The sequence below is a fragment of the Emydura macquarii genome, unplaced genomic scaffold (assembly GCF_026122565.2).
Source record: "Emydura macquarii macquarii isolate MOO-44397 ecotype Brisbane River unplaced genomic scaffold, CSIRO-AGI_Emac_v2 contig_2452, whole genome shotgun sequence".
Taxonomy (NCBI): domain Eukaryota; kingdom Metazoa; phylum Chordata; order Testudines; family Chelidae; genus Emydura; species Emydura macquarii.
This window is the reverse complement of record NW_027132589.1, coordinates 1,765,448-1,827,590: the sequence shown is the minus strand read 5'-3', so window position 1 is coordinate 1,827,590 and position 62,143 is coordinate 1,765,448. Positions and strand designations below refer to the sequence as shown.

Genomic DNA, 62,143 nt, shown 5'->3' with positions numbered 1-62,143 from the left:
CATACATACAATCTCATGAGCCATGAAAAATGTTTTCCTCATGATAATGGGGGTTGTAGCCTGGGCTGGGCCTCTAGGCCCCAGTAAAGTGTACCCTTCCCCTCCCCCCCATGTGGGGGCCCTTATCCTGCTATTCTGGCCAGCAAGTGCACCCCTAAGCCTGTTCGCTATAAAATTAAAGGTCAGAATTTTGCTCTCCTCAGTTACATGGGTATATGACTAAGAGCAACTCAGTTGATTTTAATGGCATTGCTCTATATTTACACCAGCATAAAAGAGAGCAAAATTTGGCCTGACGGCCTTGAATTAATAAAAATGTGCCTGAATTCTGCTTGGTAGAAACCAACATTATAATAAACAATGCATATCGCTCATATTCAAAGTGCTGTGTCTTCTGCACTACATTAGTAACATAGCATGGACTCGAGAGTTATCCAGCAGGAATCCCAGATTTTGATAGGACTGCCCTGGATCCAGCTTGATCCCTTTTACTGACCACTCCCCCAGTCCAGTCACTACCAAACCCCTTGTTGTTTATTAATTTGGTTTTAAACTCAATTTATTTCCTGCAAAACTTTTTGAGGTCATAGAATCAGCAGTTTTCAGTGGAAAACTGTTCCATTGGAAACTTTTTGATTTCTCTTATCTTCCTCCTTATCGACCCTGCAAAATTAGACATGAAGCCCTTCAACTGGAAGCCAGCCCAACTCTTCTCAGTTCCTGGCAGATAAAGGAAGGATGAGGTTGCCTTCTGCTTGTAGTGGAGTGTAAACACAGCAGTCCATTGTATTTATAGAGGGTGATGTGACGAGATGCCTGCCCCTCACTGCCAAGAAAGGGTTAAGAGAGCCCTTGGAAAGGCAGCAAATAGAAAGGAGCTGCCTGGCAGCCAGTCAGGGCCCAGGAAGCCAGTATAATAAAGAGTGACAGAGCAGACCAAGGATAGTGCCTCCCAGGAGCTTGAAGGGGAAAGACTAGCAGCACCCTGGACAGAGCAGTGGCCAGCTGCTGGGACTCAGCAGAGCCAAAGACCCCAAAGCAAGGGTGGAGACGGTACTGGGGCTGCGGGAAAGCAGCCCAGGGAAAGCTATGGAGGAGTTGGGGGGGAGACAGTGAAAGGCTTCTGCACCTAGGGTCCCTGAGGCGGGACCCGGAGTGGTGGGCGGGCCTGGGTCCCTCCCCAAACACCTGATTGCTGTAGCAGTGGTGGTAGGATTGCAGTGACCACCATGGGAAGGGGCCTAGAATGGATGGCAAAATCCCCCTGAAGGGGGGGGAGCACAGACTGACTTGAGCAGAGACAGGCATGAGACACCGCAGAAAGAGGCGTCTGCCCACCTGAGGGCTGATTCCCCAGATAATAAGCAGGAGATGCCAAAGCAGGGAGTCACGCTGGACTACAGTGAGATCAGAAGATAACAGGCAGTGATTACTTATGTATTTTTCTTTTAAGGGTGTCCAACTCAGTTAAAGCAGATGACTTGATTTTAAAAAAAACCAAAAACCTAGTTTCATGCTGATTTTTACCCAGGCAATTACCTCAAAGACAGCAATAAAAAAAAAAAAAGGATTTTGTGGTTATATGCTATGCTAAAATAATCCCACTTCTTTATACCCCGTTAGTCTTTTATTCAATATGATCACATCACTATAAATTGTTCTTGAAAATCGGGGGTATAGTGGATCACAAACTGATGTAATGCTGCTGCAAAAAAGGTAAAGGTCATTTGGGGGTGTATTAACAAGAGTATTGTATGTAAGATATGAGAGAGAATTGTTCCTTCTACTCAATGCTGGAGAGGCCCCTGCAGTGCTGTGTCCAGTTCCGGATGCCACACTTTAAGAAAGGTGTACAAATTGGAGAATCCAGAGGAGAGCAACTAAAATGATCAGAGGTTTACAAAACATGACTTGTGATGAAAGGTTGAGTATTGGGTTTGTTTACTCTAGAGAAGGCAGTTTTGTCCCCCCTCTATCTTCAAATACGTAAAAGTTGTTATAAAGAAGACAGTAATTAATTGTTCTCTGTGTCCACTGAGGGGGTAGGGCTATGTTCAGACTGACGGCGGCAAAATCGCCAACGCCAGATCGATCTTTCTTTATCAATTGAGCAGTTAGTGAGACCTGCTCAATCGATCAGGAAGTTGACTGAGTAAGTCCACCCCCTCAAGTAGCGTATCGCTGAGTCGATGGGAACATTGTTCCCGTCGGCTCAGCGCAGTGAGAACAGCGCGCAGAAAGGAAGCAAAGCAGTTGACGTCAGTTACGCAAACTACTTTGCGTAGTTTGTGTAACTCCCGTCGACTGCCGCCGAATCGCGCGGTAAGTGTGAACCAGCCCTAGGACAAGAAGTAATTGGCTTAATTAGCTGCAAGGGAGATTCAGGTTAGCTACTAGGAAAAACTGTCTAACTAGAAGGAAGTTAAGCACTGGACCAGGTTATTTAAGGAGATGGTGGAATCCTTTCCAGTGAAGGATTTTAAGAATTGGTTAGACAAACACCAGTCAGGGATGGTGTTGGTATAATTAATTAATTAATAATTAATCCTGCCTTAGCCTCAGGATGACCTCTTGAGGTCCCTTCCAGCCCTATATTTCTATGATTTAATTGGTGTTTAAAGGTTAGAAAACAATGCATATATCAAAAACTATGAATCAGATCCTCCGTAGGTGTAAATCAGCATATACTCCATTGACTTTAATGAAGCTCTGTTGATTTATATCTGCTGAGGAACTGGCTACATGTGTGCAATATATAGCTTATTATGCAACAACAAAATAGTTAAGAAAATAAGTACTAAGGATAACCTGGTAGATACAGAAGAGATACAGGCCTGGAGACAATCTCAGGATAGCCATTTCCTAGGTGTCGGGGGTGGGGCTGGGAGAGAGGACAAAGACCAGGTACATCATAAAAGTAAGATGTTTAAGATCATATATGGAGTGGATTTCCCTCCACTGTCAATGAAAGTTATTTTCTCTTGGAACATTCCACTGTCCTAAGGTAGACTCCCATACTAAGTTTATCTGTTTCATTATAAAAGGCTGCCCATTTGCTGTAAAATGCTAATAAATGATGCACAGTTAGCCTGAAGTAGACATCATAGAGTGATCATTAAACCGAAGAAGAAATAGAAAAGTTAAATAGATTAATACTCTGTAATCCCAATGTAAAAATATTGACTATTATTATTGTCTAATACAATACCTAACTATTAGGCAGTGCTTTTCATCAGTAGACCTCAAAGCGCTTTCCAAAGGGGGAATGTATCATTATTCCCATTTTACAGATGAGAAACTGCAGCACAGGAAGGTGAAGTGACTTGCCCAAGGTCACCCAGTAGGCCAGTAGCAGAAGCAGGAATAGAACCCACATTTCCTTATTCCTAATCTAGTGCTTTCTCCAGTAGGCCTTGAAGTTTTCCTAGACTTCTAAATACTGCAGTGGAAGGGTATCATTCATTCAATCTATAACATCCTCCAAAGAAGCAATTTCTCTCATGCATAAAAACTATTTCTGTATAATTGGTGGTAAAGGATTCTCCCATCATTGGAACAGAATGTGCTTGGCTTTAGCTGTGAGGCATTAGCAATTATCTTTGAGAACTCATGGAGGATGGGAGAGAGATCTAAGGACTGGAAAAAGGTAAATATAGTACCTATCTATAAAAAAGGGAATAGGGACAACCCAAGGAATTAGACCAGTCATCTTAACTTTGGTACCCAGCAAGGTAATGGAGCAAATCATCAATTTGTAAGTAACTAGAAGACAAAGTGATAACTAACAGTCAACCTGGACTTATCAAGAACACATCATGTCAAACTAGCCTAATATCTTTCTCTGACATAGTAACAAGCCTTTGTGGATTGAGGGGAAGCAGTAGATATAATATATCTCAACTTTAGTAAGGCTTTCAATACTTCTCTCACATAACCTTCTCAAACAAACTAGGGAAATATAGACTAGATGAACCCACTATAAGGTGGGTGCACAACTGATTGGAAAACTGTACTCAGAGTGTAGTTATCAATGGTTCACAATCAAGCTGGAAGGGCATATTGATTGGGGTCCCACAGATAGCTGTCCTGGCTCCTGTTCTATTCAGTATCTTTATAAATGATTTGGATAATAGCATAGAGAATACTTATAAAATTTGCAGATGATGCCAAACTGGTAGGGATTGCAAGAGTTTTGGAGGACAGGATTAGACTTCAAAATGATCTTGACAAACTGAAGAAATGGGCTGAAATAAATAGGATGAAATTCAGTAAGGACAAATGCAAAGTACTAGATATAAGAAGGAATAACCAATTGCACAAATACAAAATAGGAAATGACTGCCTATGAAGGAGTGTTGCAGAAAAGGAGCTGGGGGTATAGTGGATCACAAACTAAATATTTGTCAACAATGTAATACTGGGGTGTGTGGGTGGGTAGGGTTAAAAAAACAAACAAACCCATCATTCTTGGATGTATTAGCAGGAGTGTTGTAAGTAAGACACAAGAAGTAATTCTTCCTCTCTACTCAGCACGATAAGACTTTAGCTGGAGTACTGTGTCCTGTTCTGGGCACCACACTTTAGGAAAAATGTGGACAAATAGGAGAAATCCCAGAGGAGAACATGTCAACAAAAATGATTAAAGGTCTCAAAAACATGACCTATGAGGAAGGATTGAAAAAATTGGGTTTGTTTCTTCTAGAGAAGAGAAGATTGAGGAGGGACATAACAATGTTCAAGTACGTAAAAGATTGTCATAAAAAGGAGGGTGATAAATTGTTTTCCTTATCCATTGAGGACAGGATAAGAAGCATTGGGCTTAAATTACAGCCAAGGAGATTTAGGGTAGACATTAGGAATAACTTTCTAACTGTAAGAGTAGTTAAGGAATGGAACAAATTACCTAGGGAGGTTGTGGAATCTCCATCATTGGAGGTTTTTAAGAACCAGTTAGACCAGTGGTTCTTAACCTTTCCAAACTACTGTACCCCTGAAGCCTGAGTCCCACCCCCACGGGGCTCAGGCATGTAACTTAGTTTCATGGCGCCTCTGTGGCTCCAGGCAATTGCCTTTCTTGCCACCCCCAATACCAGCTCTGCACTTGCAACCCCTCTAAAACCCCAGGTTAAGAAACACTGAGTTAGACAAACATGTCACAAGGATGGTTTAGAATAAAACTTAGTCCTGCCCCAATGAAGGGGACTGGATTAGATGACCTATTGAGGTCCCTTGCAGACCTACATTTCTATGATTCCATATTATGCTCCTGGGGGAATTCTGCACCAAAACTTTAAAAATTCTGCATACAATATTTTAAAATTCTGCATATTTTATTTGTCAAAATAATACAATATAATCACACTGGTTTCAATTATTTTGGTAATTTATTTCAAAATACCTGTCAGCAAGTATGTCTTTAATGATACAGACAACAAAAAAGATTCAGGGAATATCTTTTGACGAATAGATTCTTTATTAGGCATATTAATACAGAACTTGATTCATCTTTCTTGACAGTTATCTTCTGTTTCAGAGAAATTAAATATTTTAACTTAAACAAAGTCATTATATAAAAGTATTGTAACAACCTGGCCTAAGAGGGCACTGGCATCCTTGAAGACTGTTTTGTCTGTTATGTCTTGTCCTAGTTCAAGCTGTGTATTGTACGGTGTTTTGGATCACACCACTGTAGTGTGGTGGTGGTGTTGGTGAGTTAGCAGTGGTTTAGTTGTTAGCATGAGGAAGGAAGACCCAAGGTAGAGTGTATGTGTCAGAGTGAGTGTGTGTGCGGGGTGTATGTTTGTGCGGGTTAGGTCATGTACATGCCAACAGCCCTTCATCTCTGGAGGTGGTATGCATGGCCCTGTGCCAGGTGAGGGTGGGAGTACTGGGGGAGATGCAGTGATAGGTAGGATTGGAGGGGTGGGTTCAGGCTGGCAGGGAATATATAAGATTTTTATGTTGAGTCTCACTGCTCACACAGCAAGAGTGCTCATATGTGCAAAGATGTTACACGTGTATGTAACTAATATATTTGAAACATGCAAAACCAGAAACAGGAAGCATTTGGGTGGAAATCACACATTTTGTGTGAAAAAATAAAATTCTGTGGGGAACACTAATTCCCTGCAAATTCTGCATTGCATAGGGGTGGAAACTTCCAGGAGGAATAATAATAATATAATAATAATAATTATATAATATAATTATATAAATAATAAATATAATAAAAATAATTATATAAATAATAATATAATTATAAGATGATAATAATATTATTACCTTTAGTTAATTTCTTTTGAGCATACATTTCACAAAAATACTGTAATCAAATACATATTGGGGAGCATTGCCAATGAACTATTAAAGACTGCTCCTATTCTCCATTGGCTGAGTAACTGTTTGGTATTATATAGGCACAAGGGTGAGGAGGAATGAAGCACTAGCTACTATGCACTGACCAATGTATGCTCTCCTCCTTCAACAGAACTGCAGTTGACAGAAAATGATGTAAGGAATGACACCCTAGGGCATTTACACAGCTGTGGCCTTGTCATGACTATATTAAAGCAGTGATTCTCAAACTTTCCAAACAACTGTGCCAGTTTATCAAACTCTAAGGGCTTAATTCTGTTACTACTGAAGTCAATAGGACTTTTGGCTTTGACTTCAATGGGAGCAGGATCAAACTCTGAGACCTTGGCTATACCAGCCATTGCCTCTATTTAATTATCATCTCCCATTTAATTGTGCATGTATTAAACAATGAGGGAGCTTGAGAGATGTGGGTTTGGAACAGCTAAAGCTCTAGTGTGGGGTAGGGCACATGTATTTAATGGGAGCTAGATAGTACATGTGCCCTAGGACCCAGCACAAAGGCCCACCACTGCTACAAGCCTGTGTGAAGAAGTACTTAAGTCAAAGTACAAAAATTAGAATCTGCCCAGTTGCAGGATGGGGTCTAAGATAGGGAATGGAACCCTAGAAAACCAGTTAAAGTAGCCTACCAGTACTGGTACACATTCCAAAGGCTGCCCTTTCCTTAAATCTGTACAATAGGAAATTCATGGGTTATGATCTTGGGAGGCAAGAGACTGAGGCCTGGTTTACCCTACCAAGTTAGGTCAACCTAACAGCATTGGTCAGGGCTGTGAACAATTTCACAGCTTGTGCGAGACAGGCCTTGTCTACACTTAAAAAATAAGTTGACCCTGCTGGGTCCTGTCCGCCCTGCCCTCCTTGGGTCGGTGGGGTGCGTCCTCACCAGGAGCACATCCACTGACTTAAGGGGCAGGGTGGGGAGCTGAGAACCACATCTCTCAGCTCCTGAACTCCCTGTGGGCGGCCCCCCGCTCCTCCATCCCAGCGGGGAGCAAGGGGAAGCTGGCAGGGACTTCTCCCCTCCCCTTTCCCTGCCAGGTGCCCGGGGAATTACATGGCTGCGTAACTGACAAGGCTGCTAGTTCCAGCAGGGAGCAGGCGGAGAAGCACCTGGAATTTTTGCCCCAGCTCCCAGCTGAGAGCAGAGAACAGCAGCCTGGGTAAGCTTGGGCTTTCTTGTCAATGTCAATGCTCCAGCTGACTGGTAAAATTAACAAGAATGACAGCCCCACTGCCACTGTAAGGGGATGCAGTGTTTAGTTGATACTGTGTTGCCCTAACTAAGCCACCCCTCTAGTGAAGCTGGCTTTAGTTTGTTGAAAAAACAGGGCAGTTTTCATAGAATCATAGAATTGAAAGGGACCTCAGGAGGTCATCTAGTCCAACCCCCTGCTCAGAGCAGGACTAACTCAGTTAAATAATCCCAGAGAGGGTTTTGTCAAGCCGCAGCTTAAAAACCTCTAAAGATGGAGATTCCACCACCTCCCTACGTAACCCATTCCAGTGCTTCACCACACTCCTAGTGAAAAACTTTTTCCTAATGTCCAACCTAGACCTCCCCGCCTGCAACTTGAGACCGTTGCTCCTTGTTCTGTCGTCTGCTACCACTGAGAACAGCCTAGCCCCATCCTCCCTGGAACCCCCTTTCAGGTAGTTAAAGGCTGCTATCAAATCCCTCCTCACTCTTCTCTTCTGCAGGCTAAACAAGCCTAGTTCCCTCAGCCGCTCCTCATACGTCTTGTGCTCCAGCTCCCTAATCATTTTTGTTGCCCTCTGCTGGACTCTCTCCAACTTCTCCACATCCTTTTTGTAGTGGGGGGCCCAAAACTGGACACAATACTCCAAATGCAGCCTCACCAATGCTGAATAGAGGGGAATAATCACTTCCCGCATCCTGCTGGCAATGGCCCTCCTAATGCAGCCCAATATGTTATTAGCCTTCTTGACAACCAGGGCACACTGCTGGCTCATATCCAGCTTTTTATCCACTGTAACCCCCAGGTCCTTTTCTGCAGTTTTGTCAGTGAGGTGTTGATTGCAGTGTGTACACCACCTCTGTTTTTTTACCAAAGCTGACTTTGGTCAACAAAACTCTCTAGTGTAGACCAGGCCTTAGTTAAGCAGCCCTAAGCTTCTGTCAACCTAGTTACCACCTCTGGGAGCTCAACAAAAGAACCTCTTCTGTCACTGTACTGTCTACACTGCAGCCCTACAACTGGCATAGCTGCAGCATTTCTAGTGTAGACGTACCCTGACCTATAAGGTCCTCACTTTGTGTCAAAACAGGGTTGTGTAGCAACGCAATGCTGGACATTTCAGAAGCTGTCAACGTCTCACAAACTGGGAATGCAAGTGACTCTTGGAAAGCCGGGATGAGGGTTATAGAGACCCTAGTCATTGGAAATCATTGTGGAGATCTGCATAGAGCTCAGTCATCAGCAGTTTCCTGGTAAAAGGCCCCAAATAGAAGCTTTTTTTTTTGGGTCTTTCTTTTTTAAACCAGCCCTGATTTGCATAAAGGGCAAGAAATAGGTTTGATTATTTATATGTAGCACCTTGTTGTGTTATTCTGGCCCCGGCTGCTGAGAAACCAAACAAGTTCCTTCATCCCACACACCCGCAGCAGCAGCAGCAGCAGCAGCCGGCCGCTGCTTACTCACCCTTCCAGGAATGACAGTGGTCAGGACTCACTCTAGCAGCCTGCCTGTCTGTCTGTCTGTCTGTCTCCCTCCCCCCGTGTGTGTGTGCGTGCGTGCGCGCGCGCGCGCTACAGGCGGAGGAGGGCTGGGTCGCTGCTTGGCACGGCGGGACTTGTAGTTTTCTCAGGCGGCTGCCCGGGGTGGGACCCAGCGGGAGCGGAACTACAAGCCCCAGGGGCAGCCTGCGGGTGTCGGGGAGAAGCTAGTTCGAGGCTTCGGTCTAATCGAATCACACGTGGGGGCGGGCGGCGGCAGCAGCAGCAGCAGCGTGACTCGCCCAGCAGCGAACACACACACACACACACACACACACACTCATAGGCGGGTGGTGGTGGTTGGTTGATTCCTGGCAATGCAGCCAGCTGTTCTCTCTCCCGTGCAGTGAGTTCCAGGGGCAGCCGAGCGGAAAACCTCCTCTGATCACAAGGCGTCCAGCAGAAAACCCTAGCCAGGCTGGGGGCAGAGATGAGCATACGCCCTCCAAATCATAATTGCCAGTAACCCCCGCCCCCCACACACATTCCCACAGGGGCATGGGCGAACACTCTCCCATGGAGTATTGACCTGCAGCGTGCATCCAACTTAGCCTGCAGCCCAAGAGTTCTCCCGTGCGTGGGGCTAAAGTTCAGTCCGCTTAGAGACATGGGGAATGGGATGAACAAGGTAATGCAGCTTATGTTGTTTTTCTGTGTGTGCATGTGCGCCGCGGGGAGGGTTGTGCAAGGCTCCTGATGATCAAAGATCTGCTGTATAGATCAGTTCATCGCCGCCCCATAGTGTGCCCCCTCTCCCCTTTGTTTTGTAGTAAGCATCCTTATGAGATGTCAGGAGCCGTTGCTACGGGAGTTTCTGGACACCTGATGTCAAAGGAGGTTTTCTGCTAAGCTTTAATTTTGGCATTTTGGGAAGGGAAGGAGATGATAGCTGAAATCCACCCCCCCCCCGGGCGCATTTCCTGGTTAGCAATCTGCAAGAGCTGCCATGCATGCAGAATGATTTGGTTTCAGCTGGTCCTAAGTAGGTCTTCCTTGTCCTGTAAAATACATTTGCTGTAGACTAGTTTAGCAAAGTGGGAGAGCTAGACAATCCCGGCCCCTTCACGAGCCTTTTATAAGTGTGTTGCTCACATGATTAGTAATCAGGGCGTATATGTATCATTTTCTGTTGTCGTTTCCTTTCTCTTGTTGTATTTGTGTTTCTCGGTTTTGCACGAGAAGACGGAAATGTTTCAGTCAGCCGGAGTCCTTGCAGCTACCTATATGTTCAAGGAGCATTTCTAGGCATCCCCTTTAAAACCATCTATTGTGCAAGGGACGTAGGGAGATCCAGGTGCCAGACCTGTTGGCTGCGTGCGTATCTGGTGAAGCTGTTGGAGGAAAATAAATGGCGTTGGTTATGTTTTTGCAATCTCCTAGGCTTTAACAGTTCTACGGTTACCTTACTTCTTCTCCTCCCTTCTCCTCTACACAATGAATCCGTCTCAGGACATGTTGTTATAGCCACGTGCCTTGAAGAAGCCAAGTCAAAAACGCTTTATCTTATTTATTATGGTTCTTGGCTCTTCTGTTTTGTTTGTTTGTTTTTCTTAAGTGGATTTTTGGGTGTGTCCTATAAGAAATGTTTGAATTTCTATAACTCTGGATTTTCCTGTCTGATGCCTTTCAGTACAGAGGAATCTGGATGTCTTTCTTTTCTCTTCCAGCAACAGCTCTTTTGTGTTCAGACAGTTGTTTAATGCAAATTAATTAGATTTTGAAACTAAAGTATGTAGGCTGACTGTTGACTGATTACTATAAGGGAGATAGTTTAACACACTCCAGTGTTTCTTTCACCTCTCACTACTGGGGGTTGTCAAGAATCCCACTTTTTTATGTATCTCCTCTGTCTAGCATTCAAGGGCCATATGATTTAGTAGGTTGAACATGAGGCTGGGAGCCAGGATTTACTGACTCTGACACTGACTTGCTGTGAGGCCTTGGGCAAATCACTATGGGCCCGATCCTGTGCCTATTGAAATTAATGGATGTGGGATCAGCTCTTTAACCCCTCCAAATTCATTTTCCCCTCTGCCAAATGGGAATAGTAATAGTAATACGCACCTGCCTTATCTGTGACTTTGGGGAGTGTAGTCGATTGAAAATCAATTATGGATCTCCCTCTGCTGTATTTGGGATATTCAGGACATAACCTTGTAATTACTTTGTTTTCACAGACAGTAAGCACTTTCTGAAATGCAGGCTCTTTTAAGGTATCTCAAATTGGGTACCCAAACATTGAGGTGCCCAAAATGCCAGGTCATTTTTGAAGATTTTGGATGCAGGTTTTATTCTTAGCATCATTAGAATGTGGCATCAGGCATATCTCCTTTTCTGTCCATCTTGTGAGCCAGCAGTAACACCGGGATTAAGAGAAGCTTGGAATCGTCAAAGCTGATTGTTGGATGCACGTGGCCCCCCTGAGTCATCACAGCCTATCAATACCAGTGACATTAGTTAGTAATTTGAGTGCTTCTTGCAATGCAGCCATATATGATGGAGATCGCAGAGGGACATGACTTGAGCAGCTCATCAGAGGGTTTATTTCAATTAGGCAAATCTCTTTGTACTGAAGCCAAGAGAAGATTAGTTGTTGCCTCTAATGGTTCAGGAACAGAAAAGCTCCAGAGACTGCTACAGCTGCCCTTGGTTCTTGAGCCCTTGTCACTGTTGTTTGTCCTGGTCATGAATGCAGTGGCAGTGCCTCTTCCTGTGTTTTTTTGTTTCATTAGAAAAGTGGTATACATGTATTTCATAGTAGTAAGTAACCTGATTTTTATATGGGTTTTGGTGCTTATGGAAAGGCTTGCAGAAAACTGGGGTACTTTTTGTCCATTACACCTTTTGCTGTCCATCTTAACAAAAATAGCTGTGTTCCTTCTCAAGCCCAACCAATCATTCTCCTGATTCTTCCAAATTAAATGGAAAACATATATGTTCATAATATTATTCCCATGCAACACAAGTAAGGGAAAATGGGTAGCAGGCCTTCTGACTGCAAATTCACCACTTAACTGCAATTAATTTTCAGTGCCTTAACCATCTCTCTTGCTCTCTCTTTAACCTCTTCAATTCAGGACTAAAATCCTGCAGATCATTTTTCTTCACTTAGCCCATCTTCTATCACAGTAATTTCTAGAGATCTTTCCTAGTCCAGTCAGAAATGATTCCAGTGACGGGTTTTCCACCACTTCCATTGGAAGGCTATTCTGCAGCCTACTGATCTGATTGCTAGAGAGTTTATTTTCTTGATAGTCTACATTTTCGTTTTCTTAATCTAACTCATCATGCTTGGTCTCTGACCTTGATTTTAGTTTAAGGTTCATGTTGACTTCTGTGTTTCAAAATCATGCGCGACCTTAGAAACCTCCTCCTCTTCATTCTGCAGTTTGGCAAATGAGATAGATGGGAGATGATGCTCAAACTGATAGATCCCCTCCTAGATTTATTTGTCTGTGAGCAAGGCATTCTTAATAAAGAGCTTTCCACTGGGATTCACTCCCTTCTTGGTCCCATACAGTTAATTGCTTTTCAGGGTATCATCTTTTTATTCACTCAGGCTTTCTTGAAGGAATGGCGTAGGTCTCCGTATTTCATGGGGAAGGCTTCTTTTAATGGCATTGTTAAAATGGCAACTGGGATTTATTAGGATAGGTGTGTTTAATTGTTATAATTCATGCACTTCGTGATCTTGTAATAAGTGTCCTATATAAATTGAATAGATAAGTAGTATTCAATGAAGGGGATAACTCATTAAGACATTTAAATTGATCTAGATAGTTACAGCTGATGTAAATAGTTCTATATGGAAATCAACAGACCTATGTCAATTTACATCAAGTGAGGAACTGGCCCATTGACCTATGGACTCTACTGTGAGGCTTAGTGAAATAGGCTGATCCCCTTGTTCTTGCCCTGCATCACATTTTCTTCTCATCATCTCTGCACAGACTCCTTAAACTGCAGTCAATTTCCACCACTTGCTAATAAATATTAGTCAAAACAGCTTTATGTAGTAAATTATGTTAATGAAGTCTGAGAATGTGTGTCTATTTAGAAAATAATGGGGCTTTCAGACATCCACTTAAAAGATTGATGTATCTGAAGAATTGGTAATAAGTGTTAGTAGCTCTCTTAGAAGGGGCTCTGCTGTCACAATATTTATTCTTTAGACTTTCCCATTAATGCAAATAAGAACTGATGACTGACTTAGATGTCCTTGGTGATCGGTTGCAAAGTAGAGATCTTGTCTATAGTCATATTTACTCAATAAAATTTGCTTAATATTGTGTTTCAGCTCATATGAAGAGCTCTTGTTTTATTCACCAAGCAGTAGTTGAAAAGTTCATGATATAGCCATCCTTCCCCCCCTCCTTTACATTCCCCCTCTTCTCTCATGCATAAACCCCCATCCATTACTCTTCATTTGGTTCTAATCTTCCCTTCTCCGTCGTCTGAAATTGCACTTGCTGAAGTTAGCATGAGTTGACACAACTGAAAGTTCTCAACCATAGCATAGCGCTGAAACATTCTTACGCACTAGAAGAGTCACTTTTTTCCGAGTAGCTTTCCCCCTTGGTAAGGTTTCTTTCCTCTAGAATGACTCCTTGGGCAGCATGGTAGCAGCTTCTTCATTGCAAGTCACTCTAATTTCCTTTATTGATTTCATAATGCACAAAAACACACTTCTGGATTTTCCCACCTTCACTGAGGACATCATATTTAAAGAGCATCTTCCTTTTTATCCCACTTCCAGTCTGTCCCGCTACCTGCTCTTGACATTTTCTCTTTATGGTTTCTAACCTTAGTGGTAATGACTAAAATTTAAGCGCTAATCCTTTTTTGGGAATATACACTTGATATATCAATGCTGCAGTACAGTCTAAAATACTGTAGCATGCCATAGTGTTACTGTGATATTTGAGTTCACTGTTGCAGACACGGAATGCTGTGTTTTGTATTTGTAAATCTAAGGACATCTAAGATCGGACTGAGGTAGTTGGCTGGATTGGGTTGTTTGATTTTGTGCCATTCTGGTCTATTTGGGAGCATATTTATGCCAGCAGTTCCTGGCCCTTCATTCATGCCAGAGGTGCAATACTCCTGGGAGAAGCTGCTAATTTGCTTCTGTCCCTCCTCACACCCAAACAGAGGCAATGGCTCAGATCTGTTTAACTGGGAGAGACTCAAGGTGAATCAGAGACAGTTTTTAAAAAAACAAACAAACAAAAAAAGATGCTGTTGTATCATGAAGTTTTCAATCTGGTTGAGAGAGAGGATGAAAAGTTTCAGGGATGTGTCCCTCAGTGATCATGTTAAGGCAATCAGATTACATGCACTTTTGAAGTAATGGCTCTCTAGATGGGGAAATCTCCCCTTCCTCCATTGTAAAGGATTTTAATTAGTAAAACTCAAAAGGGGGATGAGTCATGAGAATGCATTAGCTGTGTTAAACTTGCAGGTCTTTGTCAAATACGGTCCGCTTTGGTTCATGTGAGTTTTGCAGCTCTTGACTTTCGCTTTAAGTTTCACATTCCTTCAGATCCCTCAATGGCAAAAGCAAAAATAAAAACGAAATCAAGGAGTGGTGTTCAGCTCTGTACATAGGTCAGGGAATTGCAAGGGTTTTCTGGGCCCAGGTGAAAGGGCCTTCTAGTCATGTTAACAGGATTGAACCCTAGGGTTAGATATGATGTTACGTGACATGGAGAGGGAATGTCAGTTAAAGATGTGGCGAAGGGAGGGTCAGGCAAAGCTTCTGTTTTCTGATCTACTTGACAATGGAATAGTAAGTATTAAAGATTGTTTGTTTTAGCTTATGAGACCAGCATGCTAAAGCACATTGGAAACTAGTTTACAGTCTCTTCTGTTGGGCTGCCACACTCAGTGTCCCAAAATCATGTCACTCTTCAACAAGATGGTGGTTGTGAAGAAAGGGCTCAAATGTCAATCCCTGGTGAAAGTGCTTCATACCTTTTAGAACTTCCAGATGGCTGGGCTGAGCTAAATGGGTGGAGTTTTTCCTTTAAATAGCATTGCTAAAGAGATTGTTGATGCTGTTGTGATGACATCTGGGCATTGCTAAGGCATTAGGAAGTAGGTGCTGACATGTCACTGATGATGGTATGCTTTGCATGCAGTTTAAGGAAAATGGATCATATATTTTAGCTACTTTGTTTTTAGCTTATTCAGAGGAATTAGATGTTGGTCATAGATGTCCAGGTGTCTGCCATGTAGTGGGAGAGAACAAAGGTTTTACTTTTGAGTTTTGTGGCCTGTACATTTTTTTTTTTAAATATATGCTCTCTTGTGTTTTGGCTTCAATTCAGAAGAGTTTATGAAAGGGTGGGAAGGGTAACATCACACTGTTAACCACATGTATCAGACTGCACAGAGCTGGTCCTGAAGCTGATCTTGAAACTCACATTACTTTCTTTAACTTGGAACTGAGAACAGCAAGAGCTTATGGGAGTGCTACTGATGAGCACATAGTTCCTGGTGGGGGGGGGGGAGAAAGGGGAATGGAAGTGCAACTAAGTGACTTTCATCAATTCTCACTCTGTTAATAAGTGCTGTTTGCAGTGATTTCTTATATTTAAAAGAGACAGCGTTCTGACTTACCTTCCTCTGCTTCAAGCACAAATCTGTTGGATTTTTTTTTCCAGTCCCTTCTCTGATTGAACTTGGTGACCTTGGGCAAGTCACTTAATCCTTTTTGTGTTTGTTTTCTAATTGATTCAATTAAGATAATGCTTCTATTACAACACGGTTTTACAAGGTCTATTTTTGAGGTCCTTGGGTAGAAGATGCTGTATAAAAGTCAAGTATTATCATCAACCACTAGTTATGTTGGAAACATTTTCGAGTGCACCATGTCTGAAGCATTGTAGAATGGGAAGGTTGCAAGGAGAAATATATTATGCTGCCAGCACCTTTAGACTCCATTAGACAATAGTCTGCAACAGAAATATGTTCCGTCCTGTATGCAAATCAAACATTGTTGAACTGTGTTACCACAAGACCTCTATATTTGATACTATATTTCTTTCTCACAGATTCTGCCTGGCTTGTTCCTTGGCAACTTTAAAGGTAAGATTTATGGTTACAATTTAGGATTACTTAAAAGTCTGAAAAAAGTGTTGGGTCATAGGCCCTACAGTATCTGCTAAAATCTGTGCAAGTTCTTTATCCCCATTTTGTTTAATTTCTGAATCTAGCTGCGAGCACTAAAAACAGAACCTGTTTTCTCTGACACTTGTACACTATACTGCACAACTGGTTAAACATGTACACACTCTCCTGGGAGCATGCTTCACCTAGAATTCCAAAACGTTAGCCTCAGTGGTAAATTGGTTCTGCACTTCAACGAAACTGGCCTGTGAGTCATGCCATTTTTTGCAAGCCATCCTCATAATGAATGGTTTAAAGAGGCCTTCATTTCATTGCTTTCATTGTTGTGGTTATTTATGAGAACTGTCCAGGAGCCCTATTATCAATGCTTGTGAAACTGACAAACATAGAATTTGATGTCTGAGTAGTAGTTTGCATTGTCCATGTTGTAGACTCAGACCTGTTCTTCCTCTCCCTCTGTTTTTTTTTTCATTTGATTTTTAATCTTGTACTTTTAAAGCCCTATTTTTAAGAAAGCTAAAGCTGAGATTTTCAAAAATAGGAACCTTTTAACTCCATATACAGGCACCAAAATAAATGTTCTGTTTTGAAAAGTACTGGGCACTCAGCAGCTCCCATTGATTTTAATTACTTACTGTTAACTATTTGGGACAGGGACCATCTGTTCATTACATGTGTGTACAGCGCCTAGCACAGAGGGGCCATGATCCCAGATTGAGGCCTCGAGGTGCTATTGCAATACCACCAATAAATAACTGGCAACATCTACCTAAAGGTAGGCTTAGTTGCGAGCCGCAGGCATGTTGCTAATTGGGAATCTCGCATCCCTCCATATGTCTGGTCTGCTCACATGACTGGACAAGGTCTGTTCCTTTTTAACTCATTTAGGTGGCACTGCACCACCATTCCCCCTTCCTCCCCACCACCGCCACTCCCCTCTTGTGAAGTATCTGGTAGCATGAACCTGGAACAGGATGCTGGCACTGGTTGCCTTGTCTATATCTGATCCTGCCATCCCTTGTTGCTGGGGGGGGGAGGAGATTGCAGGGTCCACTTTAGCATCCTGATTGTTGTTTTGCTTCCCTTTCTGTGTGGAGCATCTTTGGAATGAGCCCAGAGGTTCAGGAGGAGTCTGAGAGGCACTCCCATACAAGGTGGAAAACACAAGCATGGCGCTGGGGTGGAGGGAAGTTGGTGGTCTCAGCTGTGTGGGTGATGGAGAGAAGAGAAAGGAGACGAGTGCAGACAATGACAAGTTGGTGACAGGAGATGAGGAAACAAAGAGGATACAGAAATCAGAAGGTGTAGCAGGGAGAGAAAATTCAGAGGCAGTCCATCTTTTGAGTTGAGGCAGTGCCTCCTGCTTGTGACAGAGCTAATCATGGCCACGCTGCTTGATGAGACGAAGTGGGAGAGGACTGGAGAAGGATGGATGGTATCTCTCATCTGTATCAGAAGCCTTTCAGATTGCTTCAGTTTTTCAAAATGCAGCGTGTGGGGGAGGGGCCCCGGAGCTGCCCCAGCGCACAGAATGTGACTCTGTGAAACTGGCTGTATTGTCAGCCGGCAATGGTGGCAAAACTTTTGATAGTACTCCCCAGAGAGTGAAACTCAGACCCAGCATCTGTTTCTCAGTGTGGTACTGTTTTCACCCACTGAGTGAGTGAGGCCAGGCAAGATGAAGGGGAGTTGGCCAAGTTGCAGAGTGAGTCAGCCCCTCAGCCCAGATTAGATCCTAGAACCCTTCTGGCTTGTCTTGCTGTAACCATTCAGCTACGTGCATTGCAAATGGTCTAAAAATGGTATGTCAAATAACTTTTTAGCATGATTAAAAAAAAAGGGGTGTTAATGAAGGTGGGATGAGTGTATAGTACTGGGATCCAGTTAAAAATAAATGAAGCTGAAGTGCCTCAGCTACTTCATATCTGAGAGAGACGGAGGGGCTGGTGTCAATATGAATGTCTGTGCTGCAGAGATTGTTGCTGTTTTTGTTTGTTAATAAAAATAAAGGTGTTGGGTTGGTTTTTTTTTGTTTTTTGTTTTTTTTTTTTTGTGAGCAAAGACCATTTAGTATTTAATCAATACTCTCCACCATTGTGAGATCATGTCAGTAGGTAATTGATCTCTAAGTTAGTTACATCTTTGGAGCGGAAGAGAGACAGGTGCTGTTGGAGCACTTTATTAATTAAAGACCAGGTGGGGAAGTAATGTCTTTTATTGGACCAACTTCTGTTAGTGAAAGAGACAAGCTTTCAAGCCACACAGAGCTCTTCTTTGCCAGACCTAAAGAAGAGCTCTATGTAAGATCAAAAGCTTGTCTCTTTCACTAACAGAAGTTGGTCCAATAAAAAATATTACCTCATCTACTTTGTCTCTAATGTCCCGGGGCCACAACTACAACACCACTTTAATTGAATTAATAATCTTTGGATTTCTAAAAATTTTTTGTAACTGCCTAATAATCCTAAAAGCAACAGTGAGTTATTGCTAACATTATAAAGCAATACCGTGCTGTAGAAACAAGGCAAATATAAGCTTGCCATAGTAAACATTCCTAGAGGAATTTGATCACTGAGTTCTTTTGTAAGTGTTCTGATTTACGTCACATGCACTGTATGAAAGACAGCACAAGATTTTTGAAAAGTGAGTAGTGATTTGGGTGCTGGACTTGAGACCCCATATTCAGAGAGTTGGTGCTCAATGCTTTCTGACAATCACACCCCTTTATGGTGTCTCAAACTGGGCATCCAAAATTACTATGGAAATCTTTAACTTTATGCCCAGAAAACTTGGGTTTAGCCATTTTTTTCAGTATAAAAATGTGATACAACAGATGGCACCTTGAGCTGTGATTTTTATCTCCTTTCACAAGCTGAATGATGCTGTGCTAGGTCTGTAGTTGCATGGGAAACCTCTAGTCCAGGGGTTTTCAACCTGATTTACAAATTGTACCCCTACCATCTCTAGGTTTCACCTGAAGTATCCCTTCCTGGTTTTCCTGCCTGGCTCCAGTTGCATACCCTGGGTCTCCGGTGCCCGGGGACCAAACCTGCATTTGGGGCCTCCCCCAGGCCTCTCACATCCCCTCCACGCAGGGCAGGAGGGATCCCCGGCTCCCTCAAGACAGCACCACCCCCCAGCTGCCCCATGGAGGGGGCAGTCTGTACCTACAGAGGGGGAAGGAACATGCCGCTTACTGCCTCTTGTGCAGGGCGGCAGAGCCTGGCCTCTCTCCCCTGCAGTTACCCACCATGCGGTGGCCGGCTCTGGCCAGGCTCTGCCCCTTACCCCCACAGTTACCTGCTGTGTGGCACCCACCTTTCCCATTCCAGTCCTGCAGGCCGGCACCCGAGGGCCTGGGCCCCCTCGGTATGTGACTGCCTGCCTCCCGCCCGGTCCGGCGCGCAGCCAGGAGGCGGGCTGCAGCCGCCTGCCTCTCATCGGGTCTGGAGCAGGGCCTCCCAAAGTGCAGGGCGTGGGGCGGTTGCCCCGATCCTCTTGCATGCCCCCTACAATACTCTGAAGTACCCCCAGAGATATTCGTAACCCCAGTTGAAAACCTAAGGAAACTGAGATGCTATGGGAAGTAGTGCAGGTGATTCAAGCAAGTGGTTCTTTGCCTTCTAAATCAAAACTGATGTAATAGACCAGCATGATGTTGGGAGGGGGCTGTGCTTCTGGAACTTCCATTGTTTGGAAAGGACAAAGAATGTTCTGACCATGGACTTTTTCACCAGAATAGCAATCATACTTTGTAGTTATGTTGAACCTTTGTTTGAAGGCTCCAGAATTGCTATTCTAAAGTTGTCTCAAAATATGCATGTAAGGTAAATAGATTCCTGCACATCTAAATTATGGGTAAACTGAGGCATGGTTTATGAAATGGTTGCAGAACAAGTCAATGGCATAGATGGGAATAGAACTCAGAAGTCCTGACTTGCAGGTCACGGTTCTCACTTTAGACAGACTGCTTCAGGCACAGTGAAAGTGTTTTTAAAGCATCTTAGGATCCTTTGGAATGGAAAGATTTGGATAGTACTGATTCAGGACATCATTGACGTCCCCAGGACTTAAGCACGTGCTCACAGTACTTTTCTGAAGAGAGATGGATTTAAGAACTTAACTGTTTTCCTGAATTGGGACCTTAGCTAAAAATTAAAACTGAATTACATTCCTAAGGTACAAAGTGTTTAGGAGAATGTGCATCTAGTGGGCTACAGAGCTGAGCAGTTCAAGCAGAACCATAGCCTTTCCTACAAAATACTGAGGATCAGTTAACCCTTAAAACCCAGAAGAAAATTAATCTTACAGGTTGATTATCTTCTGCGTTTCCTTTTGTTCAGAAGCAAGATCTCATCCTATCTGAGTAAACTCCGTGGGACTGGTAGCTTTAGAGAGGTGGGGGTGGATGGGCTGAACGTGGGACGAAGCCCTCTTCAAAATAAATCCTTACTCCCCGGTCTGCTTTGAAATAATCTTGTTCTGTCAGGATTTCTCCTTTCAAATGGAAGTCAAAATCCTGCGGTCACCTCACAAACTAGTGTAGCCTCCCTTGGTGAGAGCTTTTTGAAGTGCAAAGCTGTCAGTCAACAACTGTGGGATTGAAAAGCTCCCCACATGCCTTTATTCCCACTAGAAAGTTGGAATCTGCTGTGAGGCAACTGACAGCTCTCTCTATTCCCATGAGAGGAAATTTCTTGTTTTTTTAATAAACTGTTGGGACAGTACCTCGTGGTTTTTGCCTCTTTTTCCATGCAGCAGTAGGGAAATATTTTTAATCTACACTTTGGAATGCCAGTTGGGTCTTTCAAGTACAACTGATTCCAAAAACCAGGACTTGATACATTGTAATAAGTGTTAAAGGCCACACAGTTCTTCAAGCTTGAACACAAAGTAATACATATCTTTTCTGCTTGCAAACATGTCTGGAAGATTTGAGTTTTTCCAATGGAATATTTGGGGGATTTTTGATTCTGAGGGGAAAGCCGCAGTGTGTGAGGCTTAATTCCCCCAAAGAATCCAGGGGCGCTATGGATGAAGTAGAGAGCGGAGCTGAAGTTTCCATGCTTCCTGTTACTCAATATAAAGACGCATGCACACCAAATGATTCTGCTATGTTCAGAGTGCCACTTTAATTCTTGTGAATAAGCTTGTTCAAGGTTCTTTAAGGAAAAGTTCCCTTTCTGGAGGCCCATTTAGGGTTCAGCCTTCAGGAAAGAAGAGAGGGTTAGTACCTATCAATACTGCCTTCCTTGAGTTTACAGATAATCTAGATTTACAGGCTAGTACAGCTAAAACTTCAAATGTAGATTTATTTTAGGGAGGGAAGACAGTTCAGGATACAGCCCTGCGTGGGACTGTGTTTTTAAAAAATCCTGCTCCTGTTCCGCTCTGCAGTTCCTGCTCCCGCATTGTTTCTTGCATTTTTATCCTGTTCCAACCCTCAAAATCCATAGTTCCTGCAAACCCTACAAGAGGGAAAGATTTTCCCTATGCTACTTGAAAAACAAAATGGTCGGTTAATGTGTATATGGAATTCAGACACAGTTTTTACCACTAAAAGAATAAAGCAAATCTTGTTTAAACCATGTAAAAATACTTTAACTCCTGTTATAATAGACATCAAATCTCTTTTCTATCCCTTGCTGAAATTTAAATATTAAAACTTTTATTTAAAAAAAAGAGAGAATTTCAGCAATATAAAGCAAGTTTTTCTATTTATGACAAACTGACTAGAGATTTAATGTTTTCCTGCAAATTACTGCACTCTGTTTCTTTTGCCCTCCTAATCCCACCCTCAGCAAAGTACATTTTACCCACTCCCACTTTTGTGGCAGTGGGTCCTACGGGACCCAGGGGTTCCCAGTCCTGCTGCAGGGTGGTAATTCCAGGGCATTGTCTTTAGCCAACTAGTTAGAAGGCTCCTCTCTTCCCCCCCCCCCCCCCCCCCCCCCATCCTCTTATAATGGAATTACTTAAAACTTTGAACCAGTGTATTTACAGGAATTAAATGAGCTTTGGGAACAGGAAGGGTGGAAATTTTGCCGAGGCACTTAATTTGTTCTGTGACATCATTGGATTTTATGGATGGAACTAAACATGTCCTTCTGAGCCGTGGGGAAAGCAGGGAGGTGGGAAACAATCCTCAGTGGAAACTGTTGGTGTTCTCAGTACCTCTGAAAACTAGGCAGTTTATGTAGGGGTGCCTAAATTAGGTACCAAAATTTGTAGTTTTGACCTATGCCTCCAGCCAGTTCTTTTCAGAAATATATTCAGGGTGCATCCATTAGGAGAAAAGACGTGTGCTTACCATGTGTTCAACTCCTAGTGAAGACAAGGCAATTTGTAGTTTTCACATGTGTTCCCAGGTTGAGGTGAAGACTAGGGGAGAGTCAAGAGTTTGTCTCAAGCTGCTAACACACGATAAAACTACAGCTGGCTTGTCTTCACTAGGGTTTTACCTCATGTTAGTTATGTGTTAGTTTAACATGTGTTAAGAGCACAGTTTTTTTCCAGTAAAAGCATGGCTGCAGGGTTGTGTGTTTGGAGGAGGGAGAGAGACTGCATACAAACTGGAGGACAGTGGACGGTGAGAAGAAAGGTAAAATAACCCTCCCACACCTGCACCCGCACAACCCCAAGAAACACAAATCTAGTTTGAGCTGATCCCATTGATCTGATTATCTTAGCTGAGGGATGCATCACAGTTAGGCCCATGTCTTTGGCATCAGTGTCAATGTAATTAGCTTTCTCCACCAGAATGGTTTTGGTTTTTCCTGTTGTTTGAAGGGATGAGAAAGCTCTAGGTATTTTGAATGAAGCTGAGGTGACAAAACCTTAGGGACATTTTTTCTTACGTAATTCCAATGAAAGGGAAATCAGCATTTTCACCACCCATCTCTTGAAGGGATTGTCAGTGAAGAGTGGGATCTGCCTATCTACTTACATGGCCCCTTCACCTCAATATTGACGATCCTCCTAGTCATTAATGAATATATCCTCAGTATTTCCCCTACTCCACAGGATTCCTCTATCTCCATTTTACATATGGGGAAATAAGGCACAGATATTAAGTGATTTGCCCAAAGACACCCAGGAAGTCTGTGGTACAGCTGGGGACTCAGTCCAGATTCCCCCAAACCTGTTCCAGTGCCTGAATCACGAAACTAACCTTTCTCCTTTGGCAGTGTGGCTGTGACCTTTTCATATCAGTACAAGGGGCTAGAGGTAGGAGTATGAGAGAAAATGAAGTAAAAGAAATCTAGGTTGATTATGGGGGGAAGAGGAGAAAGGGGGGAATATAACAAGTTACATGAAGGAGTTTCCCAAGGAAACTGGTTGATGCCATCATGAATTGAGAGGTTTTAAGCAACACTGGATGAGGCATTACACAATCTGCTGTAGGGAAGGATCTTGTACTGGACCTAAAGGGATAGGCTAGATGTGACCTAATAGATTTCCTTTCAGTTCTAAGATCGTGCATCTAGCTAGCCCTATGACCTTGAAACATCAGCCGGCTTTGTGTAATGCAGAACGACAGTGATATGCTAAAGAATGAGTCAGAATTACAGTTCTAGCATTGAATGTTCTTGCTTTTTGGTCCCTAAACGTAACAATTTTAGATATGAAATTGAACATATTTATGCAGATATATAGTGAGCAACAGGATATCTAATCTGTATAGCTACCGAGGACAGCTTCTAAATCTTGTCAGTTATATCAGTGACTTATGGGGGGGGGGACAGGGGAATTTCCCTTCTCTAAATTATCTATTCAATTATCTATTCCGTGGGTCTATAACACATAATAATTTCCTAGCCAGGGACTGTATTTTTTCCTCCTCTATATATTTTCTGTTGTTTTGAATTATGTATGCTGTGAACTGCTATTTATCTTGGCATTGTTTGTAGTAATATTGTAGCTGTGCTTGTCCCAGGGTATGAGAGAGACAAGGTGGGTGAGGGAAAAGATATTACCTCACCTGCCTCACTGATGTTGGTACACAGCTTCAGGATCCATTCGTGGTTCCCCTGCCCTCTTCTACGAATATCCCCAAATAGTGTCTTACTGGACAATGTGGGTTCATTGACCTCCAGTTCACTGAGGCATCAAAACGTTGCAAGGATAGTACCGTGTATTCTGAATGACACTGCTGGCTGCTCAGCTTTTAAAGGGGACTGTTTCTGTTTTAAAGCTGGCGGGGCTGCAAAGCTGCGTGCCTTGCTAGGGCTGTGGGAACCTGGAACACAGTTTCTCCTGAGCCATTAGCATTCTCTTAAGTTAGGATTGGTCTTACGCTAGCACTAATTGTGAACAGAACCCAATTGTGTTGGGCATTGTACAAACACATAATAAGGAACAATCCCTGTTTTACTAAATTGATAAGACTGCTAAAGACTGGGAGGGGGAAACAAAGGCACAAAGAGAGGAAGTGACTTGTTCACGGCTACATTTAGGTCCGTGGCCAAACCCTATCTTCAGTGTCCCAGTCCAGTGCCCTATCCACTGGGAAATGCCACCTCCCTAAAACTAAAATTGAGGGTTCCAGCTTGCTGACCCTGAAGTCTGCAACTCTGTATTTGGAGGGTCCACAGTACAGACTTAAAAGCCCAACAGGGCTGGCACCAGTGGTTTTTTGAAGCCTTGACTCTGAGACCTCAGAATAATCAAAGATGCACTTAATATTATTCCCAATTCTGTTCCTCTGAAGGTCTAGCAGGTGTCAATTCCAGCAAGTGTCATCGTTATCTTTGGAAGGGCTCACTCTCATTAAGAAGAGATTTTAAATTCTTTAAGGCATTTGGAACTGAATTCTGTCTGCAATGAATAAACTCCTATGCCATAGTCACACATGTTGGACCTTCAGAGTAGGTGAAACTAAACAGTTTTGATTTTTCTCTGATTTGTATAGCTGCTATGAAACCTTCTAAGATTAAATATTTTTCATAATTGGGTATGGGCTTGTTAACTCTTTTATTATTGTGCTCAGATACTCAGCATTTTGTCTGTTGGACAATATGATTAAATGCCACCTTCTACTTTGAACTTAAAAAGTGTATAGAAACTTCATAATAGAGAGCAATGACTTGAATTAAGAGATGCCGATTGATCTTTTGCACATACAAAAAGAATGTACAGGTGATATTATTGTTATTTTTGTACTGAGGAAGAGCCGGTTTGAAACCTTTGTGGTCTGTGCTTTTTTTGTCTATAACCATGCTAACGTAAACTGATTGTATAGGCTAGTTTTAAGATAGGTGTCCACATCACTAAGAACTCTGTCGTAATTGACATGTATGGCAGCCTTTCTCAGTCAAGAGATCAAGATTAAATAGAGACAAACTGAATTTTGACCCCTTACACGTCATTCCTTCTGATTTTGTTGATGGGCCTGTGTAGGGAAGTTGCACTGTGGTTATAGAAGATTTCAGTCTCCAGAACTGTTGATTTTAACTCCTTTCATGTAGAAATAATCAAACTACATTTTTTTAAAATGTCTAGCATCAAATTTTCAGGCTGTAACCTGCATTCTAATTCTGAGCACCTAGTTGTAATTCTGATAATTAAGTGTCCAAGATTAAAAGTCACCTTGGAAAAATTTCTTCTTCAAATTTACTTAATAAAATTATTTACAATCAGATGTATTTAGTTCATTGTTTTCTTATTTTTGTTGTAACTTGATTAAAGATGTGGTTTGGTACATCTCCCATGTTGAAACTTATCAAATCTCTTTATGAGCATTGGCCAAACTTAAAATTACTAGAGCAGGTATGGTATGTTACACACTGGATGCTTTGTCCCTCTCTAGTGGTTAGTCTGCAGAGAATAGAACCCAGCATTGCTGTTAGCTAATGATACTCCAATAGCTGAAGTGGCAGAGGCCTGTGCCTTTTTACACAGGTTCACTCCTCATTGATGACTATTACACTTTTAATCTTGTTTTAAACACCTTGGGCAAGGACTCTATTATATTTTTGTTTGCCTGTGTGTGTGTGTGTGTGTGTGTGTGTGTGTGTGTGTGTGTGTGTGTAAAATGCATAAAGAATACATGATGGGGTGCTAAGTTGATTAAATTGTTATACATTTCTCTTGTCCTCCCCTATTGTTCTGCTTCCTATAGAGCTAGTAGAAATCTTGTGAGTTTTGATGGATTTTGAGCTTTTTAGGTGGGAATTTAGAACAAAACAAAACAAAAACCATAAACTTTTTCCCCACCAGCTTTCCCAGTAAGTTTTGCAGATCATCTCAAATGAGTGTCTATAAAACCTTAATACCATATTTTAACATGCACTGTATGTAATATGTCACATATTATACAAAAAATTAGGAATATTTTAGATATTTTAAAAAATAATTTGGGATTATTTCTTGTATCCCTTTGTTGGTAAAATAAAGTGTCTTAGATAACAAAAGTCCAACTATACAAATCTTGGATGGAGAAGAAAATAATAAAAAAATGTAAACCTGCTCTAAAAATAACATAAAATTGTTTTCCAGATATAAAATGTCACTACTTTGAAATGTTATTTCTTAGGGTCTTCCAGAATTAGAAGCAAGTGGGGTACATTTCCTTGGGAAGCTGGGAATTTCTCCTGGCCCATGCAAGAAATCTCCTGTTTCTAGCATTGCAGAATTGTGAGATATCAGGCCTTAAACATTTCACGACTGAATATTGCCTAGCTTGGCCAGTGTAATTTGTATGTATGGGTGGTGGAAAAGGACGTGAAGGTGTAATTCTCTATTTTGAGAATAGAAGAAACACTCTTGTGGTAAATTGATCTTAAACAATGATGGCAGTTTTGAACCTGCTTAGAGCCTACAGGGTTTGGAAACGTAAGAATGAATCCAAGTGCAGATGGATACGTATTAGTAGGCAGAGAATAGGTGAGGCAGTCAAAGGTGTATTATAAATGCAATTTAACACATGGCTCTGAAATTTATCATATGGCTATCATCTGCACACATGTGGTGTGTGTGTGTGTGTGTGTGTGTGTGTGTGTGTGTCATGCACATACACAATTTTCCCATGCAACATATATGTAACTGTTAACATAAGTAATTTAGGGATGTTTTCTTAAGCTTGTTTTTTATAAAGTATCTTATTTGCTTTGGAGTTTTTCTTTCTTTCTTTCTTTTTTTTTTTTGATTTTCCTTCCTCTCTCTTCGAATGTGTTTGTTTTTAGAAGAAATTCACAGATGATCATGATTTGCAGCATGAGTGAGAGAATAAGGGGCAGCTTTTTAAGAGAAACTTAAAAAAAATCTTTTCCCCCCCATTACAGATGCTCGAGATGCTGAGCAGCTGAGCAAGAATAACGTTACCCACATTCTGTCAATCCATGACAGTGCTAGGCCTATGCTTGAGGTAAGGGGGAAGGGGGAATCCATTACAGGCCATTATTTCATGTTCAGGTTAACTAGAGCTGTCAACCTTGAGCTAATTTGATCCTTATTAAATTGTTTGACACAAATTTTCGTATTTTCACTTAGAAACATTTGACAGTCATACTTTTGTGAGTCAGTCACATTTTTCATCACTGGTATTGTTACTACAGGAAAACCAGCTCTCAAAGGAGGATTCAGTTACAGTATTCTATTGATTGACGTGTTTTATTAGAGACACAAGGTGGGTGAGGTAATATTTTTTTATTAGACCAACTTCTGCTGGTGAGAGTGCACATTCTTAGCCCACTAGCAAAGGTAATTAAACTTTCTGTGTTGCTTTCTCAGATGTTTAAAATCCATTTAAAAAATAGCCCTTCATCATAACATGCCCCTTGCTAACAGTGCACAGCAAATTTTGTCAAGAAGCTTCCAATCCTAAAATGTAATTATCCAGGCTTGAAAAAGAAATTACCATTGTCTACTAGCCTGGAGGCAATAAACCTGTGCTGCTATACACCAAAAAGCCACTCATTCAGTTCATATGGGCAGATATTTGCCCCTTCTGTAAATTAATCCTTTCTTCCCCCCATGATACTTTGCATCTAAATATTGTGAACGTTGCTAACATCGAATGTGGCTGTTGGTGCCACTGCCACTACTACTCTCCTTCTGAGCCTACAGAGACTTTGGGGTTTTTTGGTCTTCTCCTAATGCCTCCACTGATCAGAGGCTTCTGCTTCTAGTTCCCCTCCCCTCCCCTCCCATATAAAGAGCAGTGGATTCAGCCATTCATTTGTGCAAAAATTCCACTTGCCCTGGCAAGCCAGTGAATAGGTTTTTTGTCTTTCATTTTTTTAAAGCTTTGGTCACATATAGATTTCATAGCTGGGAAAAGGCTAGTTAAAGGTGAACTGCAATTTGAAGATTGTCTTTGGGCTCAATACTGTGGGTCAGCAGAGCTAAAGCCGTTCAGTTTGTGTGCGTGTGTGTTTGACTTATTAAGGCGTGCCTACTGCAGGGTGATTCTAAAAACATTGAATTTCAAGATTGCTGTTCACTAGAGTGATACGCAGTTGCCTTCGCTGAGGATGTAATCACACTTTTATGTCTGTTCCGCATGTGTTTCCTCTGGGGTGTTGTCCTCTAAAATAAACAGAAGTTTGCTCCTGTCTAGTGTCATGATTTTCTAGTCAAGGTAGGGGAACTACTCATTGCAGAATCCAGGTGCAGGCACAGTATTCTCAGTCTGCGACCTCCTCTCTCACTATACTTGTTGTGTGGAAAACACGTGTTAAAACTTGTCTGCAGTGTTCTTTAAGTAGAAAGAAGATTGCAAGTTCCTTTTTTTTTTTCAGCTAAATTATTATTAACAACATTCTAATTCATGGTCTTAAGCCAGTATTCACTTGCAACTAAGTACTTACTTCGGACCGATGGTTTAGAAAACCTTTGAGTTACAGTACTTCCTTCATTATTTCCATTTATCTGTGATTACTTTGTCAGGTTGTAATTAAGCTGCGTTGAAAACAATGTGTTGGTACTCCGCAGGTTGTCTTGCTCTTGGAGCATTGAAAAATGGTGTGTCGAGTTTAGGCCTTATATAAATTATATTTTGTGTTTTTTAAAAAAGATTAGTAGCTTTATTCCATTTTTAGGGACTCACAGCTTGTTCTTGTGCCCACTGAAGTCAACGGCAAAGCTCCTATAGGCTTCAGTAGTGCAGTATTAGGTACTAAATTCTGTACTTGCTCTGTCAATGGAAATTCCACTGAAATCATTATGAGGTTCATGCATGGAATGACTGTAAAATCAGACCCTTAGTAAACTTTTCTGTTATATAGGTACTGTAGTCACCCCCTAAAATCAATGTAGTAGTTGAATTTACGATTTGCCAAAGTTGGTTTTTTTTATTTTTTTTTTCTATCCTAAGTATAAGAAATACTGCAACTATATCATTAAGCTTAAATAAAAAACTGGCTTTTCATTTTGTGTTTAAAGTGGCAAACACATAGTACATTAAAGTGATGGCTGTATTCAGTTTGATGCTCAGCAGTATGAAATAACACGTTATGTGAAAATGAATTTGAAGTTCTATTGACCGCGAAATTGTGTTTATCCTTTTAGTGAATCACACTTAAAGGGGCATTGTCACATAGGTTAGTCTCAAAATCTCTTACAAAACCTACTAATTTTTTTTGGAATTTCAATAAGAGCATTTTGTTTTGATGTAATTCTTTTGTAGCATTTTCAAATAAAACATGGTAGCACCTTGCTAGTGCATGAGAACCAGCAAATAAAACTGACCAGTCTAGTTTAATTGTCCATGTAGAGTGAATAAAAAGCAAACAGCCATGATAAATGGGGAATACTATATTTGCCATATATTCTAAAAAATCTAATTTTTACAATCTGATGTGTTAATAATGCAGATTTTAAAAATTATTTTTGACTCGAGAATGTTTGTGTATTTGAACAAACACCTTCTCAACTTACTTTTTCCTGCTCCGTTCCTTGTGTTTTCTGCACTGTTTGGAAATATGTAACTTCTGTTGCCCTATAGCTTGCCACATCAATAGAGGATGAGTGTGTGGTTGGGAAAAAAACTTGAAATGCTTTAATTTTTTTCAGAAGTAATTGAGAAACCAATAACTTTTCAATGAGATTTGCTTTCAGAAGTCCGTTCTGATAAAGTTCAACTCTCTAAATCCTCTTATGAGTTTGCTATTTCTAGATCACTAATTAACAAAGATTAAGCTCTGGAAGCTATTGCTGGCTTTCACAATGGAATATCGGCAGGCAATGTTTTTAAAAAGTAAGCACACAAGGAATTGTATTCTAGTTGTGTTTACAATAAGGCCTCAAAACAGCTTTTTAAAGGATTGTTCTTACTTTTTGTACGGAGTAGGGCTGCCAAATTGTAGGTAAGGTTAAGATTCTGTTAGGGTATTTTTAGTAAAAGTCAGGGACAGGTCGCAGGGAGTAAACAAAAATTCCTGGAAGACTGCGACCTGTCCCTGACTTTTACTAAAAATTCCCTGGAGGAGAGCTGCCAGGCTTGCAGCTGCTCCAGACCTGCCGCAGCTCCTGCGGCTGGGGCTGACCCAACCTGGGCGCTGTTCAGGTGGGCTGGACCCCGGTCAGCTGTTGGGCGGCCCCGGAGTTGGCAGCTGCTTCAGCCCTGCCCCAGAAATCCTGGAAAGTCACGGATTCTGTGACCTCTGTGGCTGAATCATATAATTAATTACAGGTATGTGGTGAAGCTTGACATGACTTAGATTGGAAATTATTTAACAGCACTATTAACTAAGCATTATTGCCTACTTAGTTTTTTTGCTCTGTGTATATAGCACTATTTCAATGTAAACTAGTTCTATCTTCTTAAAAATAGAGGCTGTAATTAATTGGAGTTTATGAAGCCCCATTATAGAAGCAATCCAAATGCTGAATGCCATCACCATACAGGTATCCTAACAATACATATAGGCATTTATAATTTAATAAGACATTCTTAAAAGTTTATTAGAATAAAACAGATGGAACTGGTTATGGTGGATCCAGCACAAAAGGAAGTAAAAGGTTTGATAAAGAAAGTGAACTACTTCAAATGAGTGCCCTCAGTAAACAGGGGCACACAGGCCACCATCTTCTACCTACCAGCATCATTTCTGTTTTTGCCTGGGTAAAGAATAGGTATCTCTGACATGTCAGCTTGGCAGTATCATTCGAGCATTCATCCAGAGCGGAGGCAGAACTTGTACGCTCACAGATGATTGTTCTTCGGATTTTATGTGGACATACAGATCTATCATAGAAGCTGCTTAGATTTCACTCCATCATCTCTCCAGTCTGCTGCTCGGATGGTTCAAATTCCGAATATTCATCCCAATGCTTTCTGGGCAAGGAAAATGGCAAGGAACTGGGGAGCAGGGAGTCTCCTCTAAAAGATATCTGTGAATGACCTGATGGATTCCATGGCTGGAAGGGGATGTCAGCTATGCCTTAGCATCAGTGCCTCTGATGCAGGGAGGAATGAGCTCTGGGGTGACACAGGTTTGGAATAGATTGAACGTCCACATGCACAGATTGATGGTCAGACCCCACCAAGTGGTGTGATCAAAATATCTGATCTTCAGACAAAACCCAGAGATGAGAACAAATGTGTAACCAGCCCTGAGGGAACTTTGCTCTTTGCGGTGGAACACCCAGAAAGTTCATGTCTTTCAGGAAAACTCAGGCCATTAGAGTTGTTGTCCACATGCACTCTGAAATCCCTGAAGACAAGAATCTACAAGGACTCCATTAGCAATGCCAACACATGCTTCTTAAACCAGATTTTTACAGCTATCACTTCTGTTGCTGTGGACTGAAAGGGGATAACAAGTTATTACAAGGGGCCTAATTGAAACCCTGTTGAAGTCTCTCAATTGGCATTCTTTGAATCTGTCCTACAGCAGATACAATACTGGCAGCAGCAGTACGAGCTTCCCCGACATTGTTTCACAGTGTAAATTTGTATTTTATTGCATTCGTGTGTTGCATTTATTCATTGGGGGTACTCAGGCCCTGCAGTGAGCAGCACAATGTAAATGCTGAGGGTATGTCTATACTGATGGCGGCAAAGTCGCTGCCGTCTGATTGACCTAGCTGGATCGATTGAGCGGTCAGTGAAGACCCACTCAATCGATCCAGAAGTCGACACTGGTAAACTACCCCCTCAAGTGGTGTAGCGCTGCGTCTACGGGAACGCGGTTCCCATCGGCACAGTGCAGTGAAGACACTGCGCAGAAAGGAAGCACAGCAGTCAACGGGAGTTACGCAAGCTACTCTGCGTAGCTTGCATAACTCCCGTCGACTGCCACTGAATTGCTAGGTCAGTGTAGACCAGGGCTGAGAGAGGGCATTTGAGTTCTTTTATTTTAACCAGTGCAGTTCTTTGGAGCAGGGCCTCGGTAGTTACTATTAGCCTGTCTTCAAGCATTAGCTTAGCCTGACAAAGAGAATGTTAGTGATTTCATCACAGTCTATAAGGACTTGCATAGGGAACAGAAATTCAATAATAGAGGGCTCCTCAGTCCATCCAACAAAGATATAACAAGATCCAGTGTCTGGAAGTTGGAGCTTAGACAAATTCAGACTAGAAATAAGATGCACATTTTTTGAACAGTGAGGGTAATTGACCATTGGAACAATTTATCAAGGTTTGGGATGGATTTTCGATGCCTAGGATTTTTAAATCAAGCCTGGAATTTTTTTTAGAAGATGTACTCTAGTTCAAACAGGGATTACTTCAGGGAAGTCCTAAGGGCTGTGTTGTACAGGAAGTCAGACTAGATGCTCCCAATCATCCCTTATCCTCTATTCATAGATTATATAGCCAGAAGTCACTCTTCATACCCTTTCAGTCCTTAGTCTATGTGATGAGACTGCTGATCAAGGTGCTAGTTAAGCTGATGTTGAGGCATCTGTGTGTATGTTGCGGCATCTGTCTATCAGGATTTGAATTGAAACCATCAGCTCTTTTTATAGAGTCCAACAAATGTTTGTCAGTTACCAGTACATTTTTATTGCTGTTAACCAAGACCAGAGGTGAAGCAGTAAGTGTATGAATCCTATTCCTGATCTCCTGAGGATATCTTTTCTACTGACATTAATTTACAATATTCTGTCATTTGCAGACTGGCCATGGTTCATTACAGCATGTTCTGTACTTTGTTGTAAAGACATAATTAAGATATTTTCATTTTATCAAAAGCATGGGTCTTGAAAGGAAGAGTAGCATGAGGTATTTTAATGTTCCAATTAAAGATTATCCATTGAGAGGGCCTGTAGCACTATCTTCTGTTACAGAAGGTTTGGATCTTCACCATTCTGCTCACAGTGAATTACATTTGAAGTTGGCCTTTGTGTAGGTTCTGCACTTTGCACACTTGTCTGATTTTTGTTTGCTTTCTGTTTCTAAAATAATAGATTTCTTTTTCATGGGTATTAGAAGAAAAAGTGATACGTAGTTGCAGTTGTTAATCTAAAACCATCCAGGTGAGGCCAAAGTAGTTGTGTTACATTTAAATCCCAGAAAACTGGACGAGCTTTTGGGTTTTTGAAGAGCACATAGCTCCCTTTACATTGTAGGCAACTGCAATACCTGTCTATAGCCAATCCACACACCAGTATGGTCTTTGGTCTATAAGATTTATCTAGCCTGTTTGGTGATACAAGTCTGCATAAGTGGTCCATCAATAAAGTAGTCCTGTCACTGGAGCTTCTGATATGATGATCAGTTTCTCTCTAGGGTTAATATAGTGATTTTTAAAGTATTATACTTTAGTTGATTAGCGTATAACAGAGTTATGAGTGCTGCTTAGGAAATACTTTATGGTTCATACTGATGAAACATCATCATTTTCCTTCACTAGCTCTTCTATAATGTAAATTTTGTAGTGTGGGTTTTTTCATTCTTTATAGTTAACCAGAGCACCTGCAGGAAGCAGAGTTATTTATTCTTTTAAAAAAACATTCGGATCCCATTCACTGTACCAATATAGATCTTCTGCACAGTATCTCCAGAATAGTGGTATATATACATTAAAACACTGCTTCAGGCTCCTTGAGTTTGCAGAAGTAGTTAATGCATGATTATTATTTTCAGTTGTGCTAGCAACGATGATGCTGGTTCATCAAGATAGTCTGAAGTGGCAAGAGGTTGACAGCATGTTAATGTGAACTCCGTGATTAAAATAATAGTTCTCCAACAAAGTGTGTGCCAAATCCTTTGAGGCCTGCAGTTAAGAGATGGTTTAGAATAAAGCCCATATGCTTTTTGAAGGTATTATTAAAAAATTGAAATTCAGCCCTATTGAAGCTAATAGAAAAGAACACAAACTATGGCAGGTAAAATATAAGGTAGGAATTAAGAGGAATAAGTGAATTGTTAGAGTATCTTTGGCTATTTACTCAAGTGTATCTTCTTTTTATATCAGACTCAGTAAGTGTGAGAGAATGAGGGGAAGTAAAAGGATGAGGACATTACAGAGAAGCTAAATGATTTCTTTGCGTCAGTTTTCACCATAGATAATATTGTGGACGTACCTATTCTTTTCAGGCACTGTTAGGGATTGAGAAGTCAAAAGAGGAGGTGCTGGAACAAGCTGATAAATGACAAAGTCACTGGGACTGGATGGAAGATCTAGGAGTTCTGAGGAAACTTAACAAAGTGGCTGGTCTGCTAACAAAAGCCATGCAATCTCTCTAAAACAGCTACTATCTTGGAAGAGAGAATGTCAGTTTGTCACTTTGAGCCCTGGTAATCGTAATGCATCGTTATGGGCCTACACTGAGATTTGATGTTCATGGAAGTTTCTTGAATTTCTATTTGTGACCAAATATTTCCAATATGAGACTTAAGGTGGTTGTACGCTTTACACCTTTTGGATTAAAAAAGGTAACTATCTTGGGTTCCTGATAGCCAGAGGCTCTAGCTAGTTTCTTAGCATAGAGCAGATCAGGGCTTCAACACAGTCTTTGGCTGATATTCCTGCTGCTGCCTAACCTATCCGCTCTTGGTGCCTCAAACATTAATGGGGCACGCTCAGCCCAGTGTTTCCACTGAAATATTAAATGGTCCTAGCGCCACTATATTTCAGTTTTCTAATACCCTATATTCCCTGTCCTGAAGCTTCCACGACCACCTTTAACTTTAGTTTTGAAACAGCCTCTTTCTTCCCTTGATGATACATTTTAAGAGATTTCCAAAATTCTTGGGGGGAAACCCTGGGTTAAGATGAAAGAAGCAATTTCCATCTCCCTAATTGATAGAACTACAGGTGCAGAAGGTAACGAAGCATCAGCATTCTCTCTTTTAGCTCTGTAATCTCAAGGGAGTATCCACGCTCAGAAACCAACCCACAAGTCTTTGGTTTGGACAAGAAGTGCATCATTGCTCTGACACATAATGGCTAAATAGGGAAACATTAGGAAACCAATCAATCGTGCATTTTTTGAGTTCAGCATCAGTCCAGATTTAGCCTGCTCATTGTGTAAACCTCCAGATTGTTAAAAAATACAGTTTCTGGACTTGTACAGCATATAGCAGCTCTTGAGATGCAAGGAGATATTTGTAAATAAATAAATCGGTTCTTGAGGAACCGATGAGAAGAAATATGAGTGGCATATTTTCTATACTGGCTCTGCAATCTTTCTGTATATAGGCCAAAGTCTTAGGGTGACTTTTAAAGAGTGCATTCTGCTGGCAAGGCAGCATACACAAATTTTAATTTCCAAGTCATTAGTTTGTTAGCACAGTGAAAATTAGTTCTTCCAGTTGTTAAATCAGTAATTAGTCAGTTTGAAACTGTTCTGCTTGAGTATCTCCCAATGGGCTCCTATGTCACCAGTGTCACAAATTCGATCATCCTTCGACAATCTGATCAAAATCCAGAAGAAGCTCAGAAGTGTCCATTTGAAACAGAAATGTAATTTTCATATATGTTTCACAGTTTATTCATGGTAAGAAGAGTTTCCCCACATAGGAAGTTTCAAAAGACTGCTGAGCAAAATAGCTACCATTTTTCCCCCCAGTGTTTGTAGTGCCAGAAGACTCCTTTATTTAAAATACAGTCCTGTCTGACTTTGGCTTAGTTCATGAGGAATTGGGAACTCTGACCTGACTTCTCAGAAGTGACTAGTGATTTTGGATGTCCACTTTGAGACACCTGAAGGAGGCCTGAATTCTAGGAAGTGCTGAGCACTCACCCTTGGTATCGGGTCCCTGTAGTGTCTCAAGTTGGGCACTCATCGTTACTCATCTGTGGTAGAGATTGCTGAAGTGATATACCGAATAAGTTCATCCTTTAGTTTCCCTAGTTATTCCATCTTCTAGGCCAACACCAGCCTCTTGTTGGGTAGCACTGGTGGAAGGGAGACTGTAGAATCTTACCACTAATGAAATACCTCTACTAGGGGTTAAGCTGTTGAAAGTATGGGTCAGTACTGACCCATACTTTCAGTTTTCATTATTGTCAGTATTCAGGTATAACCCTCTTGAATATCATGTTTACTGGAATACAGTGAGCCCTTCTAAATCTACATAGGAGAAGATGTGGTAAGTGTGTTAATTTCCATGTCTAAAAATACTGCTTATCTACCAGTGTTCCCACTAACTGAATAATGGCCTGGGATACATTAGTTGAGTTCGATTGCAGCACCCAGACACCCCCAATTTGTGTTAGGGACCAGTTATGCGAGGTGGTGCTCAAACAGTTAGGCAGGCTTGGTCCTGGCCCTGAAAAGTTTACAATATAAGCACACAGGCTAGGTGAACAGTGACAAGGAACCACAGGATCAGAATTAAAAGTAACTTGTGCAACTCTGTCTAAATAAAAATCTTGTCATTAAAACCTTTGTTCAATTGCTGCAGTGCCCTGATAGTGCTCTCTTTGTTTAAGGTATATCTGTTTCTGATCTTAATGATTCATTTATTTTTTAAATCTGAAAAAACGTCATAAGGATGCTATTTAGGATCCATAGGGAATCAAGTGCTTTGAACATAAATATTACAGGATCTTCCAGCTTTAGTAGTTCAGATTCCCCAAAAGCCAATTTCATTTATTTGATACTTTCAAAAGCAAACATGAAATAACTACAGTGTGGTCAATGAATATTTATTGCTGAAACATAAATGTTTTTTCTATGAGTCATTAATAAAATTAACAGCATTTGTAACTGCTCCAGAAAGTAACTGAAAGGACAAACAACGGTTGAATGGTTTTCAGTTAGGTGGTTCTGTAGCTGTACTGGACAAAACTTTTGGTAACCTCTTGTTGGTTTGCCTTGAGGAAACCTTATCTGCTGGCTGTTTCCCACTTTAGCTTTTTTGCTGAAATGCCCCTAAACAAAAATAAGTGCTCCCATCCTCATCTGTTGATCTGACAAGTCAGATTAACACATGGCTTTTGACTAACCTGAAAGAACTTGCCAGGTGCTAGAGGTTTCCTATTTGCATCTGGGTTCACAAATTTAAGCTGAGGGGTTTTGGTTTAGAAAAAAAAAAAGAATTTCTTGGAAGTCGTTGATGGTATCTTTACATAAATTTAAATACCGAGAAGTTTAATGCCAAAAATGTAACATTTATCTTTAAAAAAATAATGATTTTAGAATAGAAATTGTGGTGGTGTTTTTGGACAACTCCAAGCTTCGTATTTTTCTCTTTCTCTCTGACACCTCCCACCACTGATTGACAATGGAGGTGTTAAAGTTACAAAACTCAGGAGAACTTTCAAAGGGGATACAGTATTGAAGTTAAACTCTATCTTGGTTAAAACAATGAGAGTCCTGTAGCACTTTAAAGACTAACAAATTTAATTTCTGCAGGCATAAGCTTTCGTGGGTTGCAGAAATTAAATTTGTTAGGCTTTACAGGACTCTCGTTGTTTTTGCTGTATACAGACTAACACAGTTACCCCTCTATCTTGGTTGTAACTTCACATTGAGTCTTTGTTTTTAAGTCCTATAACCCTTTCCCTCCTCTCTACCCCGCATGTAGTGTTGCTAGATTACTCAAAATCGTTAAAGCAAAAACACCCAAATACCTTACTAAAGATTTTTTTATACCTCTGAATACACCATACAATACTATTGATTTAAATTAATTATTTATTATTAACTATTAATGAAATCATGCATCATACTTAGTGAATTCAGAATGTGTCTTTGATTATAATAAATTATCTTATGCTTGTAACCTGAAGAAGTAACAGGACATACATGTTTTGTCATGCTTCTATAAGCTTATTCTTGGTGGAGATTCTTGGTATTGCTTTTGTCAAGATGAAATCTGCAACGTGCTGTTTGGATTTCCCATTCTGACATGCAGACCTGTTATCTCAACTGCACTAGATGTGGTTGCATCATTTTACTACTGCAAAGTCATCTTCTACATAGGAAAATTCAAATGCCAGTTGTTGTCTTGTTTAGTTGATAAATAAAGCTAGGAGACTAACGTCCACTATTTTTTTTTAAATTTCAAATTAGCCACAGATAAGTAGAATAAGGAAAAATTAAACTGTGTCATAAAAGTACTCATTGTTTTTCCTGAACTTCTAAGTTGTGCATTATATGAAGTATTGAATGTAATTCCAAAATGTTGACTTAAAAAAGCTGACAACATTCCAAATTAGAAAGAGATTTTATAATGTTTTTATTGAATCCAAACGTTAAACAAGTGTGCAATCTTCAGATCTTAATAGGTAATTACCCCTAAAATAATTAGAAGTTGTAACATATTTGCTCTTCAGTTGATAGGTTTTTATTAGCTTTCAGTGTAAACCCTGACTATATAAAATATATATTTAAATTTTGTTTTTCATTTTTGAAAACTTGAGAGAGACAGTGTAACAAATTTGGCTTTATTTTACGATGTATGGTGAAATGGTGCAAGCATAGCAGTTGTTTCACAAATAACAGTGAATTTTAGAAATTTTACTTAACTCTCGCTTGTTTCAGCTTTGACAATCTTGAAATCAGAATACTTGTTCTGGTTTTGTTAGCTCTCACTGTATCGGTTTAACTGTAGCCTTTAGTTTCAGGGCCTAAGAGACAAAATTCTAGTTTTGGTGGTTACTGTGTCTGCTGAAATAGAAAACTGAAAAAAAAAAAAAAGATCTTTTAGTATATTGGCTTTTCAGTCTATCACGTATCTTTAACTGAACTGGAAGAAACATGTGTGACCTCAATTGCTTCTGGCATCATATGAAAACTAACTAATATCGATAACCTTAAGAAAAAATCTTACATTCATTTTCTGTGTGCGCAAGTGGGGATGATAAGGATGTACAAGCAACAAATGGAGAACAGATAGCACTGAATTAAGAAGTGGCCATGAGAAAGCACTGTGATATATTGGTATTTGGTTATTCAGCATATGTATAGATGTAGGAAGTTTGTATGAACACTTGAACTTGTGTGGTAAACTACTGAGAGTTTATTTTTCAGTTGGAGCATAGAATTTGGTTTGCTTTTTGGCAACATGTGTATATGCCATCTTTCATAAATCATAGAAAATATTTAATTTTAGTTTCTTGAAACAGCTGGTTTAATTTCATCCAGGAAAGGGTTTGTTTGGCAGGAGAAAGAAAGAAAGAAAATGTTGGAGTGCAAGATATCAACTGAAGGAATATTTCAGCATGAATATACCAACTGCAGCATTAAGTAATTAATATGGATTCTTTCTTTCATGTTGGATTTGTAATATCTGCTTTTTCATCAACTCTTGTAATAAAGTTTTGTCTCTGATCTAAACAAAACATTCCATTTTTGAGAAGGGCAAATATTCTATGAACTTGACAACAAATTTAATGAGTGGAACTAGACTGCTGGAACCTAAATCCATTTTTTTCACTGAAAAGTCATGTCTTTCTACCAGATGACAAAATGCAAGTTTCTTTTTAAAAGAAGTACTGGAAGTTACACACACTAAATGTTTAGTTTGCCTACCCATCTTTGTTCATATTATTAGTTTAAATCCTGTTAAATCATATAGTAGGGTTTATTCTAAACATTTTCTAGCAATATTACAGCTTACTGAATAAATCCCTAAGACTGATCCAAGGTCCATACAGGCATGGAAATCATTCCATTGATTTCATCGATCTTATGATCAGGCCCAGTCTGTTTTGTCACAATGAACTCACACCTCAGCAAGGAAACAGACACTTCTGTAACAAACACTACTGACATTGTGAAGCCTATGGCATTTTTGCACACTAAGATTTTCAGTTGCTCATAGCTTGTTCATTAGTCTTCAGTATTTACTTGTTACGTTGACAAACTGTTCTGCTTTGGTTAGAGGTCCCTTTGGGACAATTCTTAGATGTTATCTGCATTGTATGTATACAGGAAGGACAGTGATGTCTCTGGGGCATAACTGCACAAGAACATTACGATCTCGGGTGGTTTTTTTTTATTATCACATAGACAACAGGATTCAGAAATTAAATAACGTCCTGTTGCCAATATCTTTTTAAAAAGTGCACTAAGTTTGTAAAAATATCAAAAGAACATGAAGAAAAGGTAATTCAGCATGGCAAGTCTAGTTAGTAGCAGCAATACTTCTCTCTGTTTGACAGTGGCCGAAGTGTTTCATTTACAAACACCTGCCCAATACCAACCATTCTAGTCCCTCTGTTTTATTCATACAGTTAAAATGAATGCTTTGGATTGTAAGATTTTTAAGCCATCTAGGATCAAAATTTGATTATAGGGTGGGATTTTAAAAAGTTGGTCAGTGCTGTCCTAACTGTGCTCCAGTTGAAGTTGTTTGGAGTTTTGCTGTTGATTTCTGTGGAACAGAGAGAGGCTAACACTGAGCACTTCTGAAATCTCACCCATAATTTTTCTATTATATATTAGTTATTTGCCTGTTTGGGGGAGGAGGGATGTGTGATTTCCTGGGAGGCATGGGGAGGGGAGTTCATTACTACCACCTTCCAAAATGCTTCAAGGCTGCATGCATTGGTAAAGCACAGAATCCCAGCACCTTTAACCATATATGTGTTGAATGGCCCCATTAACCTGACTAAACCTGGTCCTGAGTGGTGATGAGTACCTCCCACTGGCTTTATTGGGAGTTGCAGCTCCCAGGATCGAGCCCCGGAGGAGCGATTTAGCACAATATGTGGTCTCTTGCAGGCTAGTTTCATGCTTACGTGTGGTTCTGTGGTAGCTGTGAATTCACATCAGGTTGGCATCACTCAGAGTGGGAATCAGCCAGCTGTGACAGATAAGAACACTGTGTACTCTAAAAACTGACAGTACTTCTTCTTTTAAAGTGAACATTTTCTGAAAGCCCCTCTGAGCTGGGCTATTGGAAGCATTCAGCATCAGTGACGTCTGTTGAAATCAGTGGGACTACTTAAATGACGATGGGATTGAACCTTAATTGTACGGTACAATGCTGGTCTCAATATGTTTCCTTCTCCCCCCCACCCTCCTCTTCTTTTCATTTCTCTCTTCTGCCTTGTTGAAGGATAGCTAATGAGTACTGGGCTCCTGGTACTGAACTGTCCAAAGGAGAGAGGAGCGTTTAATGTGGCCTGAAAGGGTAAATTGCCAGTTTTCAGCAAAAGTAGGGCCTAATTCTGCAAAACGTACTCATTTGAGTAGTCCTCATAAGTCCAAAATTAAAGCTGCATGGTCCTGTTTGACACTTTTCATTTTTTGACCAATATCAAAGATGCCATTGAGCTGGCAAGCCTCTCTGGTTCACCAGCTGAATCTCTTCTCTTCTGCCAGCCATGTTTTGTCATGCCCACAGCCTTCCCCAAATGTTACCATCTCCCACTCTACAGGAGCTCAGCTGAAATTGCACTTCCTCACCTGTGAGCACTCACTGTAAACCCTCCTTCAAATATTCCCCTCTCCCCCAGCTGTGGCCTTCCACACTTCCAGTAATCCCCAAGCTCTGGATGTGCCACTCCTCAGCCAGTGAACCATTGACAGTTTGCGGTGGAAATTAGCTGGCAATTCACAGATGGATCAAAGGACCACAAGGAGGTGGGAAAGGGATAGTGGAATGGTTGTGAGGAATGCATTGGCTTGCTCTGACATACCACCTCTGGTTTTTCAGATTGAGAACATAGCTGTTGAAGCATCAGTGGTTTGTTGGCTCAGGTGTGGAATAGCGAGAGGTGGTGTTGGAAATCATGGCCTGGTCAGAGTTGTATATTTGAGGAGGTCATGGTGAGCTTGATCACCATCTGAACTCCTGCAGATGTCTTCAAAGAGGGGAGTGACTAGATATATTTAAAACTATACTATATTTGTATGGAGTAATAACTTCTGTTGTCAAAACGCTTTTTATTTGTTACTTATCTATTACTTTATTGTCCAAGCTACTTTTTTAGACTTCTTCCTCTGGCCCTTTGTAAAACACTCCTGAAAAGGCATTGCCTACTTGGCTTTTCAGACCGAGTTCTTCTAAGAATATATATTGTAGTTCCCCATTTCAGTACATCATTTGTTATGATAATAGCTGACTAATAAAGTGAGGACTTCTTATTGGAAGATGTCTGAGTTTTAAAGTCATTGCTTTCAAAAAATAACCGATTTCTCTTCCAAAATGTCCTCCTCTTTTTTTTTATTGTGTTGCTAACTAGGTAAGGGGAAAACAAATGAATGTGGCATGCTGCATGAGAAAAAATAGTTTTTCACAAATTTCATTTTCAGCGTTCATTTTGATAAAGTAAGAAATGCATAAGATATGACTTAGTTTCCTGTGAAACATAACAAGACTAGCATGTTTAGGACAATGAATGTAACAAAAGTTTTACATCTTTCTAATAAAGATTCTGCCGTTTAAAGAATTCACTTAAGGATCTTTGGGGTAAACATGATTAAGTTGTCTGTTTCTTAGCCACAAAAGACTTGTGAAAACAACTTTTTAAATCTGTATGCAGTATTGTTGTAGCAGTATTGGTCCCAGAATGCTAAAGAAACAGTGTGGGTGAGGTACATCACATAAGAATGGTCTGACCCAGGATGGCCAATCATCCATCTAGCCCAGAATCCTGTCTTCTGACAGAGATCAATGCCAGATGCTTCAAAGAAAATGAACAGAACAGACAATAATCGAGTGAGCCATCCCTTGTCCTCCAGTTCTGGCATCTGGCAGTCAGAGACTTGGGGACACCCAGAGCATGGGCTTGCATTCCTGACCATCTTGGCTAAAAGCCATTGATGGACCTATCCATGAACAAGATCCACAGGCTGACTGTGCGTTGTGTGAAGAAGTACTTCCTTTTGTTTGTCTTAAACCTGCTGCCTACTAATTTCACTGTGTGACCCTCCTGGTTCTTGTGCTATGTGAAGGGGTAAATAACTCTCTTGTTCACTTTCTCCACACCATTCATGATTTTATAGACGTCTATCGTATCCCCCTTACTTGTCTTTTTTTCCAGGCTGAACAGTAGCAGTCTTTTTAATCTCTCTTCATATGGAAGCTGACACAGACCTCAAGAAGAGCTCTGTATAAGCTTGAAAGCTTGTCTTTCTCACCAACAGAAGTTGGTATAATAAAAAATATTACCTCACCCACCTTGTCTTTTTAAATATGGGCAGATCAGGCAAAATCTGCAGCTATCGACAATACTACAACTCTTTCATAATCAATGGAGCTGCATGTATACTAGAGCAGAATTTGCCCATTGATCTGTGAGCATTATGCTTCTGTCTTAATATTGTGTTCTCATTCCTGTTTACTTCTGCATATAGGGAGTGAAGTATCTGTGCATTCCAGCTGCCGATTCACCCTCGCAGAATTTGTAAGTTTTTCGGGTTTTTTTAATTCCGTACTAATGCTTGTTTTGAAATAAGCTAAAGGACCTGATTCTGATCTCACACACCAATTTTACACCAATGTAGGTTTAAACTTGTTGGGTTAGGTGGTGTTACTCCTGATTTATATTGAGATAACAGAGAAGAGTAGGCCTTTTAAAAAATGCTTTCATACTTGGCATGTCTGCTTTGCTACCAAGAATATCCAGAGTTATTATAATGAAGGCAACAATTTTGAGAGGGATATTAAATCTTGGTCTATGCTGCAAAGTTAGGTTAGCTTAACTACATCTCTCAGGGCTATGGTTGATGGAAAAATTGTTTTGTTGACCAATCAACCACTTTTGGAGAGTTGTATTTGCTACAGCAATGGAAAAACCGCACCACAGCAGTGCAGCTGCAGTGCTGCAGCTGTGTTGCTATAACATTTCTGGTACAGACATAGCCTTAGCCAATCTCTACATTTTAGAGGCAGGGAGGGATAAGACATGTGGAGTGGAGGTTATGGCATGTCTTCTTTCTTTAGGGTTCTTACACCTTTCTCCAAATCACCTGGTGCTGGCCACTGTTGGAGACGGTACTGTACTAGGCCTGATCTAGTATGGCAATTCCAATGGTCTCATGATTCTTGCAATAGGAATGTATCTGTGGAGCTGCAGTGTCCCATTTTCAGGCTTTTTTTCCCTCCCTTTTTAATATTTACTGGCCATGTAACTGTCCTGAAAATTAGTTGAGCTGACCCTGGGTTTAACATTCTGAATCTTTGAATTGATAGTATGTAGGAAATCATGATCTTAAAGAGTAATCAAAACATATTTCATAAGAATACTTGGATGGCGACCAAATCTTTCTTCTAGTGCTCACTGTTTATGTTGAGGAGAGGTGAGCGGGTTTCAGCCACTTCCTGCTAGCGAGTTATGTAGAAAAACAGAAGTAGTTGAAAGGTACATACGGAAGGAAATGCAGCACTGCTTTTTCTCTCAGATCAGAGCAATATTCCAGCTGATGCTTTCAGTGGATATTTTTAGAATATTTGTTTCTCATACCTTGGAGAGATTCCAACATGACACGTGATGTTTCTTAAGCGTTCTTTTCACTCTTTTCATTGGCATGTTTCTGCAATTGTAAAAATCCATTTTAACACAATTTTGTGTAGTGAGAACAGACCATGAGCCTGTTTCCCCACCCAGAGATGTAGAGCACCCTCAAATGCAACTATAGTCAATGAAAGCTGCAAGTTCTCAGTGCCTCTAAAAATCAGACTGAGTGTATAAGTCCCTGAAAAACAATAGTAGCCCATATGCTACTAAGTGGGAATACAGGTTACAGAACAGAATAGGACTTTCAGAACTAAGGCAGTAATTATGGAAGCAATTTTGTGCATTGTTTTGTGGGAGGACAGGTATATGGACAATTTCTTGCTTTTGTGGCCTTAAAATTGTGAAGGCTTATTTCTTTTATGAAGGAAGAAAGTTAAGAAATTACAGAGGCCCCATTTGTTGTTAATGGTTTGTCAGTATTCAGAGATCCACTGATAGTTGTAAAAATGTTTGCAAATCTGCCTTCTATGTTAGTAGAAATCAGGACCAATTTGTGAACAGAAAGGGGACAAAATTTGCAGTGAATGTTAATTATGCATATAATGCAACCAGCCCTAGTCATGGCATATCAAGGAAATACATTGAAAAGCAACCTATATTATTCAAAAGCAATTAACTTTCTGGCACTGTACCAAGACTCTTAAAGCATTAATAAGAAGACAGGGTATTTGCATGAGTATTGTTTCTGTTATGCTGCAAGCATCTATGGTTCTTGCTTTGGTGTCAGAGGGTTGCAAACAAATTTTGTTACTTCTGATACTGATACCTTGATCACTTAAAATAAAATTTGATGAGTAACTGACTTCTTTTTTTTTTTTTTAATGTGATAGAAAAGTTCAAGTATAATGAATGCACGGTGTCTATAAATACTGGTGTTTCTTGCTTTTAATGTAAAAACTTCATGAGGTCAAAGGAAGCTGATTTTGTTCAGATCATAATAATGTAATATAATCTTATCAAACTTTGGTTAAAAATATAGCGTGTTTAGGGAGGGAAGGTCGGGGGGAAGAAGGGCTCTGTCCTTCTTTTTTTTTTTTTTTTGCGTCTCTCTCCTTCTCAGAGAGTGAGGCTGGCAGCTGCAGAGGAAAAGAATAGCCTTGTTCTGTTGCATATAAAGTGCTTTTACCCTAGTGGTTGCTGCCAAATGATGTTGACTAGGATCACATAAGATGCTTGTCTGTATCCCTCAGCAGATGGCTTTTCAGGTAAAATTCTTCAGAGATGGTGATACTGCTTTTCTGCAACTGCAGCATTTGTTGAAGGAGAACCAGCTTGATTAATGCTTGGTCAGAGGGGATCTTGGGGATGTGGACTATGGATTTGCTAACTATAGTTCACATTAGTTATTTTTTCCTCCAGCAACTTTCTTTTTCAACCTGTATAATATACATGCACTTACAGTAAGCATATTAAGGGTTCTCTTGTTCTTGGGAGATATTAGTTGCCAATAAAATACAAGAGTAAAAATAGAATATGCACACATTCATTGAAACTGTTTGAAGATTTGGTTCTACTAGCATTTTCTGCTCCTGCTTAGAATTTGAATTAAGCAATCATTATTGAGACTTAGGTCATTTCCTTGGAGCTTAATATGAGTTTGGCTTCAGCGGTGAGAATTTGGCCTCAGACCATTAACTTCTGCTGACCATTGCTTTTCCTGACAATGCCCTCTCCTAAGGAACTTGCTACTTCAAAATTAATTCTGTAGAAATTAAATGTACCCTTCCATGCTCCTCCTTACTTCTGTACCATGAGTTTCTAGGGAATTAACACCCTGTTATGCTAGCCTATTGGGCTTCATGGTTGCCTTTTGAACCTTCCTTTTGGCTTAGATTGAATATTACAGCCAGCCTGTCTGATAGTGCTACAGCAGCAAAATGCCAACGAATTGTACAGAAAGGCTAGGTAGTTCTTAGTCATTGACTATTACAAGTTGGATTGTTGAAGAGACAATACCACTAAATTGCTTTTCCTACTTACGTTTTTTTAAATCCCTGTAGTATTTCTGAAAGCTCACCTAAACACTGAAGAGTAGAGCTGACATGGAAAATTCCCCATCTAATTTGTATCAGATTACCTTCTTTATCATTGAATAAGTGTGGATAACTATTAAAACATGACTGTAGAGGCCTTTCACTGACTCAGCTTTAGTTTGTGTGGGATGTGCCCAGTGACGATATTATGAAGAAGTGGCAGTTCATAATATTAATTAAGTTGGCAAGTAGAAATGTGAAAGTTGGACATTGTATAATAAATTGTCTTTACACTGAATTGTCAGTCCAGTGAGTAGATTGTTAATCAGCACTGCTGTCTGACACTTTTTTGTAACAAATATCAATTTGTTGTTTCATTGTTAACATAGGAGACATTGCTATTCCAGGGGCACTTTCTGTTCTCCAGCCGTTGCACTGGCTATGGAGTTTACTTCATGCTGCAGAATCTCAGCTTCAAATAAAAAATGTTTTTACCCCTTCTTCAAAACATTAAAGTGAACATAAACCAGCATAGTGTTGAGTTGGCAGAGTGCTTGAAACAATAGCTCTAAGAGGGGTGAACTGCCTCACTGATCACAGTTGGGGCTCCATGACTCCACAAACTGGCAATGAATTCCACAAGCTTGACTTCATTAGGCTTTCCCTTCTAACTTTTATGAAATTTGAACAAAACATTCAAGGGAGAACACAACCACATCTAAATTTGATGCTGTAACAAATAAATTGGCTGATGCTCCGTGACTCAGCATACTGAATGCTGTTCCTGGAAAATGACTAATAAAACTGAACCAAAAGTTCCCTGTTAGCTACACTTAATACCCCTGAGAAAGGCACATCACCCACTTACCCTGTGATGCTTTTTCAGGCCAAAGCATGTTCTAGAAGGAAGTGGGCAAAACTTATGCTAGATAGAAGATGTGTTGATGTTTGGAGCCAATGTGGAAAAACACATCAACCTATTGGAGAGACAAGATGGGTGAAGTAGTATCTTTTACTGGACCATTTTCCCACCTTGTCTGCCTCTCTGTCCTGAGACCGACATAACACAAGTACACTGCATACATCAGCCTATGTCATTTTTCCAGAGATCTAGGGGGGAAAAGGGGTCAAGTAAAATTGAGATAAAAGCATCAAGTTTTTAACTGACTGTTCTAAGCAGTTAGATCTTGGAGAAATACTGCTTAATTGTGGGGCAGTTCTTTTTAAAAAGAAGCCAGTAGTGAAGTCTGTTCACTTTGACCGAATCATTTGTTAGGTTCAGCTGCTGCCTGCAGGTTATATCCCTGCAAGCAAACACAAGCACCACATGGTGTCAGAACTTTTCTCAATGAAAAACAGTTTTCTTGACTGAATGAAAATTTATTTTCTTTCTTATTTTTTCTTTCTAACCCATATTTTTTTCTGTGGCAATTTTCAGCTTAAAATTTTCAGGTTTTGGTAACTGAAAGCCAAAACATTTCAGTGTTAATTTTTTCAACAAAATGTCAGTAATTTATCCAAAGAAAAAAACATTTTCCTACCAGTTCTAGTCAAAATGTTAGAATAGACACATATTTAAAAAGTGTGGAATTGCAGAATTCTTTGAGAGCCTCTTCTGAATGAGTAATTCATAGAATCATAGAAATATATATAGGACTGAAAGGGGACCTCGAGGGGTCATCAGAGCCTCTCTTTCCCCCCCTTACCTCCCTGAGCTGAGGAAGGACCAAGTAAAATCTAGACCATTTCTGACAGGTATTTGTTTAACCTGTCCTTTAAAACCTCCAATGATGGGGATTCCACAACCTCCCTTGGAAGCCTATTCCGGAACTTAACTACCTTTATAGTTAGGTTAGTTACTAGTTACTACTGTAGTTACTAAACATTTTCTAACTCTCTCATGTTGCAGATGAAGCCCATTACTTTGTGTGCTACCTTTAGTGGACATGGAAAACAACTGATCACTTTCCTTTTCATAAAAGCTCTTAGCATATCTGAAGACTGTTATCAGGTCCTCCTTCAGTTGTCTTTTCTCAACACTAAACATGCCCAGTTTTTTTTTTTTTTTTTAAACCTTTCTTTCATAGGTCAGGTTTCCTAAACCTTTTAACATTTTTGTTGCTCTCCTCTGGGCTCTCTTCAGTTTGTCCACATCTTTCCTAAAGTGTTGCCAGGACCCAAGCATAATTTTTTCAGGCCCAGTACAAACTTGTAACACGGGCCTCTTCCCCTACACATAGCACAATTGCTCATCCCATACATACAATCTCATGAACCATGAACATTTTTTCCTCATTGTAATGGGGGGGGTTGCAGCCAGGGCCGGGCACGGATCCAGTAAAGTGTACCCTTCCCCCCCATGTGGGAGCCCTGAGTGTTGCACCCAGAACTGGACACAGTACTCCAGCTGAGGCCTCACCAGTGCTGAGTAGAGTGGAACAGTTACCTCCCAGGTCTTACATAAGACATTCCTGTTAATACTCACCAGAATATTAGCCTTTTGGCAACTGTACCACATTGTTGACTCTCATTCAGTTTGTGACCCACTATAACCCCCAGATACCACCTAACCAGTTATTCCCTATTTTATAGTTGTGCATTTGATTTTTCTTTCCTAAGTGTGTAGTACTTTGCACTTGTCTTTACTGAATTTCATTTTATGAATTTCAGACTAAAACTCTAATTTGTTGAGTTTCTTCTGAATACTAATTCTGTCTTCCAAAGTGCTTGCAATGCCTCCCAGCTTGCTGTCATCCACAGATTTTATAAGCATATTCTTCACTTGGTTATCCAAGTCATTAACAAAGATATTGAATAGTTCAAGACACAGGACTGACCACCGTGGGTTATGCCCTTGGTTTGGTGCATGGGGATAGAAAGGGTGCATGTGCTACTTGCTGGTATGGCTGGTAAAAGTCTCTGACTGGAGAGCTTCGGGCGCATATGCACCGATGATGGAATGTAGATGTGCACAACACATCGCAAAAAAACAACCGTGACGGTACAGGAAAGTAACTGGTTTTTGTTATGAAACGTTTATATTGCAGTAGCGCCTCTTGGCCACAACCAGTTTGGGCCACATGCAAGGTGCAGTACAAGCACGTACAAAAAAAGACCATCTACACTAAAACGTTTCCAGGCTAAAAGACAAGGCATAATGAGTGGACAAGACAAATAAGTAGGTTGGGGGGAGGCAGAAAAGACTGGGAAATAAATCTTAATAGGATGTACACAAGTTCTTAGTCGAGTAGTGGTGGAATGCACCGTGGAGGGCTTGAAAGTAAGGACAAAGGAGTTAGTATTTGATGCAGTGGAAAAGAGGGAGCCAATGGAGAGCTTTGAATGGATAGGTGTAGATGGAGTAATAAACCAAGATTGATGATCTTAGCAACATTTTGGAAGGGTTTGAGTTGGAGAGGGGGAGTTTGGAATTATCAAAGCCAGAGAAGAGGAGACTAAAATAGTCAAGGTGTGAAGTGATCAAGGGCTGAACAAAACTTTTGACAGTGTGATCAGAAAGGAAAGGTTGAATCTTGGAGATATTGCACAGGAAGAAATGGCAAGACGTAGATGTGGTCTGGGTTGAAGGAGAGGGCTGAGTCAAAGACAGATCCAAGATTACATGCCCAAGTGAAAGTTTGGGAGGTGAGGGTGTCTGCTGGGACAGAGAAAAGGGAGGGAAGGGAAGTCTTTACGGAAAAGATCGGGAGCTCCGTTTTGGCCGTGCTAGGTTTCAGTTGATGGCAGGAGATCCACAAGTACCTGTCAGAGAGACAAATGAAGATAGTTGCTTGGCTGGAGGGAGGGAGATAGATTTGCCAGTCATCAGCATAAAGTTTTTGCCAATGGTCACTATACAACGGTGCCTGGGATACCAAAGTTTCTGTCCAACTTAAAGAATAATCAAGGCAACTGTGTAGTATCTGTAGGTTGCCTTTTTAATGGTGAGCACAATTTTATGTACTGCATTCTGGGAACAATAGTTAAGTGGCTTTTCAAATCTTTTTCTTAGTTTTTTTCCCCTCTTTGTCATGATTTTATTAAAGTCTAGTGCTTTGATTTCCCTCTTGCTTCTGTTTTCAGGACAAGACATTTCAAAGAGAGCATCAAGTTTATCCATGAGTGCCGACTTAGAGGTGAGGGCTGTCTTGTTCACTGGTACGTATGTCAATTGTTTAAGAATATTCTTAATTTTTTTCTCTCCATTTTGTTGTTGTCTTTTTTAGTCAGTGAATAAGCGAGTGTTGCTCCCCTTCTCTTTCTTTTATAACAATAATAGTATTGCACTTACACAGCACCTCACATCTTACTATCCCCCTAAAATTAAAAACACTAGTTAACGCTGCTCCTCCGTGGATACACAGAGGTTAAGTGCCTGCCAGAACACAATGTATCAGTGGCAGAGCCAGGAATGGAATGTAGAGCTGCAGACTCTGGTCCCCCCTCAAATCTTGTGAGTATGGGTATATTTCACCAACAATGTTGCATTGTCTATTTTCCGATTAGTGCTAGTCAGCATTTTCTTTTCTCACAGACAGTTCTTGTAATCCTAATAATTATATCAATTCTGGTTGCAACTATTTTTGCTGCTTGAGGGCGGCTGGAAGTTTTCCTCTCAACAGAAACTGATGTTGTAAGCTTCACTGAAGCACTCAAATATCACAGCTGTTTCCAGCAGATTACTGATTGGAGAGGGAGTCCTGAGACACTAACTGCCTTCAAAGAGTTTAAATATAGAAAAGGAAAGTCAATCATGGTTTTTCTTACTGTCATTGCTTTTGGTCCTTGTGCATTGCTAAAATGTCTAAATAGCAGTTCAGAACCTATATCTAGAGTCGGAGTTTTCTAGTAGTTTGAACACTGGACTTGGAGGTAGGAACTCTAGTGTTCTAATCCCGTTCTGCCATTGGCTCACTGTGTAACTTTGGACCAGTCATTTCACCTCTCTGCCCCTCACTCTGTTCACATGTAAAATGGGGATATTGTCCTGCTTTATGAGGGTGTTGAGATTATTCATTGATATTGTATTATATTATTTATATTATTTGAAAGTGTAAAGTGTTATGTAAGTGCTAAGTGAACAAATCTATAACTATCATTCAAATGTATTCTTCATCTATAGTAATAACACCACTTTTCATCCATAGCTGTCCAACCACTTGACAGTGGAAGATTCTGTCATTCTCCCAGTGTCACAGATGGTGAAACTGAGGCACTGAGAAATAGTCACACAGCCTGTCAGTGGCAGAGCCAGAATTAAAACTGAGAACTCTGAGTCCTGTGCTCTAACAGTTCAGCTCAATCAGAATGTTTAATTAATTTAAATCCAATCTAATTAAAATGAGACCTCTATACGTTCTGGAAATGGCTACCTTTTTATTTCATGACTCTATTTTTTTTGTTTGGGGGGGTTTGTTTTTAAGTCTGGATGACTTATTTCTAGTTTAAGAAAAAAAACAGAGAATTGTTCACACACTTTCTCATGGAGACTTTATATTTGTTCTTTGTTTAAAACAACTGTCATCTGAACTGAAGTTCAATATAGCACATCTCGGGATGCCCATTCCACATGAAAATTCACTCCTTTACATTTCAAGGTCCAGTACATAGAAAACATAATGATATCTGAATAGCTACTCTGTAAAGTGCTGTATAAGAGATAATGAATGTATTTATTTTAAGACTTCATATTCTGTATCTATTTATTTTGTCTCATTTCTGCTGCAGTCTTGCTGGAGTTTCCAGGAGTGTAACTTTGGTAGTCGCTTATATTATGACAATCACAGACTTTGGCTGGGAAGATGCACTGTCTATTGTACGAGCATCAAGATCCTGTGCCAATCCTAACATGGGCTTCCAGAGTCAGTTACAGGAGTTTGAAAAACATGAAGTTGACCATGTAAGTGATTTTTGCTAATTCAATTCGTTGACCAGTTTGGTTTATTGTGAGGCATAAAGTCTTGGACTGTGTCATAACTTTAGGGGGTTAAAGACTGCAAGATAAATGGTCTAGGATGCAGCAATAATACAAATGCACAAGTGATGCTGATGTAAAAACTGTTTTTTTTCACATCTGCCGAGGATGTTAAAGCAAGAAAAAATAGTTTTTCAAATTAACAATCCTGTAAACAAAACTTGAGATCTAAAAGTCAAGCTGGGTTCTCTTCCTGGCTTATGCATCATCACCAGTGACATACTTCATACTTAATTAACAATTCTGAGGATGATGCATGAGCCAGAATGGAATCCAGCTCCTTTTCCTTGAGTTGTGTTTGCTCTGCTGGGCTAAGAGGAGTTTAGAAAAATAGTGTCAATAACATAAACAAATACAACTGAATACACATCAGGAACAGGTCTGTTGAGTAGGGAGGTACTGTTTTTACATATTCACTTTTCTGACCAGAACTCCATTTTACATTGCCCAGCACATTTCTGTCCTCTGGACTTTCTCAAGTCACTCATTTTAAAAGTAAGTAAATGAGGTGGGAAGATTGGCTCCATTTTTCTTCCAGGCTTTCTTGCAGCAGAGAGCTGAGAAATTACGGTTGCATTTCAATAATGCAGTTTTCAACTGTAAATATTTGGTTTTTGAAAATATGTAACTACGTATTTCCTGGAGCATTCAAAACTGATATTAATGGGTGGGTAACTGACTTTTCCAGACTGGTCTCTTCCTTCCTTGTATGAAGTTTTACAGTCATTTCAGATCAAATTGGATTGAGCTAATAACCCTAATTGTTATTGTATGTGCAAATAACCTGTGAAGACAGTAACATCTTTTTTTTCTCCCACAATGGAAGGATGCATCAGTTTTTTCACTGAAAGGAAGGCACTAGGCTACAGAAAGAAATGCCCATCTGTGGACATAAGTTGTAGCAAGCTATTGTGTCTCTTAATCACAATTTTTGGGACCAGATCCTCAGAAGGTGTGAATCCGTGTACTTCCGTTGATATCAATGGAGATATGCCAATTTACAGCAGCTGAGGATCTGGGCCTGAGTTTTTAATTATAGCACCACTTGTTCATGGTAGCTTTGTACAGTGATCTATATCGTGATACAGGTTGCGGTTTCTGGACATGTGATCCATTAGATTTGATCTTCTAGACTTTTAGGCATTGAAGGTCATAACATGTATCATTCATAAATTTCCCTTGGATGTGCACTAGGATTTCAGCTTTGACCTACAACCTCAGTGTAAATATATTTTGCTCATTCTGCATGTGTTTGATCCTGCAATATGCTGATTTGTGCAAAATGCTGGTCCTGATCCAGCAAAACCCTTAAGCATGTGTGCAACTTCTAAGAATATGAGCCAATATGATTCTTTGCGTGCTTAAAGTTAAGCATGTGTTTTAAGTGCTTTGCTGGAGCAGGGCCTGACTGCAGAGTGTCTTACAGGATCAAGCCCCATATAGTAAGTAACGGAATGGATACCTCCACTCTAATATATTTCAGACTCTCCCTGAACAGTTGATCAAGAGAGAGTCCCGTAACCTTGTATAGTTTTCCGCTCATAGCTCATTAGCGATAGCAGGGCTTGGAGGGGGAAGGGGCTGCTGCGAGCCTTGCTTTACACAGCTGATCGACAGTACAGTCCTCTTGCCATAAAAGCAAGAGGAAAGAGCAGGGCCATATGTTCTTTGAAACCCCTCCCCCCAACTTCAAATGGCTGAGCAGAGCCGGAGCAATGGTAATTGTTTCTGCATTGACATTGAGGCTTCACTGCCAGCTTAGATAAGTGGGAGAAGATTTAAGGCAGGTAGAAGGAGAGGCAGGCTAAAGAATTCGCACACATTTGTAATGTGCTTATTTGATGCAGCAAGAGATTATAGGCCAGGTCGTCAGCTGGCCTAAACTGAAATACCTCCATTGAAGTCCTTGGAGCTATGTGATTTATACCAGCTGAGGAACTGGCCTTCTGTAAAATTTTGCATGCCTGGTTTAGACCCTGATCCCATAAAGACTCATGCACAAACTTAACTTGACACATGTGAGTAGCCCCATCAGCATCAAGCTAAGCACATGCATAAGGCTTTGCAGGATCGGGGTCTGAGGCTATCGTCGTATATATCACGCTGCAGTGGAATCCTATTTTTTTATTTTTTTGGCAGATGCATATTTTACAAATGTTAAACATTTAAAAATTTTCCTTCCCTTCTCCCCACATCCCACTAAACCATTTCAAAAGCACAGTAATGCACTTTAAGGTATATACAGAACAGTCGATATCACATACACACACACACACCACACCCGCCTCCCCGCATTGGTGTGTTGAAACAAGAAAATAAGAACGGCCATACTGGGTCAGACCAGTTGTCCATCTAACCCAGTATCCTGTCTTGTGACAGTGGCCAGTGCTAGATGCTTCGGAGGGAGTGAACAGAACATGGCTATTATCAAGTGATCCCCATCCCCTGTCGTCCACTCCCAGCTTCTGGGAGTCGGAGGTTTAGGGACAACCAGAGCATGGAGTTGTGTGCCTGATCATGGCTAATAACCTTTGATGGACCTATCCTCCATGAATTATCTAATTCTCCTTTGAACCCAGTTATACTTTTGGCCCTCACAACATCTCCTGGCAATGAGTTCCACAGGTTAACTATGTTGGGTGAAGAAGTACTTCCTTATGTTTGTTTTAAACCTTCTGCTTATTAATTTCATTGGGTGACCCCTAGTTCTTGTGTTCTGTGAAGGGGTAAATAACACTTCCTTTGCTTTCTCCACACCACTCATGATTTTATAGACCTCTGTCATATCCCCCTTAGTCATCTCTTTTCCAAGCTGAACAGCCCTAGTCATTTTAATTTCTCCTCATATGGAAGCTGTTCCATACCCGTGATCATTTTTAATGCCCTTCTATGTACTTTTTCCAACACGAATATATCTTTTTTGAGATGGGGTGACCAGAACTGCACACAGTATTCAAGGTGTGGGCATACTGTGGATTTATATAGTGGCATTATGATATTTTGTGTCTTACTTCCTATCCATTTCCTAATTCTAACTTTTCATCATTGTTTTGTTTTTTTGTTTTTTGACGCTGCACAATGAGCAGGTGTTTTCAGAGAACTATCCAAGATCTTTGAGTGGCAACAGCTAGTTTAGACCCCATAATTTTGTATGTAGAGCTGGGATTATGTTTGCCAATGTGTGTTACTTTGCATTTTTCAGCATTTAATTTTATCTGCCCTTTTGTTGCCCAGTCAACAAGTTTAGTGAGATCCCTTTGTAGCTCTTCACAGTCAGCTTTGGACCTAACTATCTTGAGTAATTTCGTATCATCTGCAAACTTGTCCACATCACTATTTACCCTTTTTCCAGATCACTTATGAATATGTTGAACAGCACTGGTCCCAGTACAGATCCTTGGGGGACTCCACTGTTTGCCTCTCTCCACTGTGAAAACTGACCACTTATTCCTACCCTTTGTTTGCTATCTTTTAACCAATTACTGATCCATGAGGGCACCTCATCTCTTATCCCAGGACTGCTGACTTTGCTTAAGAGCCTTTAGTGAGGGACCTTGTCAAAGGCTTTCTGAAAGTCCAAGTATACTATATTAACAGGCTTATCCATGTCCACACACTTGTTGACAGCCTCAAAGAATTCTTGTAGATTGGTGACACAAGATTTCTCTTTACAAAAGCCATTTTGACTCTTCCCCAGCATATTTTGTTCATGTATGTGTCTGATAATTCTGTTCTTTACTATCGTTTCAAGCAGTTTCTGGTACTGAAGTTTGGCTCACTAGCCTGTAATTGCCAGGATCACCTCTGGAGCCTTTTTTGAAAATTCACATTACATTAGCTACACTCCAGTCATCTGGTACAGAGGCTGATTTAAGTGATAGGTTACATATCATAGTTAGTAGTTCTGCAATTTCATATCTGAGAGCCTTCAGAACTCTTGGGTGAATACCATTGGATCCTAGTGATTTGTTATTGTTTAATTTGTCAGTTTGTTCCAAAACCATCTGTGTTGATGCTTCAGTCTGGACAAAGGCACCATGAATGTGAATGGCTCCATAATTTACCTTTTTGCCAGATGGCACTTAAATTGGTAAAAATGGCTATTCCTCTGCCAGTTCTTCCACCCAAAATGTGCTTGTATTTGTGGACAAGGACATGCTGTGGGAGTACCTTATTCCAAATTTAGGGCCCAATCCAGCAAAGTGTTTACGCATGTGTGTAACCTTTTAAGCATATGAGTGGTCCCATTGACTTCAATGGGACAACTTCTATGCTTAGTCACACATGCGTATGTGCTTTGCTGATTCAGAGCCATAAAGTGTAGTATTTTGGGGCATTCTTCTTTAGCAAATCAGTTAAAAAAAATCTGCAAAAGGCTTAAATCAGTGGTTCTGAACCAGGGGTATGCGTACCCCCTGGGGATACACAGAGGTCTTTGACTGAGTACATCGACTCATCTAGGTATTTGCCTAGTTTTACAACAAGCTACATTAAAAAGCACTAGCGAAATCAGTACAAAGTAAAATTTCATGCAGACCATGACTTGTTTATACTATTCTATATTCTATACACTGAAATGTAAGTACAATATTTATATTCCACTTGATTTATTTTATAATTATATGATAAATGAGAAAACAAGCAATTTTTCAGTAACAGTGTGCTGTGATACTTTTGTGTTTTTATGTCTGATTTTGTAAGCAAGTAGTTTTTAAGTGAGGTGGAACTTGGGAGTACACAAGACAAATCTGTACCCCTTTCAGATGTCTGTAATCTGGACAGGTTGAGAGTCACTGGTTTAAACTATCTGATTTGGAAATTATTTTGACTACTTTAATGTTCTTGAAGAGATGATATTCAATATTAAAGATACTCTTGTATAAGAGGAGTATTATTTCTGCATCCGGTTTGCGTTAATATTTAACATGTCTCCTGTGTGTTTAACTTCTCCAGTTCAGGCAGTGGCTGAAGGAAGAATACGGAGAAAATTCTTTGCAGGACGAGCAAGAAGCTAAAATTCTTCTGAGTAAATATAAAGAGCAGGCAATGACGCAACCAAGTACCGGCGGGAGACAGTGGAATAATAATTTTTCGTCACTGCCGTCCCTGTCATACAACAACTATACAACAGAGACATAAACACTCAAGGCTTGGTTCACTTTCTCTTTTCTTCTCATCTGTTTAAAAACAAATGTCACCAGTGTCCCCTACTCTCGCTACAGAAGTCGTGCGAGCTGTACCCTTGTGGAAAACTGAATGAAAATATTACACTGTGTGAGAGTGTGTGACACAACTTTACAGTTTTATATAACACCAGTCCCTCTTTGTAAGCTTCTCTGCTGAGAGGTACCCCCTTATGTCAGGTTCTCACTGCCCTCAAACTCCCATCCCCTTTGCAATATGTGCCTCTCTAACACACCTTTGTGTGCACATGATAACATTGTCTCCAAAGAATGAGCTTCCAGAGTGTGTGAGCACCTATGTATTATTTGCTTGTGCTGCAGTTTGACCTTAGCTACCTCAGAAATGCTGTTCTTGTCACTGAGATTGTAAATGCAACTTTGAAAATTGCCTCAGAATCTCGATTTCACATTTGATGAATGCAAAGTGTGTGTGTCATAAAATGGTTTTTTTAGAAGTTTCCAGCTTTCATTTAAATTATTCATAGTTCTCACTAGTCTGAATTTTAAAAATTAAGATTAAGTAGGAAGGTTCAAGATGTGTGAATTCCATCTATTTTGAATTTTAAAAATTAAGATTAAGTAGGAAGGTTCAAGATGTGTGAATTCCATCTATTTTGAATTTTAAAAATTTAGATTAAGTAGGAAAGTTCAAGATATGTGAATTCCATCTATTTTGCCAATTTAAAACCAGTATACGCTGCTGTGGTCAAGTTTGTTGGAGTGCACATGTGAGCTAAATTTTAAACCAGAGTGAAAAACTAGAGTCCAAATTCTGCTCTTGGTTATCCTGATGTAAATCTGGAATAGCTCAATTGACTTAGCTGGAGTTATTCTGGATTTACAAGCGTGTAACTCCAAACAAGTTAATGAAGTTGTTCCAGATTTGTACTGGTGTTACTGAGAGTAGAATTGGATGCAATGTCCTTACTTTTAGTCTTTGATTCAGAGCATGGAAGGGTGTTGCTTAAAGATTCCAGAACAGTGAAGGACGCTTCCTAAACCTTCAAGGATACTTAAAAAGAATCAAGCTGGGTTAAATGTACAGTGTATGCTGAATGTCCCAGTCATCCAGAGTCATAATGAAAATCAGCACCTGAATTTTTTTTATTTCGTGTCCCACGATAGCCTAACTTACAAACCATTTAATGTGGTGCCCTTTCATGCTGGCTGACAATGACTTCACCCAGTGATGAACTCTGAGATGGACTGTAGGGGTGTAAAGTAAGTCCCAAAATGTTTTTGACATCTTATCTATTTTATGGAACGGGAATGTATGGATATTAAAAATCCATTCATGCAAAAATCGGGATTTACATTACTACTACATTCCAGCTCCAGTCTGCACCAGAATTCTGTATTGTGGGCCTCATTGCACCACACATTACTAGCATTATCACATACAGGCAGAGCAAATTGTTAGTGTATTGGTGGCAGCCGTAGTGATGTTAGAGGACTTGGAAAAGTCTGATCTTTTGTTTTCAATCTTACAGCTTGCTGAATGCCCTGTGTGCACACGTTACTTAATTTTTCTAGACCACCATCATTGATAAATTATATTTTGCTAGCAGGCAAACAGGTATGGATTTCAGTAGGAGATAGGTTTAGTAATTGCCCAAGATGATACTTCTGTGCATCAGACTGAGGGAAGCTTCTTCCGTCACTAGTGCACCGTCATTAGTTTTTGTAGACATGAGGAATGGAGATTTTCCTCTTTGTAAAGGAGGAAAGACTGAGAATGATGATCTCCTTGTTCAAACCTGTATTCACATTAAGATATATATTGCATTTTCAGCACATGCACCAAAAAAAGAGACAATAGTCAAAAGTATTCCAAGTATTTACAGTGAAAGTGTGTGTGTACACACAATGTACACACACACAGCCTATATACTAACGTTAACGGCATATGACCAATGTGGTGTTGCACTTCGTTTCCCACAGCAACACTGTGGGTGCTGAAAATTTTAAAATTATTTTATACTGAGAACAATTATAGAATTGGAGACATCTGTTAATGTTTTGTGTTCAGGTTTGTTCTTTGCTTTATTTTTTTTTAATTGGCCAGTTGACTCCCAAAGTGTCAACCTCTGAAACAACAACATTTGATGCCTGGAGAGTTGACATATCTCAATAGCCTTAAAGCTGCAACTGGAAAGCAGGCTTGAGTACAGTAAGAAGATACCTAGACGGGAGTTGCAGTGTTACATTGCCAGCACACAGAAACTCTTCTTTCTCTTAAATGGGCCAGAGGAAGGTGGCTGTGTAGATACTTTTGGCTGGGGTAGAGTAGATCTTCATTGGTTGTTTATTATCCTCGTAAACCCACACCACGATTTGCACCATCTTCTTCTTCAGAAGAGTAGAACAAAATTTAAGGGGGAGAGAGGGCAAGAGCATCATAGGGAAGCCTGGGCTGTCCTGTCTATGTGGGGAGCAGGACTGTAGGATCTCCTCCATTAATACATTATCAAGGGATAATAACAGAAGGGATGGCAGTCATAGCTAATACCTTCCTCCATTCCTTTAAGAAAGGAGTGAAACACACATTGTTCGGAAACATGACACAGTTTCTCCTCTTACCGGTCTTCTAGTGACAGCTTAAAGGGTTATTTTGACTGTGGATCTATGATTCTCCACCAAAGGACAGTCAATATTCAGGTGGTTGACCTTGCCAACATAGACCATGTGTCCAGTATTTCCACATCCTTTCTGTGTTTCTAAGCACCTGCTTTATTTTGCCTTCTACTATCAAATGCATGGAACAGTTTTTAACAACTTAGTGAGCATCCTGATTTATATGGATAACTTATTTTGTAAACTTAATTTCTTTTCGTGACTGCAAGCAAACATTTTAGCATTATGCTACAGGTAACTTATGACCCTGATTTTAACCTGGAAACAGTTGCTGCTTTGATTATTTTTTTGGGGTGATTGGAAAAATATTATGGCAAATTCTCTGGGGTTTTTTTTTTTTAAAGGTTTGTTGTTTATAATGGTCACTGCATATAACTAAGTCAGTGAAAGATTACAAATAAATACTTCAACCAGTTAGAAACTGTAAACCCTGTGAGCTTCTTGGTTCTCTGTCTTCCTTTTGGCATCATAATGAAGCCTCATCTCTGATTGCTTTTCCCTGTGGTTTGTATTCAATAAGTTCTACAGGTTTCTATAAATAAAAGCCAATGTTAATAGCCTATCTATTTGTGTGTTTTCTTGAAAGACCTAAATTAATGTTCTCTGATGGATTCTTAGTCCTTGCCTAGCATCACTACTTTTTTGCAAAGTGAGCCCCTCGCGAACTGATTCACTCAGGTGTTCAGATGAAGTTGCTCTTTCCATCACAGAGATCTTTGCACCCCAAAAAGGATCCCCATAATCCTCCGATGGGTTCACTGATCTCTATCAAGGCAGTTCAAGAGACCTTTCCCTCCCCTCCGAAGAAAAGGAGGGGACTAAACAATAGCAACTGTTTTGACTCTGAACAATGGAAGCCCTGCTAAACTTGGTTACTGTAACGCTGGTGTTTGCCAGTTTTCCGGCCGCGGTAGTCTGAATCCTTGTCAGAGTTCAGCCAATTTAAAGACCAATGTGAAAATTGACTTGAAACTGAAAATCAGGCATGCCATTAATAATGTATGTATTTAAACAGCTCCTGTGCTCTGCTTCCTGCATTATCTCGTTCACCGCAGTAGCCCTAGTGGAACTGGCTATCGTTGCAGTAGCAGAAGAGAACTGTTGTACATGGTTTCCCAGCAGTATCTTATAACCGCTGGCCGATCGCTAGACCAAGACGTGCAGTGATTTGTTGCTATTGTTCCCTTTTGGAATATATTCTTTCCCTAGTTTGCCATTGTTTTTGATGTTAATATAACTATATATTACCATGTGTTGCACTGTGGTGGCGGCGGCCTTTATTATTTGTACCATCATAGCATTTCGGAGCTCTCTTTGCTAGTTGT

The 62,143-nt window shown here is 40.4% G+C and overlaps 1 protein-coding gene across 5 annotated transcripts; it reads left to right on the top strand.

Annotated features, from left to right (window-relative positions):
* The first annotated feature begins 9,145 nt into the window (after positions 1 to 9,145).
* On the top strand, positions 9,146 to 61,380 carry DUSP22 (dual specificity phosphatase 22). Of its 5 annotated transcripts, none has more exons than XM_067562598.1 (7): positions 9,146 to 9,743; positions 16,171 to 16,204; positions 27,529 to 27,611; positions 43,892 to 43,941; positions 51,111 to 51,185; positions 52,755 to 52,926; positions 57,955 to 61,380. In XM_067562598.1, the coding sequence occupies exons 1-7, from the start codon at positions 9,723 to 9,725 to the stop codon at positions 58,138 to 58,140; spliced, it is 621 nt and encodes a 206-aa protein (XP_067418699.1). In that variant the 5' UTR covers positions 9,146 to 9,722; the 3' UTR covers positions 58,141 to 61,380. The 5 variants fall into 5 exon arrangements, with proteins under 5 accessions (XP_067418699.1, XP_067418701.1, XP_067418698.1 ...); XM_067562597.1 differs by lacking the exon at positions 9,146 to 9,743 and adding an exon at positions 14,797 to 14,903; XM_067562600.1 differs by lacking the exon at positions 27,529 to 27,611 and having other exon boundaries at positions 9,155 to 9,743.
* The last annotated feature ends 763 nt before the right edge of the window (positions 61,381 to 62,143 follow it).

Bases quoted from the DNA above. Each gene is read 5' to 3' on its own strand.
- DUSP22 (XM_067562597.1), top strand. From the start codon at position 14,805: ATGATGTTACGTGACATGGAGAGGGAATGTCAGTTAAAGATGTGGCGA. The intron at 14,904-16,170 runs GTAAGTATTAAA...TCTTTCTCACAG, and splicing joins ATCTACTTGACAATGGAATA to ATTCTGCCTGGCTTGTTCCT. The intron at 52,927-57,954 runs GTAAGTGATTTT...TAACTTCTCCAG, and splicing joins AAAAACATGAAGTTGACCAT to TTCAGGCAGTGGCTGAAGGA.